The sequence below is a fragment of the Cervus canadensis genome, chromosome 17 (genome assembly GCF_019320065.1).
Source record: "Cervus canadensis isolate Bull #8, Minnesota chromosome 17, ASM1932006v1, whole genome shotgun sequence".
NCBI lineage: Eukaryota > Metazoa > Chordata > Mammalia > Artiodactyla > Cervidae > Cervus > Cervus canadensis.
This window is the reverse complement of record NC_057402.1, coordinates 8134788-8206876: the sequence shown is the minus strand read 5'-3', so window position 1 is coordinate 8206876 and position 72089 is coordinate 8134788. Positions and strand designations below refer to the sequence as shown.

Sequence of the window (72089 nt, the reverse complement as noted above, 5' to 3'; positions counted from 1 at the left end):
TTCAAGTTCGGTGACTTCTGAAGTCAAGATTGCTAGCTGTAATGATTTAAAAATCACTAATTGATGAACATCAATAAAATTAATTAACATGCACATAGCCAATTTCTATAGAGCCAGGCATAACAGAGTCTAAATTAATAAGATGAGATTCCTATTTTGCAGTGCAGTTGATGAGACAAGTTACACAAGATAGGAGATAATATAAATAAAAATTTAAGCTATATGAGCAGTGCTTTGGGGAATAAATACTGATATATAAATCATCACTTCTGTGAAGGATTATTTCATAGTTCCAGCCTATGATTTCTTAATCTGTTCATAGAAGTCAGCGTTTAAGTGGGGGTCTTTACTCCAGATGAAGCAAAGTGTGAATTTTCCAGATCAGTTGAATTTAATCCCTCAAGAAACAAACAATTTTTTGAGTCAACTTCTGTTAGAGATCTCTGAAAATTGGATTCTACATTACAAAAAATTCCAACATTTCTGCCTGAAAAATCAGAGTATATGGAGCTGTGGTAGCCATTAGGAATATTCATAAGTATTCAGCCCGTGGAGGACTGCACTTCCCCACTCCCTTGGAAATTAAGTGTGATCACTGACTATCTTTGGCCAATGAAATATGCATCTAAGTGTCTCTGTCACTTCTGTTAGACGCTTCAAGGGTCAGCGTGTAAGTCACACATTCCCCTCCTCGCTACTGTACTTATTATGCAAAATGTGTGTGCAAATAAAGCCTCCCTCAGACTGGGTCTCTGAGACAGGAAAGGGCAGAGACCCCTGCTGACCCACACTGACCAAGTAGCATGAGCTAAAAGTTATCTTTAATTGTTTTAAGCTCAGAGTTTTGGGGGTGGGGGGGTTTGATTATTACTGAAGGAATACCTAGCCTGTATTATATTGAAATTCTATCTAACCATTAACGGACAGAGCAAGGTCATTAACATCATGGCGTTGTTTGAAAGTGGACACTTCACATTAAAATCTAGATTTCTGGCACCTGTTGGCAAAAACCCTGACATGTTTATACATGGTTGATCCCTTGAGCACATCAACAAGCAGGTATATATTCTCCAGCTCATGACAGCCCTCAAGACTCACTATGACCATACCTGAGCAGTCTTCCTCCCTGGAGGGGGGGGGGGTGTAGATATTTGACTTTCATCCTCTATCCTAAACGGTCTAAGCATCATACACGTACTGTGCTGACTGTTGTCTACTAGAATTGCATCTCATTTCCAGTTACAAACTTCAGTGATACTTGTAGCAACACAAAAAAGTACAAATATCATCAATACAGCACAACAGTTAAGAAAATAGATTTTGGAATTCAGCTTCCTAGGTTCAAATACTGGCTCTACCATTTTCTATCTGTATCATCAGGGCAAATCACTTAGCCTCTTCAAATTCCAGTTTCCTTATGAACAGAGTGAGGATAATGACGATCCCAGCTTCAGAGTGTCTGATGAGCTAGCACAGTCAAGGGCTTAGACAGTGCCTGACCCCGAATAAGCATCCCGTATGTGTTGGATGATATTCTTTTTACTACAAACAGAGTGATTTCTTCATTTATCCAGTCATCAACGAATTCAATAAACCTGAAAGATACAGTGGAATTGTTCTGCAGATCTGATTCCAACCAGGTCCTGTTTCTGGTAAAAATCAGGGCCCCAAAGCAGAAGCAAATTTCATTGAGTTTTGCTGTCTCATGCTAGATGCTGCGCTCAGACTCCTGGTAGGCTGTTCCTAGGAGCACAGGGACACAGGCATGTAAGAGAGCAAACTGTAAACACACTTGCAAAAAGTGTTTGTAGCCTCTGCCAAGTGAACATCAGGACTCAGTTCACTGATCCCGAGGCAATCAGAGAGGACCACACAGCTTACTTTCTCCCATTCTGACAACTGTGGATGGCCACAGCCACACTGTCCAGGAAAGGGAATTTATGTGAACACTGTCCCGCTGAAGGAAAGATACTGAATTCAACTGAGAAGCTTGTGAGTCACTTCTGAAGAAGTGCATACAATTCTTTTCACCTGAATGGCCTTGCCAGAAGAGCACTCAGCCTTCAGCAAGGTACAACCTGCCCCAAAAATCCACTTGTCTAGCAGACTAACAAAATCATGTTAGGAAGCACACATTCTACCTTTTTTTTTTTTTTAACCTTTTGGATCCTAGTTCCCCAACCAAGGGCCAAACCTGCTCCCCACCCTCTGCATTGGAAGCATGGAGTCTTAACCCCTGAACTGCCAGGGAAGTCCGAGGAAGCACACATTCTAGAGGGACTAATTCAGCATTGAAAACAACCTTTATCCTGTGCACCTGCTCAGTCGCTCAGTTGTGTCCAACTCTTTGTGACCCCATGGACTGTAGCCCACAAAGTTCCTCTGTCCATGGCATTTCACAGGCAAGAATACTGGAGTGGATTGCCAGTTCCTACTCCAGGGGATCTTCCTGACCCAGGGATTGAATCCAGCTCTCCTGCACTGACAGACAGATTCTTTTTTCTTTACCACCGAGCCACCTGGGAAGTCCTCTTGTTATCCCAACTTAACCTATTATTATCTGCTCTGACCCCATCTTCCCCAGATATTTTACCACACTGCCACTTGAGTGACCTTCCCAGAGATAATTCCAACCAAGCTATTTCTTATAAAATTCCTCACTGGCTTCTCTTACAACTTTGAGAATCAGTTCATGATTGGTTTCCACCTACGTCTGCAGCCTCAACTCCTAGCGTTGTCCCACGGGTATTTTTTCACCTCAACTCTACAGAATGAGTCAAAGATGCTTAAACACACCTTCTTTCACATCTCTTTACAAACTGTATTCTTCTGCCTGGTATTCTCTTCCTCATCTTGGTTTCTGTAACTTTTACTCAACTCTTCAAAGCCTAGTGTCCAAACATTACCTGGATTGCATTGCTCCTTTTTAGCCCAGACTTAACTGTTTTTAGCGAATTAACAATTCACTGTCAAAAACTTGGAAAACTAAAAAGCATAATTTCACTGACCAAAAATAGCTATTATTAATATTTTGTGGAACAGCCCAAACATTAACTGGTGGTTATAAAGGGAAATCATTGACAGCACATACAGTTAAAGAATAAAGTCATAAACTCCAACCTTTGGGAAGATTAGTCAACAGTAAACATCAAATAAGATGGTTTAAGAGTAGAAGAGAAAATAAGAGTGATTGGTTAGGCCACCAAAGGAGATTGGCTAGTCTAGTTTTGGGGTAAAAAGGTGAAAGTTGGAGGGGGAAGAAAGGAGAAATGTGAGAAATTTGATAGAAGTCCCAGGACGGTGACCGCAACATGAGTTCAGGAAGGTGACACTGAGAACTGTGGTGCCATAGACAGAGATGCGCAGAGAGAGCAGTGTGAACAACGAGCGGGCCTGGGAAGAGCAACACCAGCTCATGTGAGAAAGGGTGAGACGGGAGGAAGTCCCATGATGTATTCAGGAAGGTGACACTGAGAACTGTGGTGTCACAGACAGAGATGCGCAGAGAGAGCAGTGTGAACAACGAGCGGGCCTGGGAAGGACAACACCAGCTCATGTGAGAAAGGGTGAGACGGGAGGAACTCCCATGATGTACTGGAGGAATCTGTGGAATCTCCCAGAGTGGACGTCAAACTTGAACCAGAAAATTCAAGGTTGGAGGTTGAGACAGGAATAAAAGAGAGACCAAGAGATATGAACAACCTTTGCATTTGCAAGTAGATAAGACTCATTCATTCAACCAGTTTTTAACCGAGGACCTTTGATGGGGACAGACATTGTGGGAGTACTGAGGTATGGCAGTGAGTTGAAATGCATGATTTAAAAAGATAAAGAATGTCACAGTAGCTCCAAAGACAAGATCCAACTATGTTGTCTGAGGTTAGAATTGACTCAGCAATGGATTAGATGTGTAGATTGAAAGAGAAAAATCAAGAATTATTTTTAAAATGGTACAGATGAGCCTATCTGCAAAACAGAGACAGAGACATAGAAAACAAACATATGGACACCAACTGGGGAAAAGAGGGTGGGGTCAATTGGGAAATTGATATTGACACATATACACTACCATGTATGAAACAGATAACAAATGAGAACCTACTGTCTAGCACAGGGAATTCTACTCAATGCTATGTGTGACGTAAACAGGAAGGAAATCCAAAAAAGAGGGGATATATGTACATGTATGGCTGATTCAATTTGTTGACCAGCAGAAACTAACACAACATTGTAAATCAACTATACTCCAATAAAAGTTATTTAAAAAAAAAACAAAAACAAAAAAGAATGACTCCAAGGTTTTGTGGTGAGTAACTGGAGGCTGTTTTCTAAATGAAGGGATGCAAGAGAGAGAAGCTCATCTGATGAGCAAGATCATGACTTCCTCTAAGCATATGAAGTCAGAGGTGCCTGGCAGGGTCTGACATTTAGTAGATGGTTAGGGTCATTTGCTACCGTTACTGCTATTTTTGTTATGACCGTAATAGGGTAGATGGAATAGTAAGCATTCACTATGCTTATATTTTTTTCCAGGGATCAAAGGAATGGAGTAGAATTTTATCTTTTCCCTACAATCCCCACACTGTCTCAGCAACCTGTCATAGTCCCCTGAGTTCTCACCCCCATTACAATCTGCGGGGGTTTATACCTCAGCCACATTCATCACAGCTCTGTAAAGTCCTCTCTGGAAAGTTTACTGGAGTACATTCACACTAATTACTTAGTAAATAAGTCATTGCTCCCACAGGCCTCAAACAATGAATTTAACAAGAGAATTCAGAGAACCTATCGATACCAATAAACCAGTGGTTCTCAAGGTGGGGTCCCTGGGCCGGCATCAGCAGCATATCCTTAGAACTTGCTAGAAGGCAAATTTTGAGACCCTCTCCCAGAACTTTTGGGTCAGAAGCTCTAGAATTAGGGCCCAGAACACTTCTTTTAACAAGTCCTTCACGTGATTCTGATGTACTTTCAAGTTGGAGAACCACTGATCTAGAAAAATCCACAAGTCATACATTACAATCTTTTGACTTTATATGGGCAAAATGATGTCCAAAATATGGACATCATTGTAGGCTGAATGCTGCTGGGCTCGGAAGTCCTCTGCATCCAGAGGGTAGTCCTGAGGCAGAGAAAAAGGGCCAGAGGCACACTGCGAGGTGAGCTGGGCCAGCACAAGGCTGAACAAGTTCCCCTGAGTCCCATGAGAGCAGACCCCCACTTGCTTCTCTCCAGAAGTCGCTTCATTCCTTTGCCTTTTTTTAACTTTGAAACAGAATCTTCAGTATGGCTTTCTGTTACCTCTCTGATCATGGTATTTTAAATAAGTAAAACATTATCTTCAGGTAAGTAATACTCCTTAAAATACATTTTACATTAAAGTTCTCAAAGACAATATTTCGTCCTCATGAACAGAAGTACAGAAGAGAAAGTTTATCTTTGCTGACAGTGGTCACGGCACCGGCTGGAGCCGGGGGTCCGGGAAGCAGGTGTGGCTTACCTGGCAGATGCCACTGATACACACGCCCAAGGGGTCAGCGGTGCACCGAGTCCCATTGTCCCTGTGCCTGACACCTGAGCGTGCAGTGGGTGGCAGGGTCATTGTACTGTGGAAGCCATTCATAACAACATCCCTGGTACTGAACATCATTGTAGGCTGAACACTGCTGGGCTCGAAGTCTTCCGCAACCAGAGGGCAGTCCTGAGGCAGAGAAAAAGGGTCATAGGCACATCTCAAGGTGAGCTGGGCCAGTGCAAGGCTGACCGAGTTTCCCTGAGTCCCATGAGAGCAGACCCCACCTGCTTTTCTCCAAAAGTCACTTCATTCCTTCAATTTGTTTTTTTAACTTCCAAACAGAATCTTCAGTGTGGAATTCTACTAGCACCTCTCTGATCACGGAGGGGATCACCTCACTTATTCTGATTGTTTTTCCACTCAGGTAGTTTTTTCCACATAATTAAAGCTTACCCTACATAAATGCCAAATTCTGCTCTACTTCAACCATATTGAGTATTAATGTTCAAACACATTACACAAGCTCCTCCTGTTTGAAACAAGGGGAAATGGGATTTTTTTTAGTTTTCCAGGTGATCTAAGGTCTTCATAGGAAATATTAATCATCATCCATGCTCTCAGGAGCCATTTCATTGTAAATGATTATTAGCCATTATTTTAACTGGCCCCAAACTGCTGCACTAATGTGGGAACTTGTGTTTGTTTCACTGTCTTTGTCGTCTAGTTCATCGCCTTTCCTCTCTGCTCTCAGGCCTCCAGCCATCACTCTTTCTTTACTGGTACCCAGTGCCTGCCTGGCACTGGCTCTAGAACATAAAGAGATAACATAGATTTTTCAAATCCTGTCTTCAACAAAAGCAAATAAACACACCCAAGGAGCTCTCATACTAATAGCAAGAAGTGTTTGTACAAGACTTGATGACTCAAAGATCTTCTTTAATTACTAACCAATCTCATCAGACAGTTCCAAAGCAAGATACTGAATGACACAAACATCACTTTACTCTTCAAAACTGAGCACAGACTTCCCAGTTAATGGGAATGAATTCACTCCCTAATGAAAGGAAACAGATACAGAAAGGTAATATTTTTCTTTGTATTGTAAAAGAAATAAATGTTCACTGTAAAAACTCTGGGAATAGTTTCTATTTTTTAAAAAAAGAATAAATAACAAAGATTCTTATACATAAATCTTTGAACAAATGTTTTATTTCCCAAGGACAAATTTCTGGAAATAAAATGTCTGAGAAAAAGGGTATATTTCATGAGATTTTTCAACATATTGCCTCACTGCCCTCCAGGAAGGTCTTGATATTATTATCATCAGGCAACCTAAGTTATCTTTTCTCAGTACCTCTTCTCAGTTTGGATGTAATTTTCTAAAACTTTTTCTAATCATAAGTGTTAAATAGAGTTTCAGGGTTTTTTTTTTTTTTAATGTCAATGCTTTTCTTTAATGTCAATGAATTTCTTTCTTAGGTTTAATATCTTTTCATGTAATTTGTGTTTTTTTGCATTAAGTCTTCAAAATTTTCTTGTTTTCTGCCCTTCATTTGTTTATTGCAATGTTTGTGCTTTTATTATTTTAACAGGTAAAGCTATTACATTTCATACATTTCATAGTGAAGTTATCAATTCTTTGTCATCTGTACTGGAAATATTTTCCCCATTTAATTCTTGTTTTTGGTGCTTTGTGAAGTCAAGAAGTATTACATTTTTATGTAGTCAGTTCCTTTTAAGCTTTCTTTACTGATGAGATATGCTTTTCCCACCCTGACCTGAAAACATATAAATACTTAAATATATTTTTCAAGTTTTTTGTTTTATTTTGTTTTTTATAGTTTAGATTAAGTGTAACTCTTTATTCCATTTGGAATTTATTTTGATCTATGGGGTAAGGTAGAACTCAAACTTTATTTTTCTGCAAATAGTTATTAACAGATTACCAGCCAGAATTTTAAAATATAATTTCTTTTATTTATCCCCTTTTCCTACTGGATTTTTTTATTTTACAGTGTTTATGCTTTGGGCCTTCATAAAGTACCTCAAATTCGCTTTGAATGTAGGTAGGGAATAAATAAAATATAATTAATAAACTTTCCCCTGGAATTAGTTGTATTACTTTCTTGTGAATCAATCTAAAATCTCATATTGTGTCCACATTTTTCTTTGTTTTAGCAAGATTAACCCTTAACCAAGGTCACACCTATGGAAGAAAGAATCAAATTAAAGGGGATTAAAATTGGATGATATTTTTCTCTTGGCTTTGTCTTCCATCTAGCCATAGAGAAGATTATCAGTAATAAAATTATCTCACCTCCACTTCTCTCAACCATGGCCAATTTTCTCGATATCTGAGTCTTTGAAATCCCAAACAGAGGATATAAGAGAGCACGGTAAAAATAACTTCTCCTGCATCAGGTTCACTTACCATCCTAAGTATGCTCCAGGAACTTCAAGTGCTAGCTGTCTGACTCTTGAACATCTTAAACCCCCCAAACCAATCAGGCTTTACAAAATCAGCTATGTTTAATTAACAGAAAGCATCTAGGAAGGAACAAGGCTGGGTGAAGCACAAGTTGCAATCAAGATATTTGGGAGAAATATCAATAACCTCAGATATGCAGATGACACCACCCTTATGTCAGAAAGTGAAGAACAACTGAAGAGCCTCTTGATGAAACTGAAAGAGGACAGTGAAAAAGTTGGCTTAAAACTTATTCAGAAAACTAAGATCATGGCATCCAGTCCCATCACTTCATGGCAAATAGGTGGAGAAACAATGGAAACAGTGACAGACTTTAATTTAGGGGGCTCCAAAATCACTGCAGATGGTGACTGGGGCCATGACATTAAAAGATGTTTGCTCCTTGGAAGAAAAGCTATGACCAACCTAGACAGCATATTAAAAAACAGAGACGTCACTTTTCCAACAAAGGTCCATCTAGTTAAAGCCATGGTTTTTCCATTAGTCATGTACAGATGTGAGAGTTGGACCATAAAGAAAGCTAAGTGCTGAAGAATTGATGCTTTTGAGCTGTGGTGCTGGAGAAGACTCTTGAGAGTCCCTTGGACTGCAAGGAAATCCAACCAGTCCATCCTAAAGGAAATCAGTCCTAACTATTCATTGGAAGGACTGATGCTGAAGCTGAAACTCCAATACTTCGGCCACCTCATGTGAAGAGTTGACTCATTGGAAAAGACCCTGATGCTGGGAGGGATTGGGGGCAGGAGGAGAGGGAGACGACAGAGGATGAGATGGTTGGATGGCCTCACCGACTCGATGGACATGAGTTTGACTAAACTCCGGGAGTTGGTGATGGACAGGGAGGCCTGGCATGCTGCGATTCATGGGGTCACAAAGAGTTGGACACGACTGAGCAACTGAACTGAACTGAACTGAACTGAATAGCGATGTTGAGCATTTTTTTCATGTGCCTATTGGCCATCTGTATGTCTTCTTTGGAGAAATCTCTATTTAGATCTGTTTAGATTTTTGATTAGGTTGTTTATTTGTTTCATATTGAGCTATATGAGCTGTCTGTATATTTTGGAAATTAATCCCCTGTCAGCCACATCATTTGCAAATATTTTTTCCCAGTCTGTAGGTTGTTGTTCTGTTTTGTTCATGGTTTCCTTTGCTGTATGCACAAGATTCTTTAGAGAGTTTTCAAGTGCATGTTACCCCAGTTGGGCTATCACAGGTATAGGCAAACATTTTAGAAGTTCTATTGTGAAGCAGAAAATGTGGAGGCAAGGGGGACTTTTCTTTTCTTTTTTTTTTTTTTTTTTTGCAAGATGGAAGCTGGCTTGTATGCTGATGGGAATGGTCCATTAGAAAGGAGATGTTGATGCTATAACACGACTGAGAGACTGAACAACAAGAATTAATCTGTCTCCTAGTTAGAATGGGAAATTTTAAGAATCAAACCAAACCACCTCAAATCCACTTTGGAATGAGGAGGGGTATAAATCAGATACAGAAGATGTTGAAACAGCCCTGTTGGCTCGCTGGGAGCTTGCCAAGTTAGTGGAGGCCTGGACTAGGAGGTTTGCTCCACCCCCACCCCTACTGGCCCCTGCTCCCTTTCTATTGGAATGAGAGAGTGTCAGACTATATACTTGGCCTCCAATTCAAGCATATAATCCATTTAAAAATGGAAACCTTCATCTTCTGTGGTAGTGAACTAGGCTACTCTGGTTGAACGATTTGGCTACTCTAGATCAACAGTTCAGGAAGGAGAGTACTTTAATGTTTACTGGAGGAAATGCACCCATGAATTCCCTGAGAAGAGTATTTCTCTTTGCAAGTCCTAAGCATTCTGTGGCAAGTCTGCCAAAAATGTGAAAGCTATAAACAGGGAAGAGTGGGAAGGAAAAATCGGAACCTGTCATGAGGTCACTGAAAACAGGGAACTAAAAACTTTTCAGAGATTCGAAGTCAAAGGGGGCTAATATGACTTAGAAATGGAGCAGCAAGAACAAGCTCTAGAATGAAATGAAGGGCAGAAGAATGAAATTAGGGAATATAAGATAGAGACTTAAAGATAGAACACTGTCAAAGTGAATTCCAACTCTTGAAGAGGGAATTCGTAGGGCCTGGACCCCGTCCTCAGGCCTGTTCATGCTGATCATGCTTGGCTACCTCTCCAGTGGACTCTAAACTCTGTGTTTAGTGCTCGTGGAAACGACAACAGAAGAATAAGACCCCCTCCGGACAGGGGAACCTTGAAGATCATATCCAGGTCACTCATCGCCTAAGAGAAAACATACACTAATCACCCCTATCTCCGGACAGGCCATAATTTTTTCTGTATCTATCGGAGTGTAACCTCGGGCTTATTGATTATTGGCCAATTGTTTAACTGTTTGAACACATAACACATGAATGATGGGATTATTGTGATTGTGAAGGATTATTGTAAATAATCCTTCCTTTGTTTATGTAAGTCTCAAGGAATTTGGGGTGGTGAGTTCGGACATGTACACATGGGGTATAAAAGATTTTCACAAATGCTGGTCAGGGTCCTTGGCTAAGAGAAGACTCTGCCTTGGGCCTGCCGGTGTAATAAACTGCACTCCACTATCTGCATTGTCCTTCTGAGTGAATTTGTTTCCCAGAACGCATGGCTACAACACTCTTACAAAAAGTATAGATCAAAGAATTAGGGAAGATAATTAAGACATACTGACTGCTTATTATGTCTTGCACTGATTAGGAGCTTTATAGCTACTTTTAATTTAATCTTCCAGGCTCCCCTGGTGGCTCAGTGGTAAAGAATCCACCTGCCAATGCAGGGAACACAGGTTCAGTCCCTGATCCAAGATGATCCCACACGGCAGCAAACAACTAAGCCTGTGTGCCACAACTATGGAGCCTATGCCCCAGAGCCCAGAAGCTACAACTATTGAGCGCATGTGCTGCAGCTGCTGAGCCCTGGAGCCTGTGTTCCACAAGAGAAGCCACCACAACGGGACGTCCACACACCGCACTTAAAGAGTGGCCCTCACTATCCACAACTAGAGAAAAGCCCGTGCAGGAGCAAAGACCCAGCACAGCCAAAAATAAATAAATACAATGACTTTATAGTTTAATTTTCCAGTTTTTATTTTCTATGAAATAGCTATCTCACTAACGGTGATATTCAAATATTTAACAGTAGACATATACTTAACAGCATAGACAATGAACCAGTCAGAAGCTGGCCAGAGCACCCCTGCTGAGCCAGGTATTAATCTCTAATGACTGGCTCCCAAGGCCACAGTAGGGATTTGGGGAGGGGTCAGGGCAGGCCAGCAAGTGCACAGGAAACAGGCTCTAGACAAAGGCCATGCACTGTTCTTAAGGGTGAAATGATATGTACCAACAGAATATCAGCTCTCAGTGGAAATGTCCTCTGGGCAGGTTTAGACTTAATCTCCATCTTTACTTTATCCTCTCCTTGATGCTTCACTAGCAACTGGGGTCTTCCCTGCTGCTCTTGCCGTCGAGGGGCAGTACCACTGCTACAGACTGTTGGTCCAAGGACAGCAGGCAGCAGAGACCCTTGTTATCATTTGCCTCCTAATCCCTCCAGCATCCCCAAGATTAGCACACTAGCCTGTATAAATTTAGGTACATTTCTTTGATGATGGACAGGGAAGACTTGTGTGCTGCAGTCCATGGGTTCACAAGGCTTGGACATGACTGAGCAACTAAACTGAACTGAACTGGTTTGTTGAGCCATTATTAGCCCAAGGTTTGAGAAAAAGAAGTTTAGTTTTGCTGCTACTGCTGCTAAGTCACTTCAGTCATGTCCGACTCTGAGCAACCCCATAGATGGCAGACCACCAGCCTCCCCCATCCCTGGGATTCTCCAGGCAAGAATACTGGAGTGGGTTGCCATTTCCTCCTCCAATGCATGAAAGTGAAAAGTGAAAGTGAAGTCGCTCAGTCGTGTCCAACTCGTAGCGACCCCAGGGACTGCAGCCCACAAGGCTCCTCCGTCCATGGGATTTTCCAGGCAAAAGTACGGGATTGGGGTGCCATTGCATTTTCCGAGTTTAGTCTTAGGTGGAACCAATTTGGAGAAAGGCAGATTCCAAAGCAAAAACATAGTTTCATTAACATAGCTTAAGAAAAACATTTATCTAAGAAAAATGCATTGGTTAGCTCAATCTCTGAGAAAAGTTAAGTTCAGGCAGAACCAAGTGTTGTCAAGGCAAAATTAAAAGGAGCCTGTTTAATTTTGTGTAGAAAAGGGAGAATAAAAGAAAATCTGCCACTTGCAGTTTATTCACTCCTGTCGCTTGGGGACCTCTGGCCTTCCTACCTGTGAAGGTAGGTCACTCACTGGTCTGACTGTACAGCCAATCCCCGTCCTCGTTATGGGTCTGTCTGCAGAACTGCAAGTTTCAACACCAAAGCCCAGCGCACACCAGCAGGGGTGTCCCAAGGTGGGCTGTGCAATGACCTCTCAGTGCTCCTTTGTGTTGGTCTCTCTTTACCCTGTTGGAACCGCAGCCCAGCTCCCAGACTCTCCCCTCAAGACTCTGGAGCTCTCTGTCTGTCCAGAATGACCCCCACCAGCCAGTGAAGGGGGTACCCAGTTGAGGGAACATTTTCTCCTTCACAGCTCCTTCCCATTCAGCTCCCTCTCCCTCTCCCTTTTTCCTTCATCCTACCTGGTTATACCATGGTCTGTCCTGCAGTTTTTGTTGTATGATCTCTTCTGTCATCTTTCTGTCCGTGCTCTGAGAATTGTTCCACATGTACATGTATTTTTTGATGTATTTGTGGGATGAGGTGAGCTCACAACCCTCTACACCACCATCATGATCTCCTATCTCTCCTGGTTTCTCATAATAAAACATGGGACAGAGAGAAATGACTTAAAGACATAGTAGAAAATGAAAACGGAAGCAGAATCTGAAAAAGTCTCAGCCTATCCACATTCCACTGAAGAAGGTTTGCTTGGGAGAAATCATAACCGGTTTGTCCAAATTCGACAAGCAGTTGAGCATCAGTTGTCCAACTTGACAAAACCAAGGATCTCTTTCCCTAGAGAATATGAGTAGAAGCCGGGACCTAATTTCCACCATGATAGAAAATTGACTCTGACTGCCTTTGGGAGACTTAGGGGGCTGCTCCTGTCCTCACAAATCAGGGTGTGAGAGCCTGCAAGGCAAAATGATGTCACAGTGGGGGCCCAGTTGGCCAGCGTCACCCAAGAAGAAAGACTCTGAACCTATAGTCCTCAGCTGCGTTCCTTGTCTCGACCTAGGACTTGCCAGACTTTAGAACTGGAAGAATTAAATTCCCTTTGTTCCCACTGTTACTCAGGTAGTGGTGTTTTGTTATAGCACCATAAGTGGACCCTATGACAGATCTTCTTAGGTGGTTTCATAAAGAGTCATTGACTTTCCATTTTATCAGCTTTTCACTTGTTTCATGAATGGATCACATGATTTCTGAGCTTCTTAACATGATCACCAGAAACTAGAACTCTTCATGTCATATCAGAATAAAGGTTTTATTTGTTTTCTTCATATTACTGAGCTCTGTTTATCTTATCCATAGCTTTCAAGGAAATGCTTTAATCATTCACATTAAAAGATGACATTCTTAATAGTTTTGATTAATTCTCATCTTTAATTCTTATCTGACTTTTTTCATATTTAAGTGAATCAACTTTAAACTTTTTAAAATCCAGTCACATGAACATTATCTGATTAGTATTTCCAGACACTACAGGCACAAAATGGAGTTTCTCTACAAGGACTTGACACCTAAGTTAATTACAGTTTCAACCTCTACCAGGAGTGGACTCTTCATCCTGGTCAACACTTGTCTGTAATAAGTCTCATACACCCCTGCTGTCCCTGACAGGAAGGGACATTGCCTGAGTGATGCACCTTTACAAGTAACTTCCTTGACCACCTCCTCATTTGCTTATGAAAGTCTTTCATCCTGGACACCTCCTTGCAGATCCTCTCTGTCTCCAGGATGGGATGCTCTTGCATTTACGAATCATAAAGCATATAGTACATTTAATATGTACTCAGTAGAATTTTTAGCATTAGATAATATTGTGTTGTAACATGTATTTTGAAATGAACTTTAATTCTCAGATCATTAGCATTTTCTTAGGATGCATGCATCTCACTCTATCAGACAAACTACTCAAGGTGTTCTGATCGAACTCCAGGAGCATCTCAACTTTGTACACTTGTCCACTCAAGAAAGGGAGAAATTCAGGACATCACAGACCTTGGTCCACAATGGCTCTGACCCAGTAAGCTCGCTTTTCCAGGTCTCATGTTTTTTGCATCATGAGCTGCTTCTGTTGCTGAAGAAGGTGCCCATCCAATGACCTCCATGGTCTGGCCTTAGGATTTCATAGCTGTGTCCTCTGAGATTGGAGAGGTCCTGGGACTGCATGGTTAATGTGACTCTTCCTGAAAATCCAAAGTCAGTTTGGTGCATGAATTATGTGTGCATCAGCCCTGAATTTTACCCTCTTCAATGTAAAGTCAAGTCTAGAAAAATGGTAGTGAAGAATTTATTTACAAGGCAGCAATGGAGAAACATATGTAGAGAATAGACTTATAGACATGTGGAGAGGAGAGAAGAGGTTGAGATGTATGGAAAGAGCAACGTGGAAATTTGCACTACCCTCTGTAAAGTAGATAGCCAATGGGAATTTGTTGTATGGCTCAGGAAACTCAAACAGGGGCTCTATCAATCTGGAGGGGTGGGATGGAGTGGAAGATGGGAGGGAGGTACAAAAGGGATTGATTATGTATTCCTATGACTGATTCATATCAAGGTTTTACAGAAAACAACAAAATTCTGTAAAGCAATTATCCTTCATTAAGAAAATAAACTAAAAAAAAAAAAAACTTAAACCTTCTCACTGTGGCATCTGGAGGGTTCCTGCTGGTGGGAGAACATGCAAACCCAACCTGCATGCTGTCTCATCTCTGCTTTAATTATGTTTGCTTTTCTTTTTTTTTTTTTTTCTATTTATCAACCGAAGTCACACATTCAGGCCTTGCGTTCATAGAGGCAATGCTACTTATGTGCCAGATGGGGAAGAAGATAAACTTGGGGCTATGTTTGCAACTATCAGTCACTGTGTGTGTGTGTTTGTTAACAGTGCACGTTCAGTGGGCTTTGGATCCCCATGATACTGTGTGGCTACTCCGCGATGGGAGGTTGAACCAGAAGACCCTGAAAGAGAGAGAAAGCTCCTCTGAAGCGCCCTCAGTCTCTGGCCTCACCATCGGTGTAGCAGACTCTCAAGTGTGTGTGGCAGCTTCAGGGAAGCAGCTCGCTGGTTGTTTCATAAAATTCTTGCTTGCCGTCTCCGAGCAGCACATGTGGGTTTAGAAAGGACAGTTTGCTCTTTCTAGACATGATATCAGAATCACATGGAGTACTAGAAACGTTGAAGTCAGAGAAAAGCTGCTAATTCCCAGCGAGCAGCTCTGAGAGGTCAGGGTCTTTTAGTCCAGGCCGGACCTTCCACTGTAGGACTAGGACCTGCCTGGAGGGGGCGCCCACGACCCACCCAGCTCAGGGCTCCAGCTCAGGAGCAGGTGCAGAGGGAGCGGAGGCAGTTTCCTCTCAGGTTCAGGGTCATTCTTTTTTAAATGAATTTAATAGAAGCTGGCCAGTCCTACGATGGTGCCCTTAAGCATCCTGATCTATTTGGAGACTTTACTTAACTCAGGGCAACGGAAATCACAGTTCAGAGGAGGTTCCTTAGCGCTTCTTTATTTTGAGAAGAACAGCCTGCTTTCGTGCATTCATGAGAACATTTTGGGAACACGGTCATCCCAGGACTAATACACTTAAACACCAAAGCTCAGAATACAATGCTGGGGTCTCTGTGTCTTTCACAGGCTGATTCATGGTGAGGACCGTGTCCTGTGGGGCTGGTGCTCGTGCACGAGCTCTGTGAGCACAGACGTCAGGGACGTGGCAGGAGATCACATCCTCCAACAAGGACGAGGACACCGACCTCCGCCTCCCAGACTCGTACCGCTTTTGTGTCATCCATGGTCTTTCTAGATGAGTCGTCTTCTGAAATAAATACCCTACTTCACGAACATGCAAATGAGATGAGCTGGACTGGGATAAATATGCAGAGGTCTGTGCTCTGAGAACACCACCTACAACCACATCCCCTCCTCTACAGATGCCCTGGGGGCGCAGCCCTCAGCACGGACTGGAGCTGGGGAATCCCCTTCCTGCGGGCAGTGGTGATAGGTTAGAGGGTCCCCAGTGCCTGGGTTGAGGAGGGAAGTAGGGACAGTCCAGGGAATCCCATCCACGTCTGTCTCCGGTCCACGGGTGTGCACTCCCAGGTGCGGCTGGTGCGGTCGGGGCTGAGCTGAGGAAGCCTGGGGCATCAGTGAAGGTGTCCTGGACGGCTTCTGGATACACCTTCAGCGACTACGACATGCACTGGGGGTGACTGGCCCCTCAACAAGGGCTTGAGTGGATGGACGGATTGACAGCAAAGATGGTGGACAAGTATGCACAGAAGTTCCAGGGCAGAGTCACACTGGCTGCAGACACCTTCACAAACATCGCCTACATGGAGCTGAGCAGTCTGAGGTCTGAGGACACCGCTATTTATCACTGTGCAAGACACGAACTGTGAAAACTCAAGCCTGACGGTGTCAGAAGCCCTGAGGAGCAGGGCAGCTGTGCTGGGAGAGGAGAGGAGAGAAATGGTTCTCCTGACTTCTTGTCACCAAGAGTCTATAATCTGAGAGAAGAGGTAATGTTCTTGTGGGACATGTGTTTTGAAGAAAGTTCTCAAGATAACAAATATATGAAAACAAGATGTAAGATAAAGATTTCCCTCCAAAAGCTAATGGGTTTTATTACTTTTTCAGCAGTGGTATTGAGTTCTTGGGAATGTTAGGTGAGGCATTATCTGAGAATTTTGGTTAGTGTCAAGTTTAGCATTCTTTTTCTGTACAGTCTCCTGGCCAGTTCTCTGACTCGCTCCTTATTTTTAAAAGTGGCATTGTGCTTGGGTGAAACCCAGGGATGAATTTCGATCTCCCAGTCTCTGCCCAGGAGCCCACATATGGCGCCTGGTGGGACAGCCATGAGCAGGGCTACCGAGTCCGGGTCGACAGGCGCGCAGGTCCGGCTCAGTCTGTGGCAGCACACTGTTCCGTCTGGCCCCTCTTGCAGGGCTGAGGTCCTGAGGAACCTCCTCCTGGGGACGATGACCTGCAGTGCTTGTGGTCCCCACGTAAGATGGAGCCATGGGGGAGACACTGGGTAACGTGACTCACGTTCTAGTCCATGTTACTCTGCTGACCATGGTTCCAGTTCCTGCACATGCAGGGCTCCAATCAACACACACGCATTCCCTTTCACTCCACAGGTCTGAGTCTGAAATCAGTTTCACTGGATTGGAATCAGGTGTGGCAGGACCACACACACCTCAGTCTCTCATGGAGTGCTGTAGTCTGAATGCTTCTGTGCCCCCAGAATTCATGTTTGGAATTCCTACACACCTAAAATAATGATGTTAGAATTGGAGTCTTTGTCAGGTGCTTAGGTCATGAGAGTGAAGTCCCCATAAATGGGGTTCAATTTGCTCTAAGAATCCCCAGAGAACATGCTTGCCCCCCTCTGCCTGGTGGGGACCCAGAAGGAAGGTACCTGGTGTGAACCAGGAAGGGGGCCCTCAGCAGAAGGCAGCCTCACTGGTGTCCTGACCTGGGGCGTCAAGTCTCTAGGATTGCAGGATTGCAGGAAATAAAGGCTTGTTTACAGACCACCCACCCGAGCTCCTGTATGCACTCTGAAAGGATAAATTCAGGGACAATCTGCTTCTTTGCCGTGTCCAGTCTAGAACTTCACTGCCTGCATCCCTGGCTCTCAGGCACTCCCTTCCTCTGCACAGCCCAGCAAAGCACCTTCCATCAGTGGTCACTCCTCCCAGGGTCTGGTGCCCTTGGCCTCCCTCTGAGGGACGCTTTGGTGGTTTCAACTGGAGCCACATGATAAGCCAGGAAAATCCAAAATTTCTAGACCTCTAAATTAGTCTCATTTTCCAAAGTCCCTTATGCCATGTGGGATGACATTCATAGACTCCATGAACGATTCAAACACACACAATCCACCTTCAGCCCTGCAAATCCTCGTGTCTATCCTGCAGGCTCATTACACTTAGCAAATCCCAGCAGGCTTCTAAAATGTCAGCCCTTAAAGAATAAAGAGCAAATTTGGTCTAAATACCATCAACCACAACTCCCAGGTCTAATCTTCTACCTCAGCTATGGGTGACAATCTGCATTCTAAAATACAACTCCAAGACAGACATATCTCAGCTACAAACATGTTCCTTCTGTAAAAAGGATAAATGAAAGTCAGAAAGGATCCCTGGCCCCAGTGAGTGTGTGCTCGGTCACCTCAGTCATGTCGGACTCTTTGTGACCCTATTGACTCTAGCCCACCAGGCCTCTCTGCTCATGGGGTTCTCCAGGCAAGAACACTGGAGTGGTTGCCATGGCCTCCTTCAGGAGATCTTCCCAACCCAGGGATCAAACTTGAGTCTCCTGTGTATCCTGCATTGCAGAAAGTTTCTTCACCATGGGCCACCAGAGAAATCCCACTGGGCCCAGACAGTATTTAAATCCATCAAGGAAAACTCTACTAAGCTTCAAGGTCTGGGAATAATCTTTGGCTCCTGTTCCAGCCTCTGGGCCTGTTGATCTGCCCCCTTACTTTCCGTTCCTTTTTGTGGAAGGTGGTCCATGTTTGAAGCTGAGCACTTTCACCAGCCCGTTTCCTGCTGGTGGATTTGAGAGTCTAAAACCCATGTTAGGCACATGTATATTTACAAGTTCTATGTCTTTTTCTAGGACTGATTCTTAGATTATTATGTCCTTCCCTGACTCTTATAACAGTCTCTATTTTAGAGTCTATTTTATCTGGTATGAGAATTGCTACTTAAATTTCATTTGATTTGCATTTACATGGAATATCCTGTCTGTCCTCTCAATTTCTATCTGTTTCTCTCCGTAGGTCTGAGGGGTCTCCTCTAGACAGCATGCATGGGTCTTGTTTTTGTTCCATCAGCAAAGTTCATATCTTTTCGTTGGAACATTAATCAGTTTACATTTAAAGTAATTATCAATATGTATGTGGTTTATCACATAGGTCATTGTGAATGTTGAACTGTGAGCTTCAAGTAAAAGACAATTGATGATGGCATAAGATCCTTTCTATACATTGTTGAATTTAATTTACTAATACTTTGTTGAGAATTTTTTGCATTTAACTTCCTCAAAGGTATGTTTCGTAGAACTCCCAAGAGAAAGTGTCTGTTCCTGGACTGTTCCTAGAACTTTTTTAAATGGTCATTATAAAACTCAATTTAGACACAAAATGATTCATGTCAATGTATGGCAAAACCACTACAATATTGTAAAGTAATTAACCTCCAATTAAAATAAATAAATTTATTTAAAAAATGAAAAATTTTAAAAAAAGACACAAATGATCAGTCTTTTCCAGTTGTCTGTTCCATCTTGATTCAGTTTTGAAGGTTTTGCAGTTTAGGAATTTGTCCATTTATTCTAGGTTGTCCAATTTGCTGGCACACAATTGTTTGCAATCCCATGTGATTTTTTTTTTATCTCTGTGGTATTAGTTGTCTAATACTATGTCTCCTCTTCTATTTCTTATTTTATTCCAGTACTCATTTTCTTCTCCTTGGTGAGCCTAGGCAGAGATTTATGATATTATTTGTCTTTAGAAAAAAACCCAACAAACCAGTTTCACTTATCTTTTTCCTTGCTTTGAGTATGTCTATCTTCATCTCAATATTACTGATTTCATCTCTATTTTTTGTTCTTTCCTTCCTTCTACTGTCTCTGGGCTTTGTTTGATCTTCTTTTCTCTAATTCCTTTAGGGAGTAGGTTAGGTTGTTTACTTCCAGTTTCTTGAGGAAGGTATGTATTGTTATCAACTTTCCTCTTAGAACTGCTGTGTTACCATAGATTTTAGAGATAAAATTGGATTTATATGCAGAAGACATAACACTGTAGATATAAAACACTAAAGACTCCGCACAAAGCTACTAGACAACACTTATCCAGAGAGACCTGAACTCAACAGGTGGGAGTGGGTACTGGCATCTGATTGCTCACGGCTTAGGAGTTGCTGGGGATTCTCTGGATCCCACTTCTAATGCCATAAACTAAACCCCATAATAGACCAACTGGCAATGGATTTGGGGATGTGGTCTGCAGTCTTCCAGTACCTTGAGATGAGAACCATATTTGGCTTTTACAGGTGGTCCAATGGGATCACAATATCAGAGAAAGTGCAGGAGAGAGGAAAACTTTTTAGGTGATGCAGCACAACAGTCCACTGGCTTTGACAATGGGAGTATGTGTTGAGCCGAGGGATCAGGACACATGTAGAAGCTCAGTGACCTGGATGCCAGAGGTTTGCAGTTCCAGGGTCACCCTAGGAGTCTTGATCATGTTGCATAATATCTGGGATTAGTGGTCCCACAAAACTCTGAGGCAGAGTGAGGTGGGGCCTCTTCTCAGGGCACATTCAGGTGTTGGGAAACTGAATCTGGCACAGAAGACATGCTGGTGCAGAAGTGTCATGACCAAAGCCAGACCAGAAAGGGCTTTTCATAGACAGTAGGTTCTACCTCAGTCAGTGTTCAGGTGAGATCCCTGTGCCGAGGAAGAGCTGACCTGCCCCAGACGTGAAGGGGTGACGTCTCAGGGCAGGAGAGGGCCAGGGTCACACGGACAGGGTGTCAGTCAGAGATGGGGACGCACACCGGTCTTTTCTGGCTCCAGGAGAGATAACACCTCTGATGGCAGCACTCACCACCTCCGGAAAACCCACCTAAAGTCCAGACACGCGGTGACAGCCGTCATCCCCAGTCTACATGCTCACAGCCAGGATGCAGGTGCGAGGCCACAGCCTCAGGGCCACAGGGAGACGGGGGAGCTGAGCTCTGCTCTCCAGCACTGCTGACTCAGAGGACCTCAGGCTCAGTCCAGGACACGGAGACCCTGGGCTCGGGAAAGCTGCTCTCAGTGGGGTTTTCAAGGGAACCTGCTTCCTGAGGAGGGGCTTTCCTCTGACCATGCTGCCCTCACACTCTGCATGCCATTCACTGTGAAGGTTTACCTCCACAAACCATGCATGCCCTCTCACCACTGTGGTGGGGACTATGTTCCCTGAGCTCCCATCTCACGGCAGGGACACAGAGAGGAAGAAATAAGCACTTGGAGTCTGTGCAGAGTGACCAGGGGACCTGCCCAGCATGTTGGATCACTGAGGAGCTCCCGGGCGCTGTCTGTCCTCAGACCTCAGGAGCCTTGTGGTCCTCAATGACCACCCTCAAGGAGTGGGTCCTATGGTTCACATGTTCCTGAAGACACTCAGTTGTGCACAGAAAAATGCAGGACTGCCCACTGGGCAAGTCAGCCATGCTGGGAAGACATCTCAGCAGAAATGACTACTTCATCCAGAAAATTAACTGCATGGTTAGTATTTACCCCACCTCCAGAGATCTCTTGATTTTAAACTGTTTCAGATGAAGAAATGGTCTTGCCAGTTAAGGGATATAAAAAATCCTTTGGCATTATGATAAATTTAAATTGTCCTGAGTTTTATTTGAATTGAATGCAATTATCACATATTTTCCCTCCAATGTTTTAAAATCCTATTCATGAACATAAGCTAATGCAGAAAGAAGAATAAATAAGAATTTCTGACAACTATGCAGACCTTGAATCTGAGGTGTGCATTTGACAAATGAAGAGATGAACCTCCATGTGATTACTCTCTTCCCAAAATCTGTAATTGATATTTGATGACACCTTTTTTCCTGAAGGTGTCTTCCACATCCTTTTTTTTCCACATCCTTTTCCTGAAGCCCTTCCACATCCTTTCACTGCTGGACACAGAAGTCCCGGGGAATTGGGTGGGGGACCCCAGGTGGGGGCTGAGTTCTCTGAATGAACAGTCAGCATCTTCCTCACAGGGGGAGCCCCAGAGACAGGGACCTCCATTCACTACTTTCTGCTTTTTATGCAGAGGCCCCTCCCACATGCAAAGATCCACTCAGGTCACAGGCTGGAAACAAAGCACCAGGTCACTTAAATTCAGGCTCCTCCTCAGGCTTGAAGAGATTTCAGGAGCGGTGACTCTCATCTGCTCGAAGATGAGCCCACTGTGGACCTTCCTCTTCGTGCTGTCAGCTCCCAGCGGTGAGTGTCTCTGGATCAGACATGGGCACGTGGGGAAGCTGCATCTGAGCCCGTGAGTCACCGTGCTTCTCTCTGTCCACAGGGGTCCTGTCCCAGGTGCAGCTGCAGGAGTCGGGACCCAGCCTGGTGAAGCCCTCACAGACCCTCTCCCTCGCCTGCGCTGTCTCTGGATTCTCACTAACCAGCCATCCTGTAGAGTGGGTCCGCCAGGCTCCAGGAATGGGTCTGGAATGGGTTGGTGCAATAGATTATAATGGAAACACATACTATAACGCAGCTCTGAAATCCCGACTCAGCATCACCAGGGACACCTCCAAGAGCCAAGTCTCTCTCTCACTGAGCAGCGTGACACCTGAGGACACGGCCGTGTATTACTGTGCAAGAGACACAGTGAGGGGAAGTCAGAGAGAGCCCAGACAAAAACCTCCCTGCATGGGCGCCCAGGACCACCAGGGGGCGCTCAGGGCCCACCACGTTCAGGACTGCGCGCAGGAGCAGGTGCCCCGGGGGCGCCGGGAGGGAACTCGTGTTCGAATCTGGTTTTCTCGACCCGCCCAGCGATTCCCTGGAAACCTCTTTTGTGTCCTCACTGTTTCATTATTGTGGTTTATATTGATTTCATAAAACCATACATAGATTTTATTTTTTGTTTAAGTATAGTTGTGTGTTTGTATATGTATGTCTGTGTGGAATATGTACCAACACACACATGTAATCCAATGCTCAGGAATTGTGTGTTTTCTCTGTTTTGTTTTTGTCTTGTCAAAGAGGCTCAATACAACTCTGAGGCTCATCGTCATTTTTAATGTGAGTCTAAAGTTGTCAAATCTTGTGAATGACCCAAGAAGTCCCAGGAAATCTTTAAATATTACATTTTGCTGTTTCTGTACATGTTCAGTGAGAAGACACACCCTCCTGCTTTCAGTCTACCTTCACAAACACTTTGAATTCTGCAAGTTGTAGTGTTACAGACCGTAATCTGATGTCCCATAGGAAATTATCCTCATTATTCATGGATTCCGTTTTTGCAAATTCACCTACTTGCTAATTTACATCCAAAATTTGACCCCAAAATGAATGATGACCTTCACCTACATCCATATCCCTCCCCTTTATTAGCAGAGCTAATCTTCATTTCCTTTTGTCTCTCACAGCCTGGTTATGGCCGCTTTCTCTTGTCTAAGCAAGGATGTTGCAGAAATGTCCACAAGTCCATCCCAGTGACCGGCTTAGTATACTATGGAACCAATAAAAATAAAAAGTATCATGGAAAGTAAACTTTTGTACATAAAACAGATTGCCAGGCATTTCAATAGCAAAAATGAGTTTACTTAGGATCAACTGAGAATTACAAATTGGAGTTGCAATCATAATGAGTCATGTGCAATTCCTCAGTAGAAGTGGAGAGACTGTCTTTTGTATCAAGGCAAAATGTGAGCTGGGAGGGCTCTTGTAACTAAAACACTGGTCTTTTATTAGCTGAGTTTTTGACAGAAAAGAAGAGGTAACTTTGTTCTTGTTGGATTCAGGGATTGTCCAAGAGCATGAAAACTCCTCCTCCTGGTCACTGGGTTTTATTTAGTTGTACTTTTTCTTTCTTCTCCTCCTCCTCATTCTTATTCTAATTCTCTTACACTTTCCACTTTTCATCAAGAGCTTCCAAGGTGGCATTACTGGTAGGAGAAAAAACAACAACAACAAACTGCTACTGATAAAGTCTCCTGCCAGTGCAGGAGAGTTAGGAGACAAAGTTTCAATCCCTGGATTGGGAAGATCCCCAGGAGAAGGGCATGGCAATCCACTCCAGTATTCTTGCCTGGAGAATGCTATGGACAGAGGAGCCTGGTGAACTACAGTCCATAGGGTTGCACAGAGTCAGACACGACTTAAGCAACTTAAAACATGCACTTTTGTAAAGATCCTTCTCAGAAAATGATCAATACTTAGGTTTTTTTAAACTTCTGTCTCTCAATGACAGGAAGCACATTTCTGGGTGCAGTGTCTCATTCAGAGGGAAAGTGCACAGACTGTAAATCTGTTGATGTCACATTTAGGTAACAAAAAGACTAATAGGGAGAACTCTCAGGCACTTTTAAATAAAATCTCTGGGTTGTCATGATCATAGTCATTGGAAAGCACCTGACGTTTAACGTTATATTGAAAGTTTGACAGAAAAACGTCCAATAGTTCTGGTCCAGATATTGTAGAAAGTTCTCATAACGTATTATCTTCGACTCTGGAAAATAATTATACTCAGGTCACCTTTGAGGTGCAGGTCCATTCAGGGCTCAGCTGTAGTTTAGGTGTGCCATGGGAATCCAAGTTCCTATTGAAAGGTCGTTGCTGATCCAAGAAAGACATGAGGATTCTTGGCCTCCGGAGGAGAAGAATTCAATCCAGGGCCAGAGACGAGGCTTGATCACTCAGAGCTTTTGTGTAATAAAGTTTTATTAAAGTATAAAGGAGATAGAGAAAGCTTCTGACATAAGCATCAGAAGGGGGCAGAAAGAGTATCCGCCCCCCCCCCACCCCGCTAGTCTTCAGCTGGATGTTATATAGTCACTAGCAGTCTGTTAATGAAAGAAAAGAATGTCTTAAAACTCAAAATGTCACCAGGCACCTTATTCATAAAATATATTTTGGGATAATCCTGGCACCAGATGAGTCACCCCGGGCCATAAAATGATTGACTTGAATCTTGTAGAAGGGCAGATTACCATACAAGTAGTTTCCTTTACATAGATTAGGGGAACAATGTCTGTGTATAACATAACGGTTTGTCAAGTAGGTTCTGAGCCATTAGGCAGAACATGAGACAGAGTCTGGGGTAAATGCATAGTACATTAACATAGCTTAAGACAAGCATTTTCATAAGAAGAATGCATTGGTTAACTCAAGGTTTCAGAATAGTTAACTTCAGGTGGAACCAGGTATCATTATGGCAAACAGTAAGAGAAACCTCCTTTTTAAATTTGTATAGAGCAGGGGAAAAAATATATACCACTAGTTTGTTTCCTCCTGCCGCTTAAGAGAGAAATAAAAATGTCTGACACTTGCAGCCTATTTCCTCTGTTTGGAGACCCCTGGCTTTCCTGCCTGTTACCCTCTCACTATTCTCTGGAGGGTTGATTAGCAGTGCTTGGTAGGGTCCTTTCCAGTGAGGCTGAAGAGTTCTTCTGGGGCTCTTGTCCAGTAGGTGAAGGTACCAGGTGGCAATATATGAGGCTTAAGTCTGCCTCCTGAGAGTCACTGCAAGTAGACAGCTCCAGAGGATCAAGTGTCAGGAGGTGTCCATGAGTGTGACGCAATCACGATGGGCGTCACTGATGATGGGGGCTGGAGGGTAGATGAGGAGTCGTGCAAGAAGCAGCAAATAAAAAGACCTCTTGGGGTGAGGTGGCTGACTGAGAATTGTTGAATGTGGTAAAGGGTCGTAACCAGAAGCTCGGTGGCCATAATGACTCTAAGGCATAGGGACTATCCACACACCACAGCATCTGTTGCCACCCAATGTGTCTGTGGTGGTCCCTTCATTTTAGTGAGAACTCCAAGGGAACCCCTTCATTTTTCACACGGCAGGAAACATGGAGATGGCCAGAGGCAGGTGGCCTCTAAAACTCTCCTTAAAGACTTGAAAGCTCTGTCATCTGGTTTCTCCCATGAAATTGAGTTGGGATTGTAACTGTTGAGAGAATCACATCTAGATAATAAAGAATTATAAAATCCAATCTCAACAATAGTCAACTCGCCCATGAAGAGCCTAACATCAGGCATTTACTTTTGGGATTTAAGAAAGTTTGGACACCATGAAGCTTATCTGATATAAGCACAACCCCTTTTCTGATATCAGATGCACTAAATGTCACATATGAATCTGACAAAATGCAATTTTTCTTTAGTGACCTCTTGCAACTTAAGGCTTAAATCTTAATACATGGATGATGTTTCCAACAAGAAAGTTTGAGAAGTAGAGAAAAGAAGAAAATTTCCACATATCGCAACAAAATAGAACTCGTAGGACATTGTATTTCATCCAGATCAGCGTTCTGGAATATGAAGAAATAAACAGATCTCTCAATAAAGAACTGAAACTTTCAGTTCAGTCATGCAGTCATCTCTGACTCTCTGCGACCCCATGGATTGCAGCATGCCAGTCTTCCCTGTCCATCACCAACTCCCAGAGCTTGCTCAAAATCATGTCCATCAATTTGGTGAAGTGATTCAGCCATCTCATCCTCTGTTGTGCCCTTCTTCTCCTTCCTTCAATTTTTCCAGCATCAGAGTCTTTTCCAATGAGTCCGTTCTTTGCATCAGGTGGCCAAACTATTGGAGTTTCAGCTTCTTGTCAGTCCTTCCAATGAACCTTCAGGACTGATTTCTTTTAGGATTGACTGGTTTGATTTCCTTGCAGTCCAAGGCATTCTCAAGAGTCTTCTCCAACACCACCATGGTTCAAAAGCATCGATTCTTCAGTGCTTAGATTTATTTATAGTCCAACTCTCACATCCATATGTGACTACTGGAAAAATCATAGCTTTGACTACACTGACCTTTGCCGGCAAAGGAATGTCTCTGCTTTTTAATATGCTTTCTTTGTCATAGTTTTTCCTCCCAGGAACAACCATCTTTATTTTTGTGACTACATTCACAATTTGCAGTGATTTTGGAGCCTCCCCCAAAATAAAGTCTGTCACTGTTCCCATGGTTTCCTCATCTATTTGCCATAAAGTGATGGGACCAGATGCCATGATCTTAGTTTTTTTAATGTTGAATTTTAAGCCAACTTTTTCACTCTCCTCTTTCACTTTCATCAAAAGGCTCTTTAGTTATTCCTTTCTATCTGTCATAAGGGTGGTGTCATCTGCATATCTGAGGTTATTGATATTTCTCCCAGTAATCTTATTCCAGCTTCTGCTCCATCCAGCCCACCATTTTGCATGATGTACTCTGCATATAAGTTAAATAAGCAGCGTACAATATACAGCCTTGACGTACTCCTTTCCCAATTTGGAACCAGTCTGTTGTTCCATGTCCAGATCTAACTGTTACATCTTGACCTGCATACTGATTTTTAAGGATGAACATGAGGTGGTCCTGTATTCCCATCACTTGAAGAATTTTCCACAATTTTTTGTGATCCACACAGTCAAAGGACTTGGCATAGTCAATAAAGTAGAACTAGATGTTTTCTGGAACTCTCTTGCTTTTTTGATGATCCATTAGATGTTGGCAACTTGATCTCTGGTTCATCTACCTTTTCTAAATCCAGCCTGAACATCTGGAAGTTCACGGTTCACATACTGTTGAAGCCTGGCTTGGATAATTTTGAGCTTTACTTTCCTAGCATGTGAGATCAGTGCAATTGTGCAGTAGTTCGAGCATTCTTTGCCATTGCCTTTCTTTGTGATTAGAATGAAAACTGACTTTTCCAGCAACACAAGAGAAGACTCTACACGTGGACATAACCAGATGGTCAATACCAGAATCACATTGATTATATTCTTTGTAGCAAAGATGGAGAAGCTCTCAGTCAGCAAAAACAAGACTGGGAGCTGACTATGGCTCAGATCATGAACACTGATTGCAAAATTCAGGCTTAAATTGAGGAAAGTTAGGAAAGCCACCAGAGCATTCAGGTATGACCTAAAGCAAATCCCTTACAATTATACAGTGGAAGTAATAAATACATTTAATGGATTACATCTGATAGACTGAGTGCCTAGAGAACTATGGGCAGAGGTTCATGACATTGTACAGGAGGCAGTGATCAAGATCATCCCCAAGAAAAAGAAAGGCAAAAAGGCAAAATGGTTGTCTGAGGAGGCCTTAGGAATAGCTGAGAAAAGAAAAGAAGCTCCAGGCAAAGAAGAAAAGGAAAGATATACCCAACTGAATGCAACATTTCAAAGACTAGCAAGGAGTGATAAGAAAGCCTTCCTCAGTGGTCAATGGAAAGGAATAGAGGAAAACAATAGAATGGGAAGGCTAGCGATCTCTTCAAGAAAATTAGAGATACCAAGGGAACGTTTCATGCAAAGATGGGCACAATAAAGTACAGAAATGGTATGGACCTAACAGAAGTAGAAGGTATTAAGCAAAGGTGGCATGAATACACAGAAGAACTATACAAAAAAAAAAAATCTTAATGACCCGGATAACTATGATTGTGTGATCACTCACCTAGAGTCAGGCATCCTGGATTGTGAAGTTAAGTGGGCCTTAGGAAGCATCACTATGAACAATGGTAATGGAGGTGATATAATTTCAGATGAATGGTTACAAATCCTAAAAGATGATGCTGTAAAAGTGCACTCAATATGCCAGCAAATTTGGAAAACTCAGCAGTGGCTACAGGACAGGAAAATATCCATTTTCAAATTCCAAAGAAAGGAATGCCATGATGTACTCTTCATATAAGTTATATAAGAAGGGTGCCAATATATGTTCTTGACATGCTCCTTTCCCAATTTTGAACCATTCTGTTGTTCTATGTCTGGTTCTAAATGTTGCTTCTTGACCTGCATGCCAAATTCTCAGGAAGCCAGTAAAGTGGTCTTGTGTTCCCACCTCTTTAAGAATTTTCCACAGTTTGTTGTGATCTGCACAGTAAAGGCTTTATTGTAGTCAAAGAAGCAGAAATAGTTTTCCTGTAATTCCCTTGCTTTTTCAATCACCCAGTGGATATTGGCAATTTAATCGCTGGTTCCTCTGCCTTTTATAAACTCAGTTTGTACATCTGGAAACTCTTGGTTCTTATACTTAGAAGCCTAGCTTGAAGAATTTTCAGCATTATCCTGCTAGAATGTGAAATGAGTGCAATTGTAGGATAGTTTGAACTTTCTTTGGCATTGCCCTTCTTTGGGATTGCAATGAAAACTGACTAGTCCAGTCCTGTGGCCATTGCTGACTTTTCCAAATTTGCTGACATATTGTGCGAAGCCCTTTAACAGCATAATTTCTTAGGATTTTTTATACCTCAGCTGGAAATCCATTGCCTCCATTACATTTGCTGCTAGTAATGCTTCCTGAGGCTCATTTGACGTCACACTCCAGGATGTCTGGTGTTGAGTGGCCACACCATTGTGGTTACCTGGGTCATTAAGACCTTTTTTGTAAATTCTTCAATTCTACTGACTTTGGTATAATTTCTGATTTACAAATGTAAAATGCATAAAATTAAAAACCATAGGAGTTCAAATTTACAAAAAAAGGGGGGGTGGTGGATGTCATAACATATATCCAAAATTTGTGAAGGTATTGCAAGGTAAAGTTTGGTACATGTAGAAAGAGAGAAGAACCAAGGCACAGAACAAGGAGAGGTAACAGCACAGACTGTTGAACAGGGTTAATTATTTTTGTAATTAAAAAGTATACATGGTGTGTTGAAATGTATAAGCTGCTTGTGTGTCTGGTGAGACAGAGCACAACACTTGTTTACAAGAGCTCAGAGTTAGAACAGAGACACAGGAAAGGGGTGCAGGAGCCGAGGAGGAGTCCAAGGAGGTGGGGAGGGCGGAGAGGAGGAGTCTGAGAGATGCCAGCTCTAGGCTTTAGTGTCAGATGTGTCATCAGCAAGTTTTCACAGGAAGCCCTGGGAAGGAAAGTCAGTCCAGCTGTGCTTACTGCCCCACCCCCACCCTCTGACTTTCCTTTGTCCAAACACTCATGCTCTGGGAGGAGAGGACCTGTGGTCAGTGAACATAGCTGTGTCCACCCTGGATCTCCACCAGCACCCTCCTCCCAGGGCCCCAGAAAGGACCTTCCACGACCATCTTTAGAGGAAACATGCCCACACGATGCACATCACAACCTGGGCTCAAGCGGAAACAGCACCTGAGCTACTCAGAGTCAGGGTTCTCATCTGCACTGACATCATTCTCTGAAAGTCAGAGATTTTATCCAAAAGGACAAGAGACACTTGTGTTCATTCCTCCCCTTGCTGAGGTGTCTCAGCTGTGAGCATCTCCTCAGTCTGAGGAAGGTGGATTTAAAGGGTGATGTCTGTGAAGTGTTTGTCTCATTGTTTCTCCTTCCCAGGGGCTGTCCAGTCCCAGGGGCTGGTGCAGGAGTCAGACCAAGACGATCGAAGACCCTCTCCTCTCCTGCTCTGTGTCTGGTTCTCCATCACACATGGTACCAACTGCTGGGCTGCATTCCTCAGCCCCAGGGAGAAGACTGGAGTGATTGGGTACTCTCGTCCCAGGAACAGCACAGTGTACAATCTCTCTCTCCAAAACAGCTCTCCATCTCCAGAGACGCAACACAGACTCAGTTTTCCCTGCAGCTCAGCTCCGTGATGACCTGTCTCAGGTTTGGCTGCACAGAAATATTTCCTCTGAGACCTTTATTTGAAATGTACGTCACCACCTACTCTTTTTAGTTATCACTTTTTACAGTTTTTAATTGGAGGACTATTGCTTTACAATATTGTCCTGGTTTCTGTCATGTGCCATGCTGCGCTGTGCTTAGTTGCTCAGTCATATCCAATGTCTTGTGATCCCATGACTGTAGCCCGCCAAGCTGCTCTGTCCATGGGGATTCTCCAGGCAAGAGCACTGGAGTGGGTTACCATGCCCTGTTCAACAGGATCTTCCAAACCCAAGGATTGACTCCATGTTTCCCGCATTGCAGATGAATTATTTACTGCCTGAGCCACCAGGAAAACCCAAGAATACTGGAGTGGGTATCCTATCCCTTCTCCAGGGGATCTTCCCCACCCAGGGATTGAACCGTGGTTTCCTGTAATGCAGGCAAAGTCTTTACCAGCTGAGCTACCAGGGAAGCCCACTATGAATCAGCCATAGGTAAACATATGTCCCCTCCTTCGTGAACCTCCCTCCCACCTGCACCCCATCCCACCCCTCTATGTTGGCATAGAGCGCCAGATTTGAATCATTTAAGCATATAAATAATTCTTCTGTTGAACTTCAAGTACGCTTTCCACTCTCAGATGGATTCCCCAGTCTTCTCATTCTGAAAACTCCCCAGTCCTGTTTGATATGGTGCCTTTAACTTGAATACTAAATAATGTTTACAATGGGAACTTGCTGTCCATATAATTCTGGACTTATTTTGTCCCTGAGAGGACATTAGAAAATGTCTGGATGCAGGTTGTGCTGTAACATTTTGGGTGTGCTGCTAGCACCTATTTATCCTTATGTAGTTTGAAAATAGATAGCTAGACAAAATAGGTGAAAGGAAACAGTAAAAATGAGTACACCCTAATGATATGGAAAATATCCATAAAAACTGATTCTATAAACAAAATTCAGGGAGTAGTAACAGCTCAGATGTGTAAAGGTGATGTAAGTGTTTGAATATATTTGTATAAATGTAATTATTCAGATTATTTTGGTAAATGTTATCTAACCTACTCCTGAATCACATACTGCTGCTACTAATACACTTAACACATGTCCAAGTCTTTGGGACCCTATGGACCAGAGCTGACTAGTCTTCTCTGTCCATGGGATTCTCCAGGCAAGAATACTGGAGTGAATTGCTATGCCCTCCTCCAGGGGATCTTCCTGACCCAGGGATTGAACCCACATCTCTTTTGTCTCCTGAAGTGGCAGTCAGGTTCATTTCTACTAATGCCACCTTGGAAGCCTGAAGCACATGCTGAGTCTCTGTTTTTCTCCCTAAGATATCATCAGATATCTTGTCAATTGGCTGCCATTTGCATTCCTTCCAACAAATGGATATGGTCCCTTTTTTCTAATATGTCATCCTCATATTTGAATTTTTCACTTTTGTGCTTTAGCTGTTGTGATAGGTGAGTAGCAGTGAATCGTCATTGTGTTACTTTATGTTTTTTAAAGTAATCTTTTAAATCTTTTTTTTTTTCTCTACATAGTGGGAAAGTCTTCAGATCAGCAGCCAAGGTTTTATTGCTTTATTTTCCATATTTGTTGAGCTGTGAATTTGCTCTCTGTTCATCAGTTCAGGCACTCAGTCGTGTCCAACTCTTTGCGACCCCATGGACTGCAGCATGCCTGGCTTCCCTGTCTATCATCAACTCCCAGAGCTTACTCAAACTTATGTCCAGAGAGTCCATGATGCCATCGAATCATCTCATCTTCTATAGACCCCTTCTCCACCTGCCTTCAATCTTTACCAGCATCAAGGTCTTTTCAAATGAGTATGTTCTTCGCATCAGGTGGCCAAAGTATTGGACCTTCAGCTTTAGCACCTTTCAAATGAATATTCATGACTGATTTCCTTTAGGATAGAGGACTGGTTGGATCTCCTTGCAATCCAAGGGTCTCTCAAAAGTCTTCTGCAACACCACGATTCAAAAGCATCAATTCTTCAGTGCTCAGCTTTCTTTATAGTCCAACACTGACATCATACTTGACTTCTGGAAAAACCATAGCTTTGACTAGATGGACCTTTGTTGGCAAAGTAATCTCTCTGCATTTTAATATGTTGTCTAGGTTAGTCATAACTTTTCATCCAAGAAGCAAGCGTCTTTTAATTTCATGGCTTCAGTCACCATCTGCACTGAGATTGGAGCCCAGGAAAATTAAGTCAGTCACTGTTTCCATTGTCTCCCCATTTATTTGCCATGAAGTGATGGGACCAGAGCCCATGATCCTAGTTTTCTGAGTGTTGAGTTTTAAGCCAATTCTTTCACTCTCCTCTTTCACCTTCATCAAGAGGCTCTTTAGTTCTTCTTCACTTTTCTGCCATGAGGGTGGTGTCATCTGCATATCTGAGGTTATTGATATTTCTTCCAGCAATCTTGATTCCAGTTTGGGCTTCATCCAGCCCAGCACTTCTCATGATGTACTCTTCAAACTCTCTATTCATGATACAGGTCTATTTGTCAACTCTGATGTTTGTAAGTTTAATCTCTAAGTCTATGCTTTGATTCCTGTGTCAGTGTTATTGTTACCGCTGTTGTTGTCAGGACAGAGTTTTTAATAAATACAAAAAGTTAGAAATGATTTATGAATCACGTTTGTGGGTTGATATCTAAAAATTCATTCTGAAGCTCAGGGCACCAAAAACTTCACTCTGCTGACCCAGTCATCTTGCTGAAGGGAAGTCAGGGCCCAAGAAATGTCCATACAAGGAGGACATGTGGCCCAGGCCTGTACTCTGTCGGAGCCCCAGCCAGGTCAACCTTCCTTACATGTGAGTGTGTGTTGTAGGAGGGGACCCTAGAGATGAACTTGAGACTCTCACAGGGACCCTGCATGGCACAGGGTGGACCCTCCCAAAGCACAGAGTGTGAACAAAATAAAGGGTGACTGTCACTTTAAACTGCCTAATGTTGTGATTGCTTCCTTTGCATCAGAAAATGAAAGGTTGTTGCTGAACATTAAGACTTCGGGATTCTTGGCCTCTGGAGGAGATGAATTCAATCCGGGGCCAGAGACGAGGCTGGATCACTCAGAGCTTTTGTGTAATAAAGTTTTATTAAAGTATAAAGGAGATAGAGAAAGCTTCTGACATAGGCATCAGAAGGGGGCAGAAGGAGTACCCGCCTGCTAGTCTTCAGCTGGATATTATATAGTCACTAGCAGTCTGTTAATGAAAAGAAAGGAATGTCTTAAAACTCAGAATGGCACCAGATGATTCATCCCAGGCCATAAAACGATTGACTTGAATCTTGTAGAAGGACAGATTACCATACAAATAGTTCCATTTACATAGATTAGGGGAACAATATCTGAGTATAACATACTGGTTTGTCAAGTAGGTTCTGAGCCATTTGGCGGATAGAAGACAGAGTCTGGGGTACATTAACATAGGTTAAGACAAACATTTCCATAAGAAAAATGTATTGCTTAACTCAAGGTTTGAGAATGGTTAGCTTCAGGTGAAACCAGGTGTCATGGTAACACAGCATTTTAAGAGAAACTTCCTTTTAAATTTGTATAGAGAAGGAAAAAAAAATCATTAGTTTGTTTCCTCCTGCCACTTAAGAGAGATAAAAGTGTCTGGCACTTGCAGCCTATTTCCTCCGTTTGGAGACCCCTGGCCTTCCTGCCTGTTACTCTCTCAAAAATACCTGAAAATTTTACACATTTCCACACGGGACCCATTTCCCCATTTCATAAATGGTAAGTGTATGGCACAGTTGGACTGGGTGACTGGACAAAGGTCACACTGCTATTTGAGGTGCTATGAGACAGCTTCAGGTCAGAATCCAGAGCCAAAGTCCTCCTAGCAAGATACAGGGAGGACCTAAGTTCCTGGGCAGGAATCCTGGGCTCCCAGGTAGAAAGACACACCTGTGTGCATGGAGAACACCACCAACTGGTTACACTTTAGCAGGTCTACTCTGGCACTGGTGGGGACAGTACTTAGGAGACTGTGACCACCACCACACCTTTTCCTCACTCGACCTCAGGGAATGCATTTCAGGTTAATTTGCTGGTGGTTTCATTCTGTTCAGTGGCCTCTGCCCTAGTTAATATTCTTCTATTTTACTCTCTGGGCATTTCCATCTCTCCAGGATTTAAATCCATTGCCTGTCTTATTACTGTAACTATCTGATAAATTGATGAGAAAACATCTACTTCTGCTTCATTGACTGTGCTAAAGCCTTTGCCTGTGGGTCACAACAAACTATGAAAAATTCTCAAATAAATAGGAGTACCAGGCCACCTTACCTGCCTCCTGAGAAATCTGTATGAAGGTCAAGAAGCCATAGTTAGAACTGGACATGGAACAATGGACTGCTTCAAAATTGGGAAAGGAGTACGTCAAGGCTGTGTATTGGCACTATGCTTATTTAACTTACATTTACAGGACATCATGCGAAATGTTGGGCTAGATGAAGCACAAACTTGAATCAAGGTTGCCAGGAGAAATATTAATAACCTCCGATATGCAGGTGACACCACACTTATGACAGAATGTGAAGAGGAACTAAAGAGCCTGTTGATAAATGTGAAAGTGGAGAGTGAAAAAGCTGGCTGAAAACTCAACATTCAAGAAACTGAGGTCATAGCATCTGTGAACTACGATCATAAACACTTCATAGATAATAGAAGGGGAAACAGTGGGAACATTGACAGGCTATATTTGCTTGAGCTCCAAAGCTTCTGCAGATGGTGACTGCAGCCATGAAATTAAAAGAAGAAAAGCTTGGAAGAAAACCTATGACCAAGCTAGACAGCATATTAAAGAGCAGGTACATTACTTTGCCAACAGAGTTCTCTATATTCAAAGCTATGGTTTTTCCATAGGTCATGTTCAGATGTGAGAGTTGGACTGTAAAGAAAGCTGGGCACTGAAGAATTAATGGTTTTGAACTGTGGTGTTGGATAAGACTCTTGAGAGTCCCTTGAACTGCAAGGAGAACAAGCCAGTCAATCCTAAAGGAAATCAAACTTAATATTCATTGGGAGTACTGATGCTGAAGCTGAAACTCCAGTATTTTGGCCACCGGATGGGAAAAGCCAACTCATCAGAAAAGACCCTGAAGCTGGGAACCATTGAAGGTAGGAGGAGAGGGAGGCGAGAGGGGACAAGATGGCATCATGATGGCTGGCATCACCGACTCAAAGACATGAGTTTGAGAAACCTCTGGGAGATGGTGAAGGACAGCAAAACATGGGGTGCTTCCATCTATGGAGTCTCAAAGAGTCAGACACCACTCAGTGACTAAACAATAACATTTGATGAGATTTTGATCATGTGTAAGTTCTCCATTTTTGGTAAAGAACATTAGAATGAGAAACATTTTTCAGCTTCTTGCTCTCTGTCTCCAAGAGGAATAGCATCTTTCTTGTAATGCTCAGAAACTGGAAAAAAATTCCCATCTCAAACATCATCATAATGAATACACCAGTTGGGCTGTAATCATTCTTTGAAGCCCCACCTGTCATTAATGACCAGGATTCCTGGTATACACAGCAGGAAGGTGGCATTTACAAGCAATCATATTGAGTAAAATAAGCTCTTCAAATAAAAATACATATAATAAGATTCTATTTTTGTAAATTCTAGAAAATGAAATGTAATATGAAGTAACTTGGGAAGATGAAGTTTACATCAGGATGGGATGAAGAAGAGAAGGGACAGGAATGAGGAAAACCAGAAGCTCCTGAAAATATTGAAAGGAATTGATTTGTTTTCTCCTGATAATGGTGATGCCTTCATCGGTATGTATCAGAGTATATGTGGTTTATTATATCAAGTACCACATTAAAGCTGTTATAAATGCAAAAGTGGATGACTTGGAATTTAAGGGGTGAAAGAAAAATAATGAAATGTTAGAGTCTTGAAATTACTTCTAATGGGCCCTACTGTCTCCGTGTATTTTATGTAAATACAGGAAGAGAACAAAGTTTTCATGCTCAGATGACAGAATGGGGCTCTCAAACCTCCCCAGGCATCTCTATCTTGAAGTAGTTCAGGGGGCAGCCAGGCCCAGGGAACAGATGTTGACACTGGATCTAACGGCCACCCAGTGTTTATTCTTGGATGCTCCAGAAACCCTCTGCACTTGTGTGTGTAGTTTATATCTCTAATATGAGGATTACAAGGACACCTACATCACAGGAATATAGCTCTGAAAAAAAAATTGTATTTCCCAAATACTATCAACATCACAAAATCTACAACACTGGAAAGTTCTTTGGAACTCTGTCCTTTCTGATGTCATTTGATGACATAACTTCTTATATACTAGCACGTCATGCAAATAGGGCCCTCCATCTGCTGATGAAAACCAGCCCAACCCTGACTCTGAAGTTCTGGGAGAGGATCCCTGGCCCCAGGATCCCAGGTGCTCCCACTTGGGGATCAGGACGGAACACAGACCACTCACTATGGAGTGTGGGCTGAGCTGAGTTGTCCTGGTTGCTATTTTACAAGAAAACTAATGGAGAACAAGACATCTTGCGGATGAGAGTAGATGTGAATGAGGGAATCAGGGGGTGTGTGACAGTCTCCTGATCAGGATGCCTCTGTGTTTGCAGGTGTCCAGTGTGAGGTCCACCTGGTGGAGTCTGGAGAAGGCTTCGTGCAGCCTGGAGGTTCTCTGAGATGCTCCTGTGCAGCCTCTGCATTCATCTTTAGTACCTGTGGCATGAACTGGGTCCTCCAGGCTACAGAGAAGGGGCTGGAGTGGGTCTGATCCATTAGTGGTGGTAGTGACTACATATACTACGAGGACACTGTGAGGGGTCAATTCACCATCTTTAGAGACAATTTCAAGAACACAGTAACTCTGCAAATGAACAGAGTATTACTGTACCAGAGACACAGTGATGGGAAGTCAGTGTGAACCAGACACAAACTTCGCTGCAGGGAGAAGGGAAGGGGCTGTGAACGCAGGGGGCCATAAAGACTCCTGGGAGGCAAACAGGATGCAGAAATTTGCCTTTCAATCCCAGAAACTTGTGCAAGCAGAGGTTAAGGGCTGGTTTCCCGTCATGGTCTGGGGCTTCCTTTCCATATAGCAGTTTTCTCTGAGGAATCTCTCTGGACACATAATTATAAATTTACAGATTCAGTCTCTGAATTAGAAAGGCTTTTAAAAATAAGAAGATAAAGGCTCTCAAAAGGAAAGGCAGAGAGTTACTTACAGTTAGATATGCAGAGTTTCTCTGGTCTAAATATTTTCTAAGTTGAGCTGTTTCAAAAGGATCCTCCTGGATTTACAAAAAAATTGAACAGATTTTCCTTCCTCATTGTGAAATCTCAGCCCTGCTCTACTGGTAGACCAGCTGTCCCTGCCTGGATGGAGGCTCTTGGATTGCTGCCTGGTCTCTTGCATAAATGCCCAGGCAGCACTTGTGTTCAGGGTCCTCAGTGGGTCACTGGGAATGATGCCAGTTACAGGGCATGTGGGTGTGCATGCTCTACATGTGCTCCTTGCTTCCAGGTCCAATAAATCCCTACAGGCTTAGACAATACCTACATCCTATTCTACTGTGCAGTTTGCTTTATGTAAAATATTTACCATCAAAGCAATCACTACTAGACACATAGATAGCTGGTGGGAAAGGTTATAGTCAGACAGATACTAGCATGCACTTTCAGACAAGTGCTGAAAACAAATCTGTAATCCTTTCTTTACCACAATATCTTAAGGGAGCTCTAGAATGGAGGAAAATCAGGCCTGTTCTCCTTCCAGGAACAGACCAGAGCCTGAGTAGGCACGTCCAGCTCTGTCCAGCATCCCCTGTAGGGGCAGCCAGGTCCAGTGTGAGAAGCCCAGGCACAGACAGGAGAGCTCACTGTGCCCTGATGTGTGCCCTCCAGCACATCACTGCAAGTCCAGGCTGCAGGTTAGCTTCACGTCTGTAAGACGCAGGTAAACCAATTCCTACATCACATTCTAGTTGAGCTGGTGTAGAAAAAAATAGTAATAAAACAGGCACTGAGTGTCAGGGCCCAGGGAAAGTCACTCCCAAACGGGCCTCCATGGCATATTGATTGCTATGAACTGAAGTGAGTTAAGAAAGGACCATTGAGCTGCTGTGGGCACTGCTCTCAATTCCAAGGTATCTCTGAGTACGCTGGCAATTATGGCTTGTCAGGTGGCTCAGTGGTGGAGAATCTGCCTGCCCAGAAGGAGACCCGGGTTCAACTCCTGGGCCCAAAAGAAGGAAACAGAAACCTACTGCAGTATTCTTGCCTGGGAAATCCCATTGACAGAGGAGCCTGATGTGCAACAGTCCATGGTGTCAAAAAAGAATCAGACACAACTTAGTGAGTGAACAAAACCAACATGCAAGCAGTTGGCCCTGGTGGCTCTTATGCATGGTTTTCACCAGATCACCAGCACAGATCCTTGGAGCTCAGCCACCTGGACTGCACCTGGACCTGCTATGGGAGCTATGGAGGCAACATGGACACTCCTCTGACCCAGCCCCCTCGTGTACAGATCCACAGAGTCCACAGCTGCTAAAACTAGAACCATCCAAGCTCAAGAGCCCTTGTTGTCTTTTGGGGTTTTCACAGGTGCTGAATTTAGCAAGCCATCCCTGGAAGTGTCCCTGCTCAGTTCACACAGCGCACGGAGAGATTTCCCTCCTTTTCCTTAGCCGCACATCCCTGCGTGCTCAAGTAAAAGTGAATAACCTGGGAATCATGGACAAATTCTTAGAAAGATATGACCTTCAAAGAATCAACGAGGAAGAAATAGAAAATGTGAACAGACCAATGACAAGTAATGGAATTGAAGATGTGATTAACAATGCTCCAACAACCAAAAGTCCACAACAAGATGGCTTCAGGGTAGAAATCTATCAGACATTTAGAGAAGAGCTAACACCTATCCTCAAACTGTTTTTTCTTTTTTAATTCAGAGAGAAACACTCCCAAGCTCTTTCTACAAGGCCATCATCACCCTGATACTACAGGAAGACAAAGACCTCACAGAAGAGAAAATTGTGGCCAAAATTACTGACACGCAAGAATGCAAAAATCTCTCAACAATATACTAGTAAACAGAATCCAGCAACATATTGAAAGAATACAACACTGTGATGAAGATGGATTATCCAGGGATGCAGGATTCTTCAATATGTGCAAATTAATCAACGTGACACAGGTTGATATGTGGTCACCTATATGGTCACCCTAATTGATGAAGAAAACATTTTTTTTGTTCTATCTGAATTTCAGAAATTGCCTGGAGAGAACTCTAATCAATGAAAACAGCTACTTGAATGACTGAAGAAATTAAAATTATAGAACCCTACTCATCCTGTGTTGGAGAAGGACACCGCAACCCACTCCGGTACTCTCACCTGGAAAAACCCATGGAGGGAGGAGCGTGGTAGGCAACAGTCCACGGGATCACAAAGAGTCGGACACGACTGAGCAGCTTCACTTTCACACATCCTGTGTAGTTTTATCCTAGTGATCAGAAAACTGGTACAATGCCGTGACCTGTTCCCAACATCCCACACAGACCTAGTGTTCCAGATCCGAAGGCCAGGGTGAGAGAACTCAAATGTCCCAGTTGGATGAGTGGAGCCTAATGCAGCCTTACTCAATTTATAAGTACAAGTTTCCCCCACGTGCAAATTTTCCTCCATTCTCTAGAGTACAATCTACCCCTGGGCTGTGGGAGCTCACAGAACTCCCCTCACACAGGACTGAGGTCTAGGGAAGGCAGAGCTGTGGTCTAAAAGTTAAGGCTTCTCCTGTGCCTGACGGCTGTGGCTGCAGGTGACTGACAGCGACTGACTCCCCTTGTCCCCAGGTGTCCTGTCCCAGGTGCAGCTGCAGGTTCCGGCCCAGGACTGGTGAAGCCGTCCCCCACACTATCCCTCTCCTGTGCGTCTCTGGTTCCTCCATACCAGTGGTCACTGGGGAGTTGGATCCACCAGCCCCCAGGGAAGGGGTAGAGTGGATGTGAGCCGTCATTTCTTGTGGCAACCCTTACTGCAACCCACCCCTCAAGAGGCACACCTCCATCTGCAGAGACACATCCAAGAACCAGCTCTCCCTGCAGCTGATGTCTGTAACCAGCGAGGACCCAGCCGTGTATTACTGTGCAAGAGACATCGTGGGGGGAAGTCAGTGTGAGCCCAGAACCAAGCCAGCCTGCAGGAGACAGGCTGGGGGATGCAGGGGTGGTGCTTGGGACTCACACTTGTTTCCTCCCCAGGAGCAGGTGCAGATGGAGGTTAAGGGCCGGTTTCCTGTCAGGATCTGTGATTTCCTCTACAGTCAATACTTCCCCTTGGGGAACATCTCTGGCCTCAATATTCTTTTTTATCTCTTATTCTTTGATTTATAAAGATTTATTGGAATAAGAGAAAGTCATTTTCTCCTGCAGAAAAGCAGAGTCACTGTCACTTTCTTCTGTCGCCAAGTGCCAAGTAATTTCCAAATCTATGGAGGTAAGTCAGCTACATACATGCAAGGGACTCTACGGGGCTCAACAGGGCAGCTCAGCACAGGGCAGTGAGCAAGCCTGCCAGGAGGTAGCAGCACGATGCACATGGTGGACATCAGGCAGAGAGACAGACCCTGCTGCTGGTGGTGTTGTCTGCACACTTGCTCACAGCATCAAGCTCAGGGGGCACTATGAAAAGGCAAGGATCCACACCAAACCTTGGTTCAAACTTGCAGTATGTGCACGTGCACACATAGACACACACACAGATACACCAAGGGGATTTACTAATAAACCCTTCATCACGTCCATTATCCAGGCGTCATTTGAGAGGAGGAAAATCCTCTCAGCAATCAGAAATGAAGCCTGAGTCTGGAGTGGAGACCTGACCAGGACATCTACTTCTACTGGGGTTCAGAGGTGTTGAAGTGATGAGGGTCATGCTCACAGGAGACGTTCCTATGAGTTCAGTCTCACACCTGCATCAAAAGAGAGAAAACATGTTTCTTATTGAATCTCCAGTGTGTGGGCAGAGGAGAATAGCAGGAATAAGCCTTAAGGGGTCAGTAGTCATCAAAACACAGAGTCTGACATTTTATTCTTCTTAGCCACTATAAGAAAGGATGTAAGAGGTAAATGATCACTAAAGGTGGCATAACCCAAGTCCTTAGAAAACAAGAGGACTGCTGACCTGTAAGCAAGCAATGATAACATTAAATTCATGAAGGGATTAGAGAAAAGTTTAGCTCAGAAACTTGGGTGGAAGATGTCCACTGTGCAAGGTCATGGCTTGTTTTGAAGGTCTTGGGTCTGCTGTGTGCTCCTACAATGAGGAGAGTCCACCATATCTAGGAGAACCTTCAGTTTAAAGGGCTCTATTGAAGTACAGAGCTGAAAAATTGATGTATATGAAACATGGTGCTAGAGAAGAGTCTTGAGTTTCCCTTGGACTGGAAGGAGATCAAACCAGTCAATTCAAAAGGAAATCAACCCTAAATATTTATTAGAAGGACTGATGCTGATGCCGAAGCTCCAATACATTGGCCACCTGATACAAAGAGCTGAGCCATTGAAAAAGACTCTAATGCTGGGAAAGATTTAAGGCAAAAGAAGAAGGGGAAGACAGAGGATGTTGTGGTTAGATAGCATCACTGGAGATACAGGTGCATGGAGGAGCTTGGCGTGATGCAGCCCAGGGGTCTCAAAGAGTCAGACATAACTGAGCACATTTATCAATGTCTTATTATTTCTTTGTATGAGCTCTTGTGCCAAAGTGTGCAACAACATTTTGACATACATAATTTTAATTATAAATATTTTCCACAGACTTCCTTGTAGTTAAATGAAATAATTCAAATTAAAAATACTGTGGTGTGAGGCCACATCATGACATATTGAACTCACAGACCCTTGTTCTGACACAACACATCTGTGCACAGAAGAGGTCCTTGAAACCTAGGACCTGTTATATTTCCTTCTATGGGAACATGAAATTATATGTGTCTCCTAACTCCACCAGCTCATGGTGTCCAGGTCAGATGCGGGGCATCTCTGCAAATGCAGGCCCTGATGCCCCTTGGTGAATAGCAACAGTCTCACCTGCTCCGGGTGTTGGATGCCACACCTTCCCTCCCCTGCCCCACAGCATCAGCTCACTTTTCAGGTCCAGACCAGAGAGTCTAGATGTGTCCTGTGATTCTTGTTCTTACTGCTTTTGTTGAAGGTCTTATTACCTACACACAGGCAGGGGAAATTCCTTCTAATTTAATATACTCACTCATACGATTGAAAAGATAGAAGATGTCTGAGGAAGCCTTAGAAATAGGTGAGAAAAGAAGACAAGTGAAAGGCCAAGGAGAAAAGAAATGATATACCCATCTGATAGTAGAATTTCAAAGAAGAGGAAGGAGAGATAAGAAAGACTTCTTAAGTGAACAATGCAAAGGAATAGAGAAAAACAACAGAATGGGAAAGACTAGAGATCTCTTCAAGGAAATTAGAGATACCAAGGGAACATTTCATGCTAAGATGGGCACAATAAAGGACAGAAATGGTATGGACCTAACAGAAGCAAAAGATATTAAGAAGAGGTGGCAATAATACACAGAAGAACTATACAAAGAAGATCTTCATGGTACTGATAACCAGGATGGTGTGATAACTCAACTAATGTCAGATATCCTGGATTGTGAAGTCTACTGGGCCTTAGGACACATGACTATCAACAAAGCTAGTGGAGGTGATGGTATTCCAACTATGCTATTTCAAATCCTAAAAGGTGATGCTGTGAAAGTGCTGCACTCAATATGCCAGCAAATTTGGAAAATTCAGCAGTGGCCACAGGACTGGAAAAGGTCAGTTTTCATTCCAATCCCAAAGAAGGGCAACACCAAAGAATGGTCAAACCACTGGACACCTGCACGCACATCACATGCTAGCAAGGCCATGCTCAAAATCCTCCAAGCTAGACTTCAACAGCACATGAACTGAGAACTTCCACTGTACAAGCTGGATTTAGAAAAGGTAATGGAACCAGAGATCAGATTGCCAGTAGCATTTGGATCATAGAAAGAGCAAAAGCATTAATATATATATATATATATATATATATATACTAATGCTTCATGACTATGCTAAAGCCTTTGACTGTGTGGATCACAACAAAGCATGGAAAATTATTAAAGAAATGGCAACACCAGACCACGTTACCTGTCTCCTGAGAAAACTGTATACAGGTCAAGAAGCAATAGTGAGAACAGATCACGGAAGAAGAGACTGGATCAGGAATAGGAAAGGAGTGAATCAAGGCTCTCTATTGTCACCATGTTTATTTAACTTACATGCCTTGTGCATCACACAAATGCCGAGCTGTAGGAATCACAAGCTGAAATCAAGATTTCCAGTAGACATATCAATAACCTCAGATATGCAGATGACACCACTCTTATGGCAGAAGCCAAAGATGAACTAAAGAGCCTCTTGATAAAGGTGAAAGAGGAGAGTGAAAAGGCTGGCTTAAAGTTCAGCCTTCAAATTACTAAGATCATGGCATCTGGACCCACCATTTTATGACATATAGAGGGAAACAATGGAATCAGTGAAATATTTTATTTTCTTGGGGTCCAGAATCACTGTGGATGATGACTGAAGTCATGAGACTAAAAGAAACTTACTGCTGGGAGAAAAGCTCTAACAATCCTAGACAGTGTATTAAAAAGCACAGACATTACTTTTTCAACAAAGGTCCATATAGTCAAAGCCTTGGTTTGTCCGTTAGTCATGTAAGGATGTGAGAGTTGGACCATAAAGAAGGCTGGGAGCTGAAGAACTGATGCTTTTGAATTGTGGGACTCTTGAGAGTCCCAGAGACTGCAAGGAGATCAAACCAGTCCATCCTAAAGGAGATCAGTCTGAATATTCATTGGAAGGACTGATGCTGAAGCTGAAGTTCCAATACTGTGACCACTTGACGGGAAGAGCCAATTCCTGGGAAAAGACGCTGATGCTGGGACAGATAGAAGGCAGGGGGAGAAGGAGATGACAGAATCAGATGGTTGGATGGCATCAGTTTGAACAAGCTCTGGGAGATGGTGAACGACAGGGAACTGCAGTCCATGGGGTCACAAAGAGTCAGACATGACTGAGCGACTGAACAGCAGCAACAACCAATATTATGGAAAAGACAGAAGCAATATGGTCCATTTAGGACTCTCCTCACGAAACGGGAGGGAGGAAAGGGCTTTTCATAGACAGCAGTTTCCGCTTCAGCCGATACACAGCTGAGATCCCTGGGCTGAGGGAGAGCTGACTTGCCCCAAAGCTGCAGTGTTGACATCTCAGGAAGGAGTGGACCAGGGTCACATGGACAGGGTGTCAGTCAGAGATGGGGACGCACACCGGTCTTTTCTGGCTCCAGGAGCGATAACACCACTGATGGCAGCACTCACCACCCCCGGAAAACCCACCTAAAGTCCAGACACGCGGTGACGGCCGTCATCCCCAGTCTACATGCTCACAGCCGGGATGCAGGTGCGAGGCCACAGCCTCAGGGCCACAGGGAGACGGGGGAGCTGAGCTCTGCTCTCCAGCACTGCTGACTCAGAGGACCTCAGGCTCAGTCCAGGACACGGAGACCCTGGGCTCGGGAAAGCTGCTCTCAGTGGGGTTTTCAAGGGAACCTGCTTCCTGAAGAGGGGCTTTCCTCTGACCATGCCGCCCTCACACTGCACACCATTCACTCTGAAGGTTTACCTCCACGAGCCATGTGTGTCCTCTCACCACTGTGGTGGGGACTATGTTCCCTGAGCTCCCATCTCACGGCAGGGACACAGAGAGGAAGAAATAAGCACTTGGAGGAGGAGGGAGTCTGTGCAGAGTGACCAGGGGACCTGCCCAGCATGTTGGAGCACTAGGAGCTTCCGGGAGCTGTCTGTCCTCAGTCCTCGGTAGCCTTGGGGTCCGCAGTGTCCACACGCAGGGTGAGGGTCCTGAGGTTCACAAGCTCCTGCAGACACTCAGTTTTGCACAGGAAAATGTGGGACAGCTCACTGGGCAAGTCAGCCATGCTGGGAAGACGGGCTTCTCAGCAGAAATGACTAGTTTGTCCACAAAATTAACTGCATGGTTAGTACTTATGGACAAACCCATCTCCAGTCCAACTCTTCATTTTAAATTGTGTCAGATGAAGAAATGGTCTTGCCAGTTAAGGGAAATAATAAATCCTTTGGAGTTATGATGAAATTTAAAATGTACTGAGTTTTATTTGAATTAAATGTATTATTACATTCATTTTTGCTATAATGTTTTAATATCCCGTTCATGAACATAAGCTAATTCAGAAAGAATAATACATCAGAGTCCCGACAACTATGCAGACACAGAATCTAGGTGTGTATTTGACAAGAGATGAACCTCCATGTGATTACGCTCTTCCAAAAATCTGTGTTTGATATTTGACCACATTTTTTTCCTGACCAGCCCTTCTACATCCTTTCATTCCTGGGCACAGAGGCCCTGGATAAGGGGAGGGGGATGCCAGGAGGGGTCTGAGTTCTCTGAGGGCACAGTCAGCAACCCCCTCACAGTGTGAGCCCCAGGGACAGGGCCCTCCAGTCACTACTTTCTGCTTTTTATGCAGAGGCCCCTCCCACATGCAAAGATCCACTCAGGTCACAGGCTGGAAACAAAGCACCAGGTCACTTAAATTCAGGCTCCTCCTCAGGCTTGAAGAGATTTCAGGAGCGGTGACTCTCATCTGCTCGAAGATGAGCCCACTGTGGACCTTCCTCTTCGTGCTGTCAGCTCCCAGCGGTGAGTGTCTCTGGATCAGACATGGGCACGTGGGGAAGCTGCATCTGAGCCCGTGAGTCACGGTGTTTCTCTCTGTCCACAGGGGTCCTGTCCCAGGTGCAGCTGCAGGAGTCGGGACCCAGCCTGGTGAAGCCCTCACAGACCCTCTCCCTCGCCTGCGCTGTCTCTGGATTCTTACTAACCAGCTATGCTGTAGGCTGGGTCCGACAGTCTCCAGGGAAGGCGCTGGAGTGGGTTGGTGGAATAAGTCGTAGTGGAAACACATGGTATAAACCAGCCCTGAAATCCCGACTCAGCATCACCAGGGACACCTCCAAGAGCCAAGTCTCTCTCTCACTGAGCAGCGTGACACCTGAGGACACGGTTGTGTATTGCTGTGCAAAGGACACAGTGAGGGGAAGTCAGAGTGAGCCCGGACAAAATCCTCCCTGCATGGGCGCCCAGGACCACCAGGGGGCGCTCAGGACTGAGTAGAAAGCTGAGCCCAGGAGCAGGTGCAGAAGAGGCATTGGGTGGTGGGTAGCCTGGAGGGTATTCTTGTCAGAGAATCCCCTGTTCTTTCCTCCTCCTGCCCAGGAGGTGCCCCTCAGACCCTCTTATGTGTCCTGAGATCTCTCTGCTGTGGTTTATGTCACGTTCAGACAACTGTGTGTGTATATATGATTTATGTTTCCTTGAAGTAAGGATAGATTTATGCAAATACACACACATAATACTCAACAGCTAAGATTTTTTCTGCTTCATTTTTCTTCTTTCTAAGGAACTCAGTAAAACACTTGACCCTCACATTAACTTCAAACTGTTAATCATCCTGAAAGGAAACATGAGATATTTAAACACTTTAAATCTTTGTTTTGTTTTTGTACATGAGGAAGGAAGAGACTCAATGTCCTACTTTCTGTCAAACTGCACAGTGAGAATCTGGAGCAAGCAGTGTTAAAGGCTCTAGTGTCAGAGGTCCCCAGTGCTGCATATGCAATGATTCTCCTTATTCACAGATTCTGTATTGCAAACTCACCTACATGCTAGCTTTTATTAGCATCAACATAAGTATGTTACCTTGTGTCCTTATATAGATATTTACAGTATGACCAGTTCATTGAGTTGCTCAACACACACACATTCCAGTTGAGGTCAGTCAAGGTGATACCATCTCACCTCAACGTCTCTAAAGTCCACACTCCATTCTGAGCTTCTGTCTGGTTCATTCATGAGGGGAAATACAGAGGTCCTCAGGAGGATTTGTCCGTGGGGTCAGCATGGAGCCCACCACCCTCTGTGCTCACTCCCATCACAGTGGCCGTCACTGGTGCAGAGTAAGGAAGCAGGAGCTGTGCTGGGCTCAGCCCTGAGGAAGACCCACGGACTGAGAGGACGAGGAGCTGAGCTGAGACGGGGGAGGGGCAGGAGGCCGTCAGGACAGAGACTCTGGGTTCAGAAAGGGGGACCTGCCCTTGGATCTGGTTCCAAGCCATCTGGTAGACCCAGTGCTTTCCCACTCCACCCCCCTTGTTTTCCAACCATGTAAATTCAGAGGGTGCCCATGGGGATCCTGGGATGACCAGGGTGAGAGTGACCACAGCCTGTCTGGACTCACAGGAATAGAGTTCCTCAATGCAATTCCTCTTCAAGCTCCAGGGTAAAACCCACCCCTGGGTGGTGGGAGCTCACCCCTCTCTGCTCACACAGGGCTGAGGTCTCAGGGAAGGCAGAGCTGTGGTGCAGAAGACGAGGTTGTGGGGTCTCCTCTGCCTGGTGACAGCTCCCCAAGGTGAGGGTCTCAGGTTCAGGCACGGGTCTGTGGTGATGGTTGTCACTGCAGGTGACTTATAGGGACTGATTCTCCTTGTCCCCAGGTGACCTGTCCCAGAGCAGCTGCAGGAGTCGGACCCAGAACTGCTGAAGCCCTCACTGATCCTCTCCCTCACCTGTGCCATCCCTGGTTACTCCGTCACCAGTGGTTATGGTGGAAACTGGATCCACCAGGGAAGGGCCTAGAGTGGATGGGATGCATCTATTATAATGGTAACACTCACTACAGCCCCTCCATCAAGAACCGCACCTCGGGATTCTTGGGAGAGCCTGTGGTTTCCTGTTCCTGCCCGGGAGCTCCACCTGAGACCCTCTTCTGTGGCCTAATGTCTCACTGCTGTGGTTCATGTCACACTCAGAATTCCCACATATTGTGGGAATATGCATATATTTTTGCAGTTTTAATTTTTGTTGAAGTAGGATGCATTTTATACATACACATTTAATACTCAGGAATTAAGGATAAGTTTTTGGTACTTTTCTTCTCCTCAAAGAACTTCAGTACACCCCTGAGGTCCATCACCATTTTCCTGATGAGTCTGAATCTTGAAATTTATGAATGTTCTGAGAAGACACAGGGAATTTTTAATCGCTACAATTTTTGTTGGTTTTGTACGTGTTGAAGGAACAGACTCATTCTCCCTCTTTCAGTGAAACTGCAAAAACAGGTAGAATTCTGCAGTGTCCAGTGTTATAGGTGTTACTCCAGAGAGCCCCAATACTGCATATACAAACATCCTCATTATTCACAGATTCTGTATTTGCAAATTCACCTACTTTTTAGCTTTTATTAGCATCATAAATCATATACCATCATTTCACAGTCATTAATGGACATTTACAATGTGGACTGTTTTAAATCATCCAACACACACATATTTCTACTTGAGGGCAGTCGAGTCTGTGCCCTCATGTTTCATCCAATCATGTAAGTCAGTCTCCTTCATGTTCAGTTTAGAGACCTGCCTTCACATCTTAGTGACTTTAGCTGACAGTTTCCCTCTTTAAAGTGACCCTGTGCGTCCTCCAGAACAGGCTAGTGTCTGTAAGCACACACTGCTGCAGCTAACTTTAAATACAAAGCATCTTTCTCAGAAAGTTTCATTCAGGCAAGAATTGTACTTCTGGGCATGTGAGCTTTACATTGATGTCTCAAATATAAATATTATTTTTAAAATGGGATTCAGGTCTCAATTTTTGTTATTTGAGGTGGCCTTGAAAACTTGGTTCAGTTCCAAATACAGAGGGTAAAGTGGAGATTTATGGACAATGAGGAGATTGGATGGAAAGTGACCATGAGGAAACTTCAAGTTCAGGGGGACCTGGCTAGGCTGTCTCCCAAGGATTCTTGATAAATAGACATCAAGGTGATCAGAATCACCTGGGAGAGAGCAGGTTTAATGAAATGACTCCAGTATTGAGAGTGCTCAGGGGTCAAGGGTAAGAGTACTCACTAATCTGACTTAACAGGAGTCCTGATAAAACTAGGAAACGATGGACACAGAAACCCACAGGTCAAGACCTAGTTGAGAAACAAATTTCAGGAAGCCAGAGTAAAATACGATCAAGGTGTCCTTGTCAGGATTCTTATCTCCAATAACCTAGTTCTCTGAAAGTCAGAGCTTCGATCCAAGAGAAGATGAACTCCGTCTGGTCCTTCCCCCTCCTGCGGGCATCTCTGAGCTGTGAGCATCTCCCAGGTCTGAGGGAGGTGGAGTCATGTAGTGGCCTCTGTGAAGAGGGTGTCTCATGGTTTCTCCTTCCAGGGGTCCTGTCCCAGGTGCTGGTGCGGGAGTCAGACCAGGACCATTGGAGGCTCTCTCCTCGCCTGATCTGTCTGTGGATTCTGCATCACACAGAGTGCTCACTGCTGGGACTGGATCCCTCAGTCTTAAGAGTAAGAACTGGAGTGATGGGGTGCTTTGGTCCTGGAAACAGCGCAGCATAGAACATGTCTCTCCAGAAACAACTCTCCATCTACACAGACACGTCAGTTTAGCTCCATGAGGACCTAGGACACAATCCTGCGTTGCTGTCCCAGGACTCACAGGGAGAAGTCAGACCCAACCCATATAACCCACTCCAGTGTTCCTGCCTGCAGAATCCCATGGACAGAGGAGTCTGGTGGGCTACAGTCCGTGGGGCCTCAAAGGGTCAGACACGACTGAGGTGCCTGAGCATGCTCAATGCCCCCCGTCCCCCGGGTGAGCATTCCCTCAGGGCAGCATCTGCTGAGTCAGCTGACAAGGGCGCTGCCTCATCCTCTTCTGACTTCAGGTGTCTCCTCTCAAGCAGGGGTGGGCACTAGAGACCCTCAGGCATTTGTGCTGTGAGTTGTCAGGGGGCGACTGCACTGGTTTCTGACAAGGGGGCTAGTCTGGCACCTTCTTGTGGGGCCCCTGCAGGGTCCAGGTACTGCAAGAACAGGGGAACCCAGGTGTGGAACGGTAGGTGGAGTGGGCATGGCGCCCCATGCCTCTGTATGCAGCTATCCTGTGACATGATGTTAGCCCCCGGGGGGCTCCAGGAGGCAAAGGGACCCCAAGTCCTCGAGAGCCTCTGGACTCACTGTGAGTGTCAACTGCATCAGTGCAGCTGCAGCCCCAGGGAGGCGACGTCCAGGTGTTCTCATAAATTTCTTCCTTGGGTCTCTCTCCAGGGTGTGTGCATTGATTGAGGCTATTTCTAGAGATGATTAAAAGACCATGCTGTCTCTAGAAGAATACTCTGACGGTAGAACACAGTCTTTTCATACCAGACTAGAAACACTGCTAGGATTGCCTGTGAGCCCCAACAGGGGGTGCCCAGGACCCCAGTGCAGGGCTGCTGCCCAGGAGCATGTGGGGAGGGGGCTGGGGAGACTCAGAGACGGAGTCTTCTCTTTTCACAGAAAACAATACCTAGCAGGACAAGGACTGGTGAAGTTTAATATTGGGTCCTGATGAGAATACACAGTTCAATGAGGCCACAAGAAGTATGTGTGTATATGTGTGTGAGTGTGTGTGAGTGTGTGTATGAGTGTGTGAATGTGTGTGCTTATGTGTGTGTGTATGTGAGCAAGTGAGTGTGTATGTGTGTGCACATTTGTGTGTGTATGAGTGTGTATATGAGTGTGTGAATGTGTTTGAGTGCATGTGTGTGTATGTGTGTGCATGTTTGTGTGTGTGAATGTGTGTATGTGTGTGCATGAGTGTGTATATGTATGAGTGTGTGTATGTGTGCATCTTTGTGAGTGTGAATGTGCGCATGTGTGCCCTTGTGTTTGTGTGTGAAAGTGTGCATGTCTCTGTGTGACAGGTGTGTGTGTCTGTGTGTATGTGTGAATACCCAGTGGTGGCAGAGTTTGGGGAACACACTGATTAAGACGTGAAGATGTCTCTGTGACATTAAAGGCTGGTTCACAGTGAGGACTGTGTCCTGTGGGGCTGGTCCCTCACTGCAAGAGCTCTGAGTGCACAGGGGTCAGGGACATGGCAGGGACACACGTCCTCAAACAAGGATGAGGACACAGACACACAAATTCCCACTGAGTGTGGTCATGGGTCATAAGACTACTCATTCCTAATATTGCCCGTGTAGTGAGTGTAAAGTTTTCAGCCTCTAGAACATGCAGATGACCTGAGTTGTCCTAGATTAAATATAGATATTCTGAGCCCTGAGAACATCACCCACAACAGCACTGACTCTGCACAGCAGTCCTGGGGCTGAGCTGAGGAAGCCTGGGGCATCAGTGAAGGTGTCCCGCACGGCTTCTGGATACACCTTCAGCGACTACAACATGCACTGGGTGTGACCAGCCCCTCAACACGGGCTTGAATGGATGGACGGATTGACAGCAAAGATGGTGGACAAAGTATGCACAGAAGCTCCAGGGCAGAGTCACGTTGGCCGCACACATGTCCACCAGCACTGCCTACATGGAGCTGAGCAGTCTGAGGTCTGAAGTCTGAGGACATGGCTGTTTATTACTGTCTGAGACACACAGTGTGAACACCCACATCCTGAGGGTGTCAGAAACCCTGAGGGGCAGGGCGGCTGTGCTGGGAGAGGAGAGGAGAGAAATGTTGGCTCTCCTGACTTCTCGTCACCAGGAGTCCGGAATCTGAGAGAACAGATAATGCTCTTGTGGGACATGTGTTTTGGAGAAAGTTCTCAAGATAACAAATATATGAAAGAAAGATATGAGATACAAATTTCCCTCCAGGGGGTTATGGATTTTTGTTACATTTTCAGCTGGCGTATTGAGAGCCTCATTTTTCTTGGGAATGTTAGGTGAGACATTATCTGGGAATATTTAGTTAATGTCAAGTATGGGATTCTTGTTCTATAGAGTCCCCTGGCTAATTCTGTGATTCACTCCTTATTTTTAAAACTGTCATCATACTTTTAAAACTTCATCACCCCAAGGATGAATTTCTATTTCCCATTCTCTGCCAAGCAGCCCACACGTGGCATCCAGTCAGACGCCACGAGCAGAGCTGCAGACTCAGGGCCGACATGTACACAGGTCCCGCTCAGCCTGTGGCAGCACATTGCTCCTTCTGGACCACGGCCTGCAGCGCCCTGTCCCCAGGGGCTGTGCTTGTGGTCCCCTCGTAAGAGGGCGCCACGTGGGAGACACTGGGTAATGTGAGACTCACGTCCTGGCCTGTATTACTCTGCTGACCATTGTATCAGGTTCCCACACACACGGGGCTCAAATAAACACACACGTATTCCATTCCAGTCCACAGTCCAGAGTACGATAACAGTTTCACTGGATTGGAATCCAGGTGTGGCAGGACCACATTCCCAAGGCTCTCAGGGTCTGAATGCTTCTGTGCTCCCAGAATTCATGTTTGGAATTCCTGTGCGCCTAGGATAATGATGTTAGAATCGGGGTCCTAGGCGGGTGCTTAGGTCATGAGAGTGGAGTCCCTCATGAATGGGGTTGGAGTCTTTCTAAGAAGCCCCAGAGAACATGCCTGTCCCTGTCCACCAGGTGGGGACCCAGTAGGAAGCTGCCTGGTGTGAACCAGGAAGGGGGCCCTCCCCAGAAGGCAGCCTCACTGGTGTACTGACCTGGGGCTTCCAGCCTCCAGGAGTGTGGGAAATAAAGGCTTGTTTACAGACCACCCCAACTGAGCTCCTGTTATGTCCCCTGAATGGATAAAGTCAGGGACAATCTGCTTCGTTGCCGTATCCTGTCTAGAGCTTCACTGCCTGCATCCCTGGCTCTCAGCCACTTCCTTCATCTGCATAGTTCAGCAAAGCACTTTCCATCAGTGGTCACTTCTCCCAGGGTCTGATGCCCTTGCCTTCCTCTGATGAACATGGCTGTGGATTCAACTGGCGCCACATGACAATCCAGGAAAATCCAGGGTCTCAAGGCCTCTAACTTAGTCACATTTTCCTAAGTTCCTTATGCCATGTGAGATGACGTTCATAGACTCAGTGAATGATTCAGACAAACACAGTCCACCTTCAGTCCTGCAAAGACTCACATCCATCCCACAGGCCCATTACACTTAGCAAATCCCAGAAGGCCTCCAAAATGTCAACCTAAGAATTGACACTAAATTATAATGTCAATTATAATAAAGATTACAGAGCAATGGTGGTCTAAATACCATCAACCGGAAGTCCCAAATCTAGTCCTCTAACTCAGCTATGCGTGAGGATTTGTGTTCTATAATACAGCACTAAGACAGGCATATCTCAGCTACAAGGAGTTTCACTCCATAAAAAGGATGAATGTAAGTCAGAAGGGACCCCTGGTCCCAGTGTGCACGTGAGCTCAGTCCCTGCCGTTGTGTCTGACTCTTTGTGGCCCTATGGACTGTAGGCTGCCAGGCTGCTCTGTCCATGGGACTCTCCAGGCCAAGAATACTGGAGTGGGTTGGTATTTCCTCCTCCAGGGGATCTTCCCGACCCAGGGACTGAACCCAAGTCTCCTGCATTTCCTTCATGTCAAGCAGATTCTTCACTGCTGAGCCACCAGGGAGGCCCCACTGACCCCAACAGTGTTTAAGTCCATCCATGCAAACCCTACCAAGTTCAAGGTCTGGGAATAATCTTCTTTGGCTCCTGTTCCAGCCTCTGGGCCTATTGATCTGGCCCCTTACTTTCCATTCCTTTTTTTGGAAGGTGGTGCATGTTTGAAGCTGAGCACTTTCACCAGCCTGTTTCCTGCTGCTGGGATTTTGAACCATTGCCATGACCCTTGAGTAAAAAAACAATTGAGGATGGTGCATGATCCTTTCTGTTCATTGTTGAATTTGATTTATTAATAGTTTATGAGGAGCACTGCATTTAAATTCATCAAAGTATGTCTTGTAGAAGTCCCTAGAGAAACTTTCTGTTCCTAGACTGTTGCTCAAGAAAAATTTTTAAATTATTATTATAAAATTCAGTTTAGACACAAACGATTAGTCTGTTCAAGCTGTCTCTTCCATCTTGACTCAGTCTTGCAGGTCTTATAGTGTAGGAATTTGTCCATTTCTTCTAGGTTATCCAATTTGTTGGCATACAGCTGTTTGTAATAGTCTCATATGACTTTTTATACCTCTGTGGTATTAGCTTTATGTATCTTCTTCTATTTCTTATTTTATTCCAGTAACTTCTTTTTCCTTCATGGGAGCCTGGTTAAAGATTTATGATTTTCTTTGCCTTTGAAAAATGACAACCACTACAACAACAAACCAGCTCTTGATTTCACTGAACTTTTTCGCTGTTTTGTGTGTGTGTGTTCATCTCAATATCATTAATCTCTCCACTTTTTAAAATTTACTTCTTCCTACTGCCTCTGGGCTTCTTTGATCTTTGTTTTCTAATTACTTTAGGTAGTAAGTTAGGTGTTTACTTCCAGTTTTTTGTTTTTTGTTTTTTTTTGAAGAAGGTCGGTATCACTGTCAACTTTCCACTTAGAACTACTGAGCTGCCATGGATTTTAGAGACAGTTAGTCTGTCAGTCATGTCCTACTCTTTGTGACCCCATCCATGGACTGTAGCCTGCCAGGCTTCTCTGTCCTTTCTAAGCAAGAATACTGGAGTGGGTTGCCATTTCCTACTCCAGGGAATCTTCCCCACTCAGGGACTGAACCCAGGTCTTCAGCATTGCAAGCAGATTCTTTACCACTAGAGCTAAAATTGTCATTGTATGCAGAAGACATAACACTGTAGATAGAAAACCCTAAAGACTCCACACAAAACTACTAGACCACACTCATCCAGAGAGCACTGAACTCAACAGGTCAGAGTGGGTACCAGCATCTGGCTGCTCATGGCTTGGAAGTTGTTGGGGATTCTCTGGATCCCACTTCTGATGCCATAAACTAAACCCCATGATAGACCAACTGGCAGTGGATTTGGGGATGTGGCCTGCAGTCTTCCAATCCCGTGAGATGAGAACCATATTTGGATTTTACAGGTGGTCCAATGGGATCACAAGAGAAAGTGCAGGAGAGGACGGCCTGTTAGGTGAGGCACACAAGACCCCACTGGCTTTGATGATGGACGAAGGTGTTGAGCCGAGGGATGAGGACACATCTAGAAGCTCAGTGACCTGGATGCCAGAGGCCCACAGATCCAGGGTCACCCTCAGGGGTCCTGATCACGGTGCATGCCATCTGGGACATTTGATCCCACAAACTGAGGCAGAGTGAGGTGGGACCTCTCCCCAGAGCACATTCAGGTGTCGGGAAACAGGATCTGGTACAGAAGACATGCAGGTGCAGAACTGCTATCGCCAAGCCAGACCAGAAAGGGCTTTTCATAGACAGTAGGTTCTACCTCAGTCAGTGTTCAGGTGAGATCCCTGTGCCGAGGAAGAGCTGACCTGCCCCAGACGTGAAGGGGTGACGTCTCAGGGCAGGAGAGGGCCAGGGTCACACGGACAGGGTGTCAGTCAGAGATGGGGACGCACACCGGTCTTTTCTGGCTCCAGGAGTGATAACACCACTGATGGCAGCACTCACCACCTCCGGAAAACCCACCTAAAGTCCAGACACGCGGTGACAGCCGTCATCCCCAGTCTACATGCTCACAGCCGGAATGCAGGTGCGAGGCCACAGCTTCAGGGCCACAGGGAGACGGGGGAGCTGAGCATTGAGGAGCTCCTGGGCGCTGTCTGTCCTCAGTCTGCAGTAGCCTTGGGGTCCGCAGTGTCCACCCTCAGGGTGGGGGTCCTGAGGTTCACAAGCTCCTGCAGACACTGAGTTGTGCACAGGACAGTGTGGGACAGCCCACTGGGCAAGTCAGCCATGCTGGGAAGACGGGCTTCTCAGCAGAAACGTCTACTTTGTCCACAAAATTAATGCTGTGTTTAATTACTGTGAACAAACCACCTCTAGAGTGATTCTTGAGGTTATTTAAGCTGTTCAAGATGAAAAAACAGTCATGAAAGCTAACGGAAATATAAATTCTTTGGGAATTCTGATAAACATTAAGTTGGACCCATCTCCATTTGAATTCAGTGTGATTATTGCAAGTATATTTTTCTCTGATGTTTGCATATGGAGTAAGTAAACATAAGCTAATCAGAAAAGAACAAAAAAAAGAGTTTGTGTTTAACAAATGGCTGGTACCTGAATGTGTGGTGGGCATTTGTTGAGGAAAGGTAAACACCTTCATGGAATTAAAGTCTCTTCCCAAAATTTGGCATTGCTCCCTGACAGCATCTTTTTTCCTGACCAGCCCTTCAAATGATTTCATTCCTCGACAGTCTTCTTGGCATGGGGAGGAGGACCCCAGGAGTGGGCTGAGTTCTCTGAGGGCACCGTCAGAACCCTCCTCACGGAGTGAGGTCCATAGACAGGGCCTCCCTTCACTGCTTTCTGATTTTTATACAGAGGCCCCTCCCACAGGCAAAGATCCACTCAGGTCACAGGCTGGAAACAAAGCACCAGGTCACTTAAATTCAGGCTCCTCCTCAGGCTTGAAGAGATTTCCAGGAGCGGTGACTCTCATCTGCTCGAAGATGAGCCCACTGTGGACCTTCCTCTTCGTGCTGTCAGCTCCCAGCGGTGAGTGTCTCTGGATCAGACATGGGCACGTGGGGAAGCAGCATCTGAGCCCGTGAGTCACGGTGCTTCTCTCTGTCCACAGGGGTCCTGTCCCAGGTGCAGCTGCAGGAGTCGGGACCCAGCCTGGTGAAGCCCTCACAGACCCTCTCCCTCACCTGCACTGTCTCTGGATTCTCATTAACTGGCTACGGTATACACTGGGTCCGCCAGGCTCCAGCGAAGGCGCTGGAGTGGGTTGGTGGAATATGTAGTGGTGGAAGTACATACTATAACCCAGCCCTGAAATCCCGGCTCAGCATCACCAGGGACACCTCCAAGAGCCAAGTCTCTCTCTCACTGAGCAGCGTGACACCTGAGGACACAGCTGTGTATTACTGTGGAAGAGACACAGTGAAGGGAAGTCAGAGTGAGCCCAGACAAAAACCTCCCTGCATGGGGGCCATGACCACCAGGGGGCACTCAGGACTGAGTAGAAAGCTGAGCCCAGGAGCAGGTGCAGAAGAGGCGTTGGTTGGTGGGGGACCTGGAGGGGATTCCCTTCAGGACCTGTTCTTTCCTCCTCCTGCCCAGGAGCTGCACCACAGACACTCTTATGTGTCCTGAGATTTTTTTGTTGTGGTTTAGGTCACGTTCAGACAACTGTGTGTGTATATATGTTTTAATTTTTCTGTGAAGCAAAGATAGCTTTATGCAAACACCCACACACACAAACACACAAACATAACACTCAACAGCTAAATTTTTTTCTCCTTCATTTTTCTTCTTTCTAAGGAACTCAGTAAAACACTTGACCCTCACATTAACTTCAAACTGTTAATCATCCTGAAAGGAAACATGAGATATCTAAACATTTTTAATCTTTGTTTTGTTTTTGTACATGAGGAAGGAAGAGACTCAATGTCCTACTTTCTGTCAAACTGCACAGTGAGAATCTGGAGCAAGCAGTGTTAAAGGCTCTAGTGTCAGAGGTCCCCAGTGCTGCATATGCAATGATTCTCCTTATTCACAGATTCTGTATTGCAAACTCACCTACATGCTAGCTTTTATTAGCATCAACATAAGTATGTTACCTTGTGTCCTTATATAGATATTTACAGTATGACCAGTTCATTGAGTTGCTCAACACACACACATTCCAGTTGAGGTCAGTCAAGGTGATACCATCTCACCTCAACGTCTCTAAAGTCCACACTCCATTCTGAGCTTCTGTCTGGTTCATTCATGAGGGGAAATACAGAGGTCCTCAGGAGGATTTGTCCGTGGGGTCAGCATGGAGCCCACCACCCTCTGTGCTCACTCCCATCACAGTGGCCGTCACTGGTGCAGAGTAAGGAAGCAGGAGCTGTGCTGGGCTCAGCCCTGAGGAAGACCCACGGACTGAGAGGACGAGGAGCTGAGCTGAGACGGGGGAGGGGCAGGAGGCCGTCAGGACAGAGACTCTGGGTTCAGAAAGGGGGACCTGCCCTTGGATCTGGTTCCAAGCCATCTGGTAGACCCAGTGCTTTCCCACTCCACCCCCCTTGTTTTCCAACCATGTAAATTCAGAGGGTGCCCATGGGGATCCTGGGATGACCAGGGTGAGAGTGACCACAGCCTGTCTGGACTCACAGGGATAGAGCTCCTCAATGCAAATTCCTCTTCAAGCTCCAGGGTAAAACCCACCCCTGGGTGGTGGGAGCTCAACCCTCTCTGCTCAGACTGGGCTGAGGTCTCATGGAAGGCACAGCTGTGGTGCAGAAGACGAGGTTGTGGGGTCTCCTCTGCCTGGTGACAGCTCCCCAAGGTGAGGGTCTCAGGTTCAGGCACGGGTCTGTGGGGATGGTTGTGACTGCAGGCCACTGACAGGGACTGACTCTCCTTGTCCCCAGGTGACCTGTCCCAGTGCAGCTGCAGGAGTCGGGCCCAGAACTGCTGAAGCCCTCACTGACCCTCTCCCTCACCTGCGCCGTCTCTGGTTACTCCATCACCAGTGGTTATGGTGGGAACTGGATCTGCCAGCCCCCAGGGAAGAGGCTAGCGTGGACAGGGTGCATATGTTATAATGGTGACACTCACTACAGCCCCTCCATCAAGAACCACACCTCCATCTGCAGGGACACATCCAAGAACCAGTTCTCCCTGCAGCTGAGCCCTGTGACCACTGAGGATACGGCCGTGTGTCACTGTGCAAGAGACACAGTGAGGGGAAGTCAGTGTGAGTCCAGACCCAAGTCACCCTCCGGGGGCTCCATGACCACGAGCGGGTGCTGGAGACACACAGTGGTGTTGTGCAGGTGCAGGTGCAGATGGTGACTGACGGCTGGTCTCCTGTCAGGACCTGGGCTTCCTCTCCTTGTAGCAGTTTCCCTGGGGAACTTCTCTGCATTCATGACTCTGTAGGTGCCTACTCAGCCTCTGAGGCAGAATGGTGTGTTGGGACAGGGGACCATATCCCCACTGCACGAAAGGCACAGTCTCTTAGGGTCGCTTCCTCTTGTCACTTATGTCCGTTCTCTGGACATTTGGTGTAAGCCGGCTGAGTCCACAAGAGAGGCTCTGCGTGACTCAGCAATGCGGCTCAGCACAGGGCCAGTGAACGAGCTAGCCAGCGGTCAGCTGTGTAAGTGCATGCTGGACTCAGACAACAGAGGTGTGTAAACCCAGAGCCAGGGAAGAACCCCCCTAGGTGGTGCAAACGGAACTGACACTTCACTCACAACATCAGCCATAGTTCTCTCCATGGAGACGCAGCGGGACCTCCACGCCAGCCTGGGATAGAAGTTGAGTCTGCTGACACCATGCAGAGATGCAGGAAGCTAAAAAGTTTGTGTCGCCTGTGTTCCTGTATCTATGTCTATGATGTCATCAAGCTCACCTTCTATATCAACCTGGGGTGTGGGGTCCCACTGAATTTCCATGGAGAAACTATGAATAGTGCTATTAGTGACCTGTCACCTCTTTGAGCACCAACGGGGCATTCTTCCCTTCACTAACTGATAGGCTCTAGTAGGTGCAGTAGATTCTGTCATTTGGATGGTTTTATGTTACATAGAGGCCACATACTAAAGGAAGCTTTTACTAGTGAAAACAATTCCTACTTCATATCCTGAATTTTTTTTTAAGGTATGATCCACCAGAAGTTTATACGCGGATTAGTCTTTCAACGAGAGAGCACAATACATCTAAGGAATATACAGAATATTCCCTCATGAATAAAGAAGCCATTGTGAGCGCCCTCTTGGTGTTCAGCCATGTCTCCTGACTGTCTCATGGAACAAACGCTACCTTTTAGCTCATGGAACTTACTGATTTTAATAAAATCACTTATGTCCTAATGCCCACGTGCATTTCAGTCACTTCAGTCATGTCCGACTCTTTCCCACCCAATGGACTGTAGCCCATTAGGATCCTCTGACCATGAGAATTTCCAGACAAGAGTGGATTTCCATGCCCTCCTCCAGGTGATCATCCCTACCCAGGGATCAATCCCGTGTCTGGAGTTATATCCCACAAACATAACATCTGCGGTATTGGTAGGCGGGTTCTTTATCAATAGCGCCACCTTCAGGTACTTATGTGAGTCTCCTTCAGCAGAAATCACACAGAGACAAATGGAACAGAGTAAACAATGAGAAAGCGAAAGTCGCTCAGTTGTATTCAACTCTTTCAGACCCTGTGGACTATGTACAGTCCACAGAATTCTCCAAGGAAGAATACCGGAGTGAGTAGCATTTCCCTTCTGCAGGGGATCTTCCCAACCTAGGGATCAAACCCAGCTTTCCCGAACTGCAGGCAGATTCTTTACCAGCCGAGCGACAAGGGAATCCCAGGAATACTGGAGTGGGTAGCCTATCCCTTCTCCAGCAGATCTTCCAGACCCAGGAATCGAACCGGGGTCTCCTGCAATGCAGGATGATTCTTCACAACTGAGCTATCAGTTCAGTTGCTCAGTCATGGCTGACCCTTCACAACCCCATGGACTGCAGCATGCCAGACTTCCCTGTCCATCTCCAGCTCCCAGAACTTGCTCAAACTTATGTCCATCCAGTCGGTGATGCCATCCAACCATCTCATCCTCTATCATTCCCTTTTCCTCCTATCTTCAATCTTTTCCAGCATCAGGGTCTTTTCCAATGAGTCATTTCTTCAAATCAAGTGGCCAAAGTATTGGAGCTTCAGCTTCAGCATCAGCCCTTCCAATGAATATTCGGGACTGATTTCCTTTAGGATAGATTAGTTTGATCTCCTTGCATCCCAAGGGACTCTCAATAGTTTTCTCCACCACCACAGTTCAAAAGCATCAATACTTCGGTGCTCAGCTTTCTTTATGGTCCAATTCTCACATTCATACATGACTACTGGAAAAAGCATAGCTTGACTAGACGGAATTTGGTTGGTAAAGTCAAGTCTCTGCTTTTTAATATGCTGTCTAGGTTGGTTATAGCTTTTCCTCCAAGGAGCATGCTATCAGGGAAGATCAAACTGATCTATTGGGGAAGCCCAAATAAAGAGAAAGATCACAAGCTAATGAAACAAGGAGCCCAGATGTGGGTGTTCCAGGCTTGGTGAAGTCAGCAGTTCATGCACCCAGAGAGAGTGACCACTGTCCACAAGCATACCCACCTGTCAGCCCCTCCCCCAGGTGACCCACATGCACAGAGGTGATGACTGCATTCCCTGGTCACATGCAGATGTGGAAAGGGGCAGGGAGGAGGGGAATGGCTCCTCTGAAATTACCTCAGGAACCAGGAATCCCCATAAGATGTTTTGTCCTGCCTTCTGCCCAGCACTGGGTCACCATGGCCGTAACAATCTCCTCACCGTGAATTCCAGCCTCTGGCAGAGCTTTGGAATCTGAGCCTAAGTGTAAGTGCCCTGCTGTGTCCTTCACCCCTGTCTTTCATGTTAGTCAAGTCTATCCAGGCTCCTCTGACTCTTAGTGACATTCAATTTCTCCTTCTACTCACAATTCAAGGTCACCCTCAGCTGGTACCTGCTGGTTTCTGCATCAAGAGGTAGTGTGTATGAAAACTGCCATTTCCATCTTTAAAGCAAGGAAATTCCCCACACCAAAACTTTCCCTGGACCTAACAGAGTCCTAACATTTCAGGGGAATCCCCCAGCACAAAACCAGACAGGTGGGCAATCCACAGTCCAGGTGAGATCTGCTGATGGATGTGAAGCTCCAGGATGAGCACCTTCAGGGTAATTACTACAAATTCCTGCAGGACCAGCAATAACCACTGTGAGGATGAGAGATCCAGGGGGGGCCACACTCCATGGTTTGTGGGATATAACTCCAGAAACATCCAGGTCTTCAAATGAGTATTCATATTTATCTCTCAGGACACCTGACAGATGAAGGGAAGGCCAAGAGTGAGAAATGTTAACACCTACCCAGAAGGTTCATCAGATAGACCCTCCATGGAAGAGCTCTTCCCCCAGCATCTCCCAGGAGGTGAACAGAAGTTCTTGTCTACTGTAGACCTATGGCGGGGGCAGATCTCATGGTTAAGAGAAGGGACTGGCCCAGCACACTGCAGCCCAGGAGGTAGTAGAACGGGGATGGGCCAATACTGGAGACCCTGGCGAAGCTTACAGCCCAGACCTAGCTCTCCTGAGTCATGGATGTTCAACCTCAACAATGCAGGAAGCCCCTACCCACACTAGACACCAGGGACCTGGCAGAGCTATGATGTGCAGCCTCTTTGAGGAGGGGAGCTAGTATGCAGAGACCACAGCCAAATGACATCCACGAGGCAGCGTGCTGAGGCTCTGGTACCCGCGGCTGGAGACCAGGCTCGGAGCACCTGACTGCTGGCCTCAGACACTCTCTCTCTCCTGCCTGATCAAATTGGCCAGAATCCCTCTCCTGCTGTTGTGTATCTGAGGTGCTCAGGAATGTGTATGAAGGTTCCATCAGAGACTCAGAACAGCGGGCAGAAGCGGGTTGGTCACAGGGCCCTGCCAGAGGAGCTGTATCTGACTCAGCAGCGGGTCTGTCTCCCCACTGACGCCAGGTCCTGAGGTCCTTGGGCAGGTGGTCAGGAGGGACGGGGAGAAGCAGGATGGAGTCTGAGGATGGATGCACCCCGAGGCCGTCCTGGTGAAGAGATGTCCTGCCAGGGGACACGCACATGGCTGACCTAGCTTCTCTGCAGGGTGCTGGTGTGGCAACCCACTCCAGTGTTTCTGCCTGCAGAATCCCATGGACAGAGGAGTCTGCTGGGCTACAGTCTGTGGGGCCTCAAAGGGTCAGACACGACTGAGGTGCCTGAGCATGCTCAACACCCCCCGTCCCCCGGGTGAGCATTCCCTCAGGGCAGCATCTGCTGAGTCAGCTGACAAGGGCGCTGCCTCATCCTCCTCTGACTTCAGGTGTCTCCTCTCAAGCAGGGGTGGGCACTAGAGACTCTCAGGCATTTGTGCTGTGAGTTGTCAGGGGGCGACTGCACTGGTTTCTGACAAGGGGGCTGGTCTGGCACCTTCCTGTGGGGCCCCTGCAGGGTCCAGGTGCTGCAAGAACAGGGGAACCCAGGTGTGGAACGGTAGGTGGAGTGGGCATCGCGCCCCATGCTTCTGTATGCAGCTATCCTGTGACATGATGTTAGCCCCCGGGGGGCTCCAGGAGGCAAAGGGACCCCAAGTCCTCGAGAGCCTCTGGACTCACTGTGAGTGTCAGCTGCATCAGTGCAGCTGCAGCCCCAGGGAGGCGACGTCCAGGTGTTCTCATAAATTTCTTCCTTGGGTCTCTCTCCAGGGTGTGTGCATTGATTGAGGCTATTTCTAGAGATGATTAAAAGACCATGCTATCTCTAGAAGAATACTCTGACGGTAGAACACAGTCATTTCATACCAGACTAGAAACACTGCTAGGATTGCCTGTGAGCCCCAACAGGGGGTGCCCAGGACCCCAGTGCAGGGCTGCTGCCCAGGAGCATGTGGGGAGGGGGCTGGGGAGACTCAGAGACGGAGTCTTCTCTTTTCACGGAAGGGTCCTGTTGAGAATACACAGCTCAGCGATTCTATGAGAAGTACATGTGTATATGCCTGTGAGTGTGTGTATGAGTGTTTGAGTGTGTGTAAGTGTGCATGTGAGTGTGTGGTTGTATATGGGTGTGCATGTTGTTTTTGTGTATACATGAGTGAGTGTGTGTGTGCATGTGAGTGTGTGTATGTAAGTATGAGTGTCTGAGTGTGTGAGTATGTGAGTGCTGTCATCAGTGGTGTTATCTCTCCTGGAGCCAGAAAAGATCAGTGTGAGTTACCATCTCTGACTGACACCCTGTGCAGGTGACCCTTGCCCTCTCCTGCCCTGAGACATCACCCTTTCGTGTCTGGGGCAGGTCAGCTCTTCCCCGGCACAGGGATCTCACCTGAACACTGACTGAGGTAGAACTTACTGTCTATGAAAAGCCCTTTCTGGTCTGGCTTTGGCCATGACATTCCACACCAGCATGTCTTCTGTGCCAGATCCCATTTCCTGACACCTGAATGTGCTCTGGGGAGAGGTCCCACCTCACTCTGCCTCAGAGTGTGTGGCATCACTTGTCCCAAATGGTATGCACTATGATCAGGACTCCTGAGGGTGACCCTGGATCTGTGGACCTCTGGCATCCAGGTCACTGAGCTTCTAGATGTGTCCTCATCCCTTGGCTCAACACCTTCGTCCATCATCAAAGCCAGTGGAGTCTTGTGTGCATCACCTAACACGGTTTGCTCTCTCCTGCACTTTCTCTGACCTTGTGATCCCATTGAACCATCTGTAAAATCCAAATATGCTTCTCACCTCATGGGACTGGAAGACTGCAGGCCACATCCCCAAATCCACTGCCAGTTGGTCTATTAGGGGGTTTAGTTTATGGCATTAGAGGACACAGAGACCCAGGACTCGTGAAAGCTGCTCTCAGTGGGGTTTTCAAGGGAACTTGCTTCCTGACGAGGGGCTTTCCTCTGACCATGAGCCCTCACACTCTGCATTGCATTCACTGTAGGTTTACCTCCAAGAACCATGCACGTCTTCTCACCCACTGTGGTGGGAACTATGTTCCCTGAGCTCCCATCTCACTGGCAGGGACACAGAGAGGAATAAATAAGCACTTGGAGGAGGAGGAAGTCTGTGCAGAGTGACCAGGACACCTGCCCAGCATGTTGGAGCACTGATGAGCTCCCAGGCACTGTCTGTCCTTAGTAATTGGTAGCCTTAAAGTTCTCAATGTCCACCCTCAGGAAGGGGGTCCTGAGGTTCATGAATTCCTGCAGATACTCAGTTTTGCACAGGAAAATGAAGGACAGGCCACTGGCAAGTCAGCCATGCTGGGAAGACGAGCATCTCTGAAGAAATGACTGCTTTATCCACTAAATTAGCTGCATGGTTAGTTGTTATAAGCAACCCCACCTCCAGAGCATGTCTTAAATTTAATCTGTTTTAGATGAAGAAATGGCCTCACCACTGAAGGGAAATAATAGGTCCTTGGGAATTATGATAAAATTTAAATTGTACCAAGTTTTATTGAAGTAAATGCAATTATTACAAGCATTTTGCCTCCAATGTTTTAATATCCTCTTCATTAACATAAGTTAATGCAGAAAGAACAATAAAAAAGAGTTTCTAACAACTATGCAGACCTTGAATCTGCAGTGAGTACGTGACATTTAAAGAGATTAGCGTCCATGTGATTACTCTCTTCCCAAAATCTGTGACTGATATTTGACATCGTTTTTCCTGACCAATCCTTCCACATCCTTTCATTTCTGAACACAGAAGACCCCAAATATTGGGAGGGATCCCCAGGAGGGGTCTGAATTCTCTGAGGGCACAGTCAGCAACCCCCTCACAGGGGGATCCCCAGAGACAGGGACCTCCATTCACTACTTTCTGCTTTTTATGCAGAGGCCCCTCCCACATGCAAAGATCCACTCAGGTCACAGGCTGGAAACAAAGCACCAGGTCACTTAAATTCAGGCTCCTCCTCAGGCTTGAAGAGATTTCAGGAGCGGTGACTCTCATCTGCTCGAAGATGAGCCCACTGTGGACCTTCCTCTTCGTGCTGTCAGCTCCCAGCGGTGAGTGTCTCTGGATCAGACATGGGCACGTGGGGAAGCTGCCTCTGAGCCCGTGAGTCACCGTGCTTCTCTCTGTCCACAGGGGTCCTGTCCCAGGTGCAGCTGCAGGAGTCGGGACCCAGCCTGGTGAAGCCCTCGCAGACCCTCTCCCTCACCTGCGCTGTCTCTGGATTCTCATTAAGCACCAATGCTGTACACTGGGTCCGCCAGGCTCCAGGGAAGGCGCTGGAGTGGGTGGGTGCAATAGGTTATTGTGGAAGCACATGCTATAACCCAGCCCTGAAATCCCGGCTCAGCATCACCAGGGACACCTCCAAGAGCCAGGTCTCTCTCTCACTGAGCAGCGTGACACCTGAGGACACGGCCGTGTATTACTGTGCAAGAGACACAGTGAGGGGAAGCCAGAGTGAGCCCAGACAGAAACCTCCCTGCATGGGCGCCAAGGACCACCAGGGGGCGCTCAGGGCCCACCACGTTCAGGACTGCGCCCAGGAGCAGGTGCCCCGGGGGCGCCGGGAGGGAACTCCTGTTTAAATCTGGTTTTTTCCTACCGCCCAGAGATTCTCTTTTTTGTGTCCTCACTGTTCCATTATTGTGGCTTATACTGCTTTCATAAAACCATACATAGTTTTAATTTTTCTTTTAAGTATACTTGTATGTTTGTATATATATGTCTGTGTGGAATATGTACCAACACACACATGTAATCCAATATTCAAGAATTGTGTATTTTCTGTTTTATTTTTCTTCTTGTCAAAGAGGCTCAATACAACTCTGAGTTTCACCATCATTTTTTTAGTTAATTTTTTTATTGAAGGATTTGTGCTTTACAGACTTTCGTTGTTTTCCGTCAAACCTCAACATGAATCCGCCATAGGTATACATATACCCCCTCCCTTTTGAACCTCCCTCCCATCTCCCTCCCCAACCTAGCCCCTAGGTTGATACAGAGCCCATATATGAGTTTCTTGAGCCATACAGCAAATACCCATTGGTTATGTATTTTGCATATGACAATGTAAGTTTCTATATTACTCTTTCCATATATCTCACCCTCTCCTCCCCATCCCCATGTCCATAAGTCTATTCTCTTTGTCTGTTTCTCCATTCAGTACAGTTCAGTTCAGTCTCTCAGTTGTGTCTGACTCTTTGTGACCCCATGGACCACAGCACGCCAGGCCTCCCTGTTCATCATCAACTTCTGATGTTTACTCAAACTCATGTCCATTGAGTCAGTGATGCCATCAACCATCTCATCCTCTGTCATTCCCTTCTCCTCCTGCCTTCAATCTTTCCCAGCATCAGGGTCTTTTCTGTGCAGTCTGTGGCAGCCGGTGTGCTTCTGCACGGTCTGTCGCCCTGCCTCTTGAGAAATCTGTTTGCAAGTCAGGAAACAACAGTTAAAACTGGACATGGAATAACAGACTGGTTCCAAATAAAAGGAGTATGTCAAGGCTGTATATTGTCATCCTGCTTATTTAACTTATACGCAGAGTACATCATGAGAAATGCTGGGCTGGATGAAGCAAAAGCTTGAATCAAGATTGCTGGGAGAAATATCAATAACCTCAGATATGCAGATGACACCACCCTTATGGCAGAAAGTGAAGAAGTAAAGAGCCTCTTGATGAAAATGAAAGAGGAGAGTGAAAAAGATGGCTTAAAGCTCAATATTTAGAAAAAAAAAGATCATGGAATCTGGTCCCATCATGGGACATAGATGGAGAAACAGTGGAAACAGTGGCAGACTTTATTTTGGGGAGCTCCAAAATCACTGCAGATGGTGACTGCAGCCATGAAATAAAAAGATACTTACTCTTTGGAAGAAAAGTTATGACCAACTTAGATAGCATATTAAAAAGCAGAGGCATTACTTAGTCAACAAAGGTCCGTCTAGTCAAGGCTATGGTTTTTCCAGTAGTCATGCATGGATGTGAGAGTTGGACTATAAAGAAAGATGAGCACCAAAGAATTGATGCTTTTGAATTATGGTGTTGGAGAAGACTCATGAGAGTCTCTTGGACTGCAAGGAGATCCACCAAGAACATCCTGAAGGAAATCAGTCCTGAAGGTTCATTGGAAGGACTGATGTTGAAGTTGAAACTCCAATACTTTGGCCACCTCATGCGAAGAGCTGACTCATTGGAAAAGACCATGATGCTGGGAGGGATTAGGAGCAGGAGGAGCAGGGGACTACAGAGGATGAGATGGCTGGATGGCATGACCAATTTGGTGGACATGAGTTTGTGTAAGCTCTGGGAGTTGGTGATGGACAGGGAGGCCTGGTGTGCTGTGGTCCGTGGGGTTGCAAAGAGTCGGACATGACTGAGTGACTGAACTGAACTGAACTGTCCAGTTTTCCAAGCACCATTTATTGAAGACACTGTCATTGCTCCATTGTATGTTCTTGCATATTTTTTTTAAATAAGGTACTCCTAGGTGCATTGGTTTACTTCTGGGCTTTCTATCTTGTTTCATTTGCCTATATTTCTGTTTCTGTGCCAGACCATGCTGTCTTGATGACTGTAGCTTTGTAGTATAATCTGAAATCAGGAAGGTTGATTCCTCCCGCTCCATTCTTCTTTATCAAGACTGCTTTGGCTATTTGGGGTCTTTTGTGTTTCCATATGAATTGGGAAAATTTTAGTTTTAATTCAGTGGAAACTATCCCTGGTAATTTGATAGGGATCACATTGAATCTGTAGTTTGCATTTGGTAGTATAGTCACTTTCATAATACTGATTCTTCCTACCCAGGAACATGGAATATCTCTACATCTATTTATGTCATCTTTTATTTCTTTCTTCAGTGTCTTATAATTTTCTGTGGACAGTTCTTTTGTCTCCATAGGTAAGTTTATTCCTAGATATTTAATTCTTTTTGTTGCAATGGTGAATGGGATTGATTCCTTAATTTCTCTTCCTGAGTTTTCATTGTTAGTATATAGAAATGCAAGTGATTTCAGTATATTCACTTTGTATCCTGCAACTTTGCTAAATTCACTAATTTGCTGTTGCAATTTCCTGATACTATCTTTAGGGTTTCCTATGGACACCATCAGGTCATCTGAAAACAGTGAGAACTTTACTTCTTCTTTTACCATCTAGATTCTTTTTATTCTTTTTCTTCTCTGATTGCTGTAGCTAGGACCTCCACAACTATGTTGAATAACAGTGATGAAAGAGGGCATGCTTGTCTTGTTCTGGATCTCCAGTTCATTTTAGGCACTCAGTCATGTCAGACTCTTTGCGACCCCATGGATTGCAGCACGCCAGGCCTCCCTGTCCACCACCAACTCCCGGAGTTTACTCAAACTCATGTCCATTGAGTCAGTGGTTTCCTCCACCTGAAAGGCTGCTGCTGAACCATGAAAGAGGCTGGAATTCTTGGCCCCTGGAGGAGAAGAAATCAATCCGGGGCCAGAGACAAGGCTTGATCACTCAGAGTTTTGGTGTAATAAACCTTTATGAAATTATAAAAGAGATGGAGAAAGCTTCTGACATAGACATCAGAAAGGGACAGAAAGAGTGCCCCCTCACTAGTGTTAGCAATGGAGTTATATACCTTTTAATTAGTTATTACAATGAATCAAAAGAATGTCTGGAGGTTGTAAAGATCTTACTAGACCCACTCCTGTAATTTACATTTTAAGATAACACGATTAGCCAGAGGGTTTTCAGGAAGGAGGAGCTGTCCTCAAGCAAGGCATATAGTTGTTATATAACCTTTATTACAGAGTTTAAGCTGAGTTGTTTGTTGTCTAATCATCAGTTTCAGGCTTAAAGATAAAAATGTTTTATGTGACTAAGACTAAGGAATGTAGAGGAAGAGAAAAAAAAAATGTTTGTCCTTTCCTCCTCCATGAGAATCCCAGCCCCTTATCTCCTCCTCAAGAACCCCAGAGCCCTCTCTCCTTGGGGACCCTGGACTTCTCATCAAACTGCCTAAGAACAGACTTCCTCAGAACCATCTCATCCCCAGTGGTCCCCGTCTTCTCCCACCTTCAAACTTTCCCAGCATCAACATCTTTTCAAATGAGTCAGCTCTTCACATCAGGTGGCCAAAGTATCAGTTTCAGCTTCAGCATCAGTTGTGAGACTCACGTTCTAGCCCATATTACTCTGCTGACCATTGTGTCAAGTTCCTACACATGCAGGGCTCAAATCAACACACACTTATTCCCTTTCAGCCCACAGGTCAGAGTCTGAAATCATTTTCACTGGATTTGAATCAAGGTGTGGCAGGACCACACACACCTCAGTCTCTCAGGGAGTGCTGTGCCCTGATTGCTTCTGTGCCCCCAGAATTCATGTTTGGAATTCCAGCACACCTAAAATAATGATGTTAAATTGGGGTCTTTGTCAGGTGCTTTGGTCATGAGTCTCCATAAATGGGGTTTGATTCACTCTAAAAATCCCCAGAGAACATGCTTGTCCCCTCTGCCTTGTGGGGACCCAGAAGGAAGGTGCTAGGTGTGAACCAGAAAGGGGCCTTCACCAGAAGGCAGCCTCACTGGTGTTAACCTGGGCCTTCAAGCCTCTTGGAATGTGGGAAATAAAGGCTTGTTTACAGACCAGCCCACCTGAGCTCATGTTGTGCCCTCTGAGTGGATAAAGTCAAGGACAATCTGCTTTTTTGCCATATCCAGTCTAGAGCTGCACTGCCCGCATCCCTAGCTCTCAGTCATTTCCTTCATCTGAACAGCCCAGCAAACACCTTCCATCACTGGTCACTTCTCCCAGGGTCTGATGCTCTTGGCCTCCCTCTGATGAACACTTTTGTGGTTTCAACTGGAGCCACATGATAATCCAGGAAAATCCAAAATTTCTAGACCTCTAAATTACTCATATTTTCCAAAGTCCCTTATGCCATGTGGGATGACATTCATTCACTCAGTGAATTATTCAAACACACACGGTCCACTTTTAGCCCTGCACATCCTCGTGTCCATCCTGCAGGCCCATTACACTTAGCAAATCCCAGCAGGCCTCTAAAATGTCAACCCTTAAAGAATAAAGAGCAAATTTTGTCTAAATACCATCAACCCCATATCCCAGATCTAATCCTCTACCTCAGTTTTGGGTGATGAATTGCTTTCTAAAATGCAACTCTAAGAGAGGCATATCTCAGCTACAAACATTTTCCTTCTGTAAAAAGGATAAATGAAAGTCAGAAAGGATCCCTGGCCCCAGTGCGTGTGTGTGTGTGTGTGTGTGGTCACCTCAATCACGTCTGACTCTTTGTGACCCTACTAACTCTAACCCACCAGGTCTCTCTTCTCATGGGGTTCTCCAGGCAAGAACACTGGAGTGGATTTCCATGCCCTCCTCCAGGAAATCTTCCCAATCCAGGGATTAAACCTGAGTCTCCTGTGTATCACACATTGCAGGAAGATTCTTCACCACTGAGACACCAGGGATGCCCCACTGGGCCTGGACAGTGTTTAAATCCATTGAGGCAAACTCTACTAAGCTTCAAGGTCAGGGAATAATCTTTGGCTCCTGTTCCAGCCTCTGGGCCTGTTGATCTGCCCCCTTACTTTCCGTTCCTTTTTGTGGAAGGTGGTCCATGTTTGAAGCTGAGCTCTTTCACCAGCCCGTTTCCTGCTGGTGGATTTGAGAGTGTAAAACCTATGTTGGGCACATGTATATTTGCAAGTTCTATGTCTTTTTATTGGACTGATTCTTAGATTACTATGTCCTTCCCTGACTCTTGTAACAGTCTCTATTTTAGTCTATATTATCTGGTATGAGAATTGCTACTCCAGTTTCCTTTCATTTCCATTTACATGGAATATTCTTGTCTATTCTCTCACTTTCCATCTGT

The 72089-nt window shown here is 45.2% G+C and overlaps 3 gene segments (V, D, J or C); all 3 read left to right on the top strand.

The window, feature by feature from the left end:
• Nucleotides 1-22161: 22161 nt before the first annotated feature.
• Nucleotides 22162-37419, top strand: LOC122455191. The segment is given in 3 exon segments: nucleotides 22162-22277; nucleotides 22360-22667; nucleotides 37383-37419. Coding segments are annotated over 3 exon segments (363 nt in total).
• Nucleotides 37420-46288: 8869 nt separating this feature from the next.
• Nucleotides 46289-57602, top strand: LOC122455192. The segment is given in 6 exon segments: nucleotides 46289-46404; nucleotides 46487-46651; nucleotides 48363-48364; nucleotides 54081-54089; nucleotides 55903-55908; nucleotides 57479-57602. Coding segments are annotated over 6 exon segments (240 nt in total).
• Nucleotides 57603-66200: 8598 nt separating this feature from the next.
• Nucleotides 66201-71839, top strand: LOC122454894. The segment is given in 3 exon segments: nucleotides 66201-66263; nucleotides 66346-66653; nucleotides 71825-71839. Coding segments are annotated over 3 exon segments (369 nt in total).
• The last annotated feature ends 250 nt before the right edge of the window (nucleotides 71840-72089 follow it).